Genomic DNA, 72089 nt, shown 5'->3' with positions numbered 1-72089 from the left:
ACTTACCTTGAGAAGCATGGCAACTCCTCTCTTTAACAAGCAGTACAAATTCTCCAAGATCTCTCTCAAACTAGAAAGTAGAGAAGTTAAGTTTCTAATGTGAAAAAGAGTCAAGAGAAGCCCTGCATTTATGTAGCTTGGGCATCCTAGGTCAAGAAGGAATCGCAAGCCCATTCCTACTGGGAACCCAACTCCAAGAACAGTCAAAAACTTCCTCCAAGCAGGAGACCAAATCCAAGAAGGAAGCCCATACACAATTGGACAACTCAACAATCAATCCACATCTCCTATATGTCACCAAGCGCCATGCAGAAGCTGGGGGCATTTAGGGAATCGAATTTTAGCAAAAGCCTAGGTCAAATATTTCCTCCCATATTTGATTTGGGGATTCTTGCCTTGAATTGGGGATTTGATCCTCATCAAATCCCTAATTGATTTAAATCTCCTAAAATAAGGAAAAATAATTCCTTTCCCAAAAATGATTATTGTTCTCCAAACTCTAGCCCTCCAAGGCTCTATAAATATGAGGCTATGCAAGGCATGAGGTAAGCCATTCTAAACTCTCAAATTATTGCAGAAATTCCCTCCTTGCCGCCACCTCCCTTTTTCTTTCTCACACAAGGCTCCGCCACCAGGTTCTCTCCCCGTGAGAGTTCCGTACCCTTTTTAGCTATTGTTTCATTACGAATTAATCGAACTAACTTAGGCATCAAAGGGCCTTTGGGCAACACCCCTCGGATGTGGTCCTTTTACTCCAATTGGTTTTGCAGGGAGAAAGAGTTCGAGGAAGGAGAAAGGAGAATTTATTGATTAAATATTCTAAGGGACGAAAATCACTACCATAACAACCTTGTTTGGATTGCCCATCATATCGCATCAACAAAAATATATGGTGTTGAATGGTCATGGAAACCTTCTATTGATGAATGTCATCATTAAAGTTATCATCTATTATATTATAGCCTTCACATGCGACATCATTATAAGAAGAAGAGTGAGATTGAAGGAGATTATGTGTTTGATTGGATAGAACAACTCTTCTTAAATATAAACAAGGGGGTAAGGTTGGAAAGGAGGATGAGAAGAAATCAGGTTATGATACAAAGGTTTAAGGTGTATGGTGAACAAAGATTCCCACTTAGGAAATAGATGGCAAGATGATAAAACGAGATGGCTTACATGTCTTATCATAATTAAATGAAGATAAGAAAAGATATGGAAAAATGAAAGAATCCAATAAAGTAATATAAAGAGAAATAGACAAGGGTTTAGAACATGATTGAAACAAGACAACAGGAGGGGAGCAATGATTCAAAAAATAATTGAAGAAGACAAGTGGAGATGGGCAACGGTTCATAAAATAATTGAAGGAGGATAAAGGAATCCAATGAAGTAAAAGTAAAAGTAAAAAATCAATATACCCATCCATTTCCCTATAAGTATTTACCTCCAAACCCTAATCACACCCACAAGTGAAAAAAAGATATCCATAATGACTTCATCTTCTAAAGACCCTTGAGATACCCCAACAATGATGCCGGATGCAAGTGTCATTCAAACCGGAATCTTAAAGCAAAAAATATTATAAAAAACCTGCTTAGCCCCTCCCAGCCAACAACCCACCCCCACCAACAACCCCACCCACCCTCCTCCTCCTCCTCCTCCTCCTCCTCTTCTCTCTCTCTCTCTCTCTCTCTCTCTCTCTCTCTCTCTCACATTTAACCATCCCTACTTAAAATCCTATCAAAATCGCACTATCTTATGCTTGTAAATTTCTTCTCAATCAAAGTGCTTGCTTAGGGAACATTGTAATTGCAGAAATGGTAACAATTGTTGCTTTTGACTAGAGGAATTAAGAAGATAAAACCCAATTTTTAGCTAGTGAATTTGAGCGTTCCTATGTTCATATTGGAGCCCAAGATCAAGAATTTGATTTCTACGTTAGGTTAAGGGGCTGAGAGAGAGAGAGAGAGAGAGAGAGAGAGAGAGAGAGAGAAGGGGGCTGGAGTTGCTGCAGTTGTGCATTGGCGACAGGGGTAGGGAACATCAGGGCTAGGGTTGGGTTGTTGGGCACTGGGCTCTGGGTAGTTTTTTTTTTTTTTTAAAGCTATTTAAAAAAATATATATTTATATAATTAATTCTTTTTAAGGATTAGTCAGTAAGTTTGTGAGTGTAGGTCCCACAATAGACAGGTCATCAGTTATCGTTTGACATTTTGACTGAGGATGTAAACTGGTCAATTTTCATAATGTTGAGGCGTAATTGATGAAATTAAAACAACGTGGCTGAAATGATCCCAAACTTTTAGGGTCTACAATGTCGTTGACCCAAAAATATAATGTCAAGAAAAATTAACAGCAATAAAAAAATTTAGGAGTTAGCAAAACAATTTAATAAAACTAACGAGTTGGAGGAAAAAACTGTTTGAGTCTAGACAATATATGAATAGTTATATTTTGGTGAGGGAAATTTAGGTTTAGCCTTTTTTTTTATGGTTGGGAAGGCATAGAATTTTGAAAGCAAATGATAATTTTATTAATGGCTGAAGGGAGATAGCACCGAGAAGTTTTGTTCTCAAACAGGCCTCTCACTTCAGGGGTTTTGTCCCTTACATACACAATTGATACTACTTCGTCTTACACACTACATGCAAACCTCTTACACAACACATATACACAAACGAACAAGAAATTACAAACGATAAGATTTCACATGCAGGCTAACAAACAAGGAAATACGGAAGTGTTCCAAAATTGCCTTGTCTTTAGTGGAGTGAAATTACACACTATCAAACAGAACCTACATGCATGTCCCTTTTAATTTGGTATGTGTGTGTGCCCATTTTTATCTTTTACAAAAAAAAAATTTGAGAAAAAGAATTCATTCATAGAATTAAAGACGTACAAAAAACGACATGATATAGTGATCTCGTTAAAATCTTCCTAGTACAACCTCATCGGGCAAACTCCATGGGAGGAAAGAGTACCACACAAGAGAGTCCTATTCAGGTCACTAGACCATAACAATAAAAGAACAAATAAAAAACGAAAACTAACATATAGACCTCCAACGAGAAACATGCCAACTGTCAAAATAAGCATTCTATGAGCAAAATCATAGTCCTTTGACACCTACACAAACTGCAAGGCATACTATAACAGAAACTAGGAGAGAACATGCAGGAGGAATACATAAACACAGTAAAAGGACCCCTGAGAAACACTCCACTTCAACTCAGAATCGAACAAAGAAAACCTCCTACGACCAAGCATAGTTCTTTGGTCAACACGTAGTAGAGAAGAGTACTGCATCCTAACAACTACCACTAGCGTTGTTCTGCCATGCCGGCATTGCCAAACAGAGACAAACATTAGCTACCAGATATCACAACTCTCCCAAGGAGAGACACAATCCAGCGTCACCACACAAAAAACAATAAAAGGACTCCTGAGAAGCACTCCATTTCAACTCAGAACCGGACAAAGAAAACCTCCTATGACCAAACATAGTTCTTTGGTCGCCGCAGAGTAAAGAAGAGCACCACATCCCAACAACTACCACCAGCGTTGTTGCTGCCGCCACCATTAAAACAGAGACAAAACATCAGCCACCAAGTATCACAACTCTCTCGATGAGAGATCGCCATCGAGACAAAGACAATACCAGACATCTAGAACCCTGCAAAAACAATCAAACAAAACAAATAGACAAACAGGCCTAGATCCAAACAGATCTAGACTATCTGGGGAAGGGAAGGGGAGGAGAAGAAGGGATAAGAGGAAGGGAAAATATGGGAGAAAAAAAGGGGGAGATGAGGAGAGGAAGGGGAAGATGGGCGGAGGGGAGGAGGGGAAGTGGACACCTCCCCCTTAGCTTCCTTCCGGTTGGTTGTCGGCAAGGAGAGTGTTTTGGTTATTATTTGTCTACCTTTTTGAAAAGAGATTTTCTATTTAAACCCCACACTTCTCTTAGTTCACCCCATATTCTAAGTTCACCCCAACTTTTAATTTAAATTTTCACATTTTTTAAGAAAACCCCACTATCTTCCCAAACTACCCTTAAATACACCCCAAACTAAAAAAATAAAAACTAAAAGAGATTTTCTATTTAAATCCCACAATTTTCTTTGTTCTCAGCAAAAAAAAAAACACAAACAAATGAAACCCCAAATCTGAAATTTAATATTTCCTAGAGAAAGAAAACAACTTTACCTTTCTCAAGAACTGAATCGAATTCTAACACTTGGGTATTGTTGAGTTGAGAGAGAGAGAGAGAGAGTTTGAAAACAGGAAGTTGGAATGAGGTTTTGAAACTTAATATAAAGAGTAGTGGGGTGTGTGGAGGTGTGTGTATAGATGTACTAGGGTTAATTATTAAGTTGGATGACCTTTTTTGTCTTTTTACACAATAATAAAACTTACAAATGATTTAAGTATTGGGGTGAACAAAGAGGTGCTTTAAATAGAAAATCTCTTTTGAAAATATGAAAGACCGATTTAGGAGTAATTCGTATTTTAGGGAGTTTTTGATAATTTCCCCTTCCCTTTTCCTTTTGATCAACGAAGTGTAGTTTGGGCTATTTTCCGAAAAAGACAAATAGCACTCGTCACTGGCACAGCTGACCGCCAGCCAAACCAACCGAGGCCACCGCTAAAAACGAAAGACCTCATTTTTGTTGTTTTTTTATCTGAAGACTATTTTGAATGGAAAATCGTAAAGCTTGAAGTTAGTTTCACTCGTTTAGACTAGAATGCTGAAATTTTTTAACGTTTCCGACATAAATCAAAGATGCACGAGAGCTGTTTGTGGATATGCTTCAACCAGATTTCACAACATAATCAGGAGCTACAGCATACATGTCAGACGTAATGAAACGTTGTCTCTTCTCCTTCAAAGTTGTCAAAGTTCGTCTGGGTTTAAACCCAATTACCAAGTATTATCAGCCATTCTCAAATCCTGTGCTGCCCTCTTAGCCATCAACTTTGGGAAAGCTCTTCATGGTTATGTTGTCAAACAAGGCCATCTTTCCTGCCACTCTATCTCTAAAGCACTGCTTAACATGTATGCCAAATGTGCTGCATTGGGTGACTGCAAAACACTTTTTGGTCAAATGGGTTACTCGGATCCTGTCATTTGGAACATTGTCTTATCTGGGTTTTCTGCATCTCGAAATTATGATGCTGAGGTAATGAGGTTGTTTCATGAAATGCGTGTAGATGGGAAGGCTAAACCCACTTCTGTTACCATTGCTATCTTTCTACCTGTGTGTGCTCGGTTAGGGGATTTGCATGCAGGGAAGAGCGTGCACTCTTATGTGATGAAGTCTGGATTGGAAAAAGATGTCCTTGTTGGAAATGCTCTTATATCAATGTATTCAAAATGTGGGCTAGTTTCTGGTGATGCCTATGCTGTGTTTAATAGCATTACTGACAAAGATGTCGTTTCATGGAATGCAATAATTGCAGGGTTTGCAGAAAATAGTCTCATAAATGATGCATACAAGTTATTCAGTTGGATGCTCAAAGGACCAGTGGAACCAAATTATGCAACTATTGCAAATATTCTGGCCGTTTGTGCTTCTTTAGATAAAGACGTTGCCTACTGCTCTGGGAGAGAGATCCATTGTTATGTGCTGCGCCGGAATGAATTGGCAGCAGATGTTTCGGTGTGCAATGCTTTGGTAAGTTCCTATTTACAACTTGGACGAATGCAAGAAGCAGAATCCTTGTTCCACAGGATGAAATCAAGAGATTTGGTTTCATGGAATGCAATTATTGCAGGATATGCATCAAATGGTGAGTGGTCAAAAGCATTGGAGTTGTTTGGAAAATTACTCGCTCTGCAGATGATCAGGCCGGATTCTGTAAGTATAGTCAGCATTCTTCCTGCTTGTGCACATTTACAAAACTTGGAGGTGGGGAAAAAGATCCATGGGTACATTCTTCGACATCCTAGCCTATTTGAGGGAACAGCGGTTGGAAATGCCATGGTTAGTTTTTATTCAAAATGCTACAAAATAGAAGCAGCTTTCAAGACTTTTTCGATGATTTTGAGGAGAGATTTGATATCATGGAATACCATGCTAGTTGCCTTCGCAGAGATTGGGCATAGTACAGAGTTCCTCAACCTATTAGATGATATGCTAAGGGACGGCATGAGGCCTGACCATATAACCATCTTGACCATAATACAATTTTGTGCTTCAATTTTGAGAGTAGGAAAGGTTAAAGAAATTCATAGCTACTCAATTAGGGCTGGGTTTTTGTGTGATGATATTGAGCCTACTATTGCAAATGCAATCCTGGATGCATATGCCAAATGTGGTAACATGAAGTATGCATTCAACATTTTTCAGAGTTTATTGGGTAAAAGGAATTTGGTTACTTGCAATTCAATGATTTCAGCTTATGTGAATTGTGGGTCACGCGATGATGCATATATCATATTTAACAGCATGTCTGAAACAGATCTCACCACTTGGAATCTAATGGTTCGAGCTTATGCTGAAAATGATTGTCCTGCTCAAGCTCTCAGCCTGTTCCATGAGTTACAAGCTCATGGAATGAAGCCTGATGCGATGACCATTATGAGCCTCCTTCCTGTATCTGCTCAAATGGCCTCAGTCCACCTGCTGAGGCAGTGTCATGGATATGTGGTGAGAGCTTGTCTTGATGACTTGTGCTTGAAGGGAGCTCTGTTAGATATGTATGCAAAATGTGGTTCCATAGTATGTGCTTATAAGCTTTTTCAGTCAAGCCTGCACAAGGATCTGGTTATGTTTACAGCTATGGTTGGTGGGTTTGCCATGCATGGTAGGGGAGAAGAAGCACTGAAGGTCTTCTTTCATATGCTGGACTTGGGTGTGAAGCCAGATAATGTTATTATTACTGCTGTTTTATCAGCTTGCAGTCATGCTGGCCTGGTGAATGAAGGGTTGAAGATATTTTATTCAATAGAAGAGATTCATGGGGTCAAACCAACAATGGAACAGTATGCTTGTGTGGTGGATCTCCTTGCTAGAGGTGGACGAATTGAGGATGCATTTTCTTTTGTGTCGAGGATGCCTATTGAAGCTAATGCTAACGTATGGGGAACACTGCTGGGTGCTTGCAGGACTCATCATGAGGTGGAATTGGGCCGTGTTGTGGCAGATCATCTCTTTGAAATTGAAGCTAATAATATTGGGAACTATGTGGTGATGTCAAATCTATATGCAGCAGAAGCTAGATGGGATGGGGTCATGGAGGTAAGAAGGATGATGAGAACTAGAGACATAAAAAAGCCAGCAGGATGCAGCTGGATAGAGGTGGAGAGGAGGAAGAACCTTTTTATGGCTGGAGACTGGTCCCATCCAGAAAGAAGCATTATCTACAGTGCATTAAGTGCATTGGACCAACAAATGAAAGAGCCAGTTTAAACAGTACTTTGTCAATGCCTAGGTTTCTGAATGCAGAATCTTTCTGTTAGGTTGGCATTTAGATTCAGCATTCTACTTGACTGCTCCATACATGATACTTTTGTTCAGCGGTCAAACCCAATTTGTTATGCCAGTTTCATGCAAGCATATGGGGTGCTTTGCTGCTGCTTCAGAAAAATCTCAAATATTGGATAAGCGTGACTTTCATTTGACTGACAGCCTACTTGAGCCGAGCTGATCAGCTGGCATCACTTCATATGAACTAAAAACAAGTTAACTTATGTCATGTGGATGTGAGTTCATTGGTTTGTTCCTTGGTGGTAAATCTCACTAAGAGCTTACATGCAGCTCTCACTGAGTCTGGAACATGGGTATGATTCTTACATCTTTCATCTGCGTAGATTCTTTTCACCATTCCAATGGGAGAAGCATAGGGCGTGGCTTGTGTACTAATTCACCAGTAATTCCCATAATGGCCACATGCTTACAGAAAGAAGACACATGTTTAAGAATTCTTAGGCATGCATTTGAGGACTATCTCTCTGTTGAACACTACGCTGAGGTCAAGTTCGTACTACAGACATGCTCCCTAGAATGGCCGGCCTATGCCTAAGAGCGGAAGGCGTTTACCCAGCCAATATGTTCTTCAAGGCCCGCTGCCTGCCACCCAGAAAATACTCAACTGGCAAAGAAGACGCCAAACTTTCTTCCATGAGGAGTTTGAATTCAAATCATCATGATGTATCTAGAAGAAAATGGATCCTCTAAGGTCAGGAATGAAAACATTCTAAGGATTCTCTATACATGATCCCTGGATCTTTCGACCTAGGAATCCTTGTAGAATATGAAGCCTTCTTTTATGAGGCAAATGCTTGGTTGGAGTTTGTTTTGAATTTGTTCGAGTGGCTTCAAAGTGGGAATGTCAATACAAAATATGCTTCGAACTGGGAATGTCTCAGCACGCAAGCGAGTCCCCAGAGCCATACTTATAAGGACAAGCATTGTCCTACTTCTAATTCTGCAAGGATCATTGCCTCTTATTTGGGCGAAGGTTCCAATTGATACCAGCAAGGCTGCAGTATAAAACCTCTAACCTCCAACATATATTCTTGTAACTACTTTCTGGAAACCAAATATAGGAAATTTGTTATGGAAATCTTGTCTTTCTTGTATCAGGGAAAAAAAGGAAAAAAGAAGAAAGAACATTCCTTCACTTAAGTTGGAATAACAAGATATAATCAATTCAAAGAATACCCATGGAAGCAAGGGGCTTGTAACTCAAGTGGTTAACAAGCATTTACCCCTGCGCTTGACATCATAGGTTTGATTTCTCTCTCCCCCAATATCTTAACGAATATCCATCCAAGCTCAAGCACCTCCCTAGAATATCACATCTCTTGTCGAGGACATTTGGTATTTACTACAATTTGTTCCTCAGGTGTTGATCAAGCATATCTTTCTTGAAGCAAATATGGTCGATACTCTTGCCAAGAAGCAACATTTATATATTAATTCTTGCATTTGGTTTACTAATTTCCCTTTTAATGTTTTTATATAGATTACTGTTTGACTTGTTTGGTTTTCAGATCCTTCGAGGATCTTTGTAATTGTATTTTGTTTTTCACCAACAAAAAAAAAAAATCTCGGATGATGTTTTGCAAATCTCTAGAGAATTTTTTTACATGTACATCATTTACGCATTTTTAATGCAAATCGCATTGACATGACGTGTGATTTTTGTGTTGCACTTACGTTATTATATATCATAATAAAATTTATAGATCAATAAATCTAAAAATATATACTAAAACATACATTAGAAAATGAACAATAAAGAATTACTGCGACTGAGATCCCCCAAAATTATGTTTTATTTATAATATGTATATTATTGTTGTATAGTAGACAATATTGAAGATCTATAAATTATGTCAAATGTTTTTTCTTTCTTCTTTATGATTAATTTATAACATAATTACATAAATAAACATTTTGGTTTATTTTTTTTATTTTGATAATCTTTTCTTTATCAAACAATAAAAATAGTGAATTTCTGAATTAAATGGGTATAAATGGATTGTTATTGATCATTATTTTTAGTTTTTATTTGGATGGAAAATGGACACAAATGCTCGGATGAATTTAAAAATAAACGTTGCCAGAAGTTGACGAATGCGGTATATCAGAATATGTATGAAGTATGAGTGGCAAGTTGTCAATTTATTTATTTTAAATTTATCGAGCACACACCGCTTTAATTCAGGTGGCATTTGTGAAAATTTCCCTCAAAGAAATTATTGAACATCTTTTCCTTGTCGAACAAAGGTAAAGCAGAGAGACTCAAACTTCACGTCGTTACATGGCTTATGTTTCAAAACAGCAAATCGACCAATTGGATGAATAATGCTTTAAAGCCGAAGAAGAGTGACTGAAGGTTTTTAATTTTATGGCTCGTATCAAAGTCACAACTACTGAACTAGTCTCAGATGAGTCCACAAATAATATCACTAAATCCTGAAATGCTATCTTTGCAGTGTGAGTTATAATCCAGATTTGTGTGAGCTTGCCTTGTAAGTTGTAAGTTGAAGGACTTCAGTTTTGTGGACTCGCTGATTTTCTGCAAAAATTGTCCTCGGAGGTTTGCGAAATACATGCAAATACAACTGGTCAAGCCATTCTGGAAGAGAATAAGTATAAATCAAGCTGGGTTGGTTCTTACAGTAATACTACGTGCTGTACTTCATTTTTGCTGTGATCAAACTGGGACTTTAGCCTTTCCATTCTCAGGGCCTTGAGCATTCCTGAAGTTGAAAAATCCAGCAATTCCTCGTCCTTTGGCAAGTTGTTCCAGCTCTTCAAGTTTTTTCTTCAGCAGCTCAACTTCTCTTGCTAAATCTTCATCTCTTTGTCTCATTGCCTAGAACAATAAACAAAAGTTGTAAGTGAAATGTGGGGCATGGTGTTATTATCTTCAAAGCAATACATATTGTAGAAACTGATTTTCCCTTAAATTCATTCATATGATCATTATACAATATATATATATATATATATATATATATATATAAATAAGAGTCTGTAGAGAACAATCTACAGTTACAACAAGCCATTATCATAAACATAAATATGGAGTTATGGCCTAATAACAACGTCCTAATAACAACGTAACTGACAAGTGACCATTTCCTATCATTAGTAGGATTAACTATTGTAACTCCCTAATACTCCCCCGCAAAACGAGCTGGCACAACATAGCAAGATTTGAATGAAGAAACTACATAATGATGGAGATGGCCGCAGTAGTCGGCTGTAGTAGTCCAGTAAAGGGAACCAAAATAAAAAAATAACTCCAATCTCCAGAGTTGCAACAGCAGCATGAGAGAAACAAAGTAAACATAACGCCCATTGAAAGGCAGCAAGTGAAGGAGCGCAGAGGCTCTTGGAAGGAAAGAATAAAATGACGAGCTGACAGACAAGTCAAATGTAACTGGGAAACAGCTCTATCGGCACCTGAGAAACATAATTCTACCTAGGAATCACCCTCTAGGTAGGATAAAGAGAAATAGACATGTAAGAGGAATGAGAAAGAAAAATAAGTCAGACAAATGCATTTTTGTTTTTGTTCAATGGAAACAAAAGAAAATTCATCACATGGAAAGCAAAAAGGAATGCGTACAGAGAGAGCAGAAGGATTATTTGAAGGGAATAATGGGGTTAAGAGGGGGGGCAGCACAGCAGTAGAGGATAGGAGGTGAAACCAACTTGGGACACAGGGAAACAGGGGCTATGCAAAGGGAATAGCAGCAGTGTAGCACGGCAGATTGACAAGGCTCGCGGAGGAAAGAGAGACGGCTAGGTGAACGACGACGGGCAGCATCAACAAGCAAAAGGAAAATATGGAAACCATGATAGAGAAACCATCAGAAAAACATGAGAGAGAGAGAAACCACGATCACAGACTAGGATAAGGCTCGGTGAGCGTTGACGGCTCGGCTAGAGAGACAGCGCAATGGAGACAAAGAAGTGGAGAGAGATTTCAAGAGAAAGAGAGAAACCAACGATAGAGAGGTGTGGTATCTGAGGGAAAACAGAGATATGACCATCATGTCAAGAGACGGACATGGATGAGGAGTGGGACTAGGTATCTAAGGAGTGGAAGAGGCACCAGGCTGTGGAGGTGAGGGGGAAAAAAAACATATTCAGCTTTGAGAAGAGGAGAGGAAAAAGGACTAGACAGAAATAAACACCCTTACGGATGAGGCAACTGGAGGATCGCAAATCGGCATTAGCCATTAGATCTGATACCATGTAGAAACCCTTATATTCATTCATATGATCATTATATAATATACATAGAAGTCTGTAAAGAACAATCTACAGTTACAATAAGCCATTATCATAAACATAAATATGGAGTTATGGCCTAATAACAACGTAACTGACAAGTGACCATTTCCTATCATTAGTAGGATTAACTATTGTAACTCCCTAATACATATATTCACAAACAGTTGATTGTGATATTTTGAAAAATAAATTATTTATTTCATTTCGCAAACATTTATGTATATAATTGTCATAATGTTCCTTTTTTTTTCTTTTATGAATTTGCAAACCTGACAGGGTTACATGAAAATACAGATAGACCTCAGGGGTGTATGTGCAATTTAATCTTTGAGGTTAAATTTGTCGTTTGGAGAAAAAATTTATGACATCAACAATTTTTGGACGGAAACCTAACAGAAGGAATATTGTGAAAACAATTTGAAACCTTAGGGGACGTTAGTGTAATTTATGAAACCTTGGAGGTTTTGTGAAAACACCAAAAACCTCAAGAAGTTCTAGCGTAAATATGAAGAGATAACACAACGATTTAGAATGTCAAATAGATAGTTTATAGTTCAGTTTTTTATATAGTGTGATGCAAAACTTACCCGATGTAAGGCAGCACGAACATAGAGAAAGAGTAGTGAAAATTTTGAAAGGTAAACTAAGCAACAAAGATACTATAACTAGATGCAGTCATGGCTGTTTCCTTATGCTACAATAGTATGAGTGCGTACCTCTAATTCCTGTCTACGTAGCTCCTCCTTTCTTGCTTCTGATCTTGAGCTTCTTTGCACTTCAAAAATAACTGCAGCGCCTCCAACCTAAAGAGATACAATAACGATTAATAACTTATATAATTAAAAATCTCCTAAACCCTACTTTGTGCAAGGATATCTTCTAAGTTCCTTTCTCTTAAATTGAAAGGGAAGAAAAAGAAACAGCTGGATGAACAACAAAACGTATGGTGTGGTCTATCAGCCGGAGAGAAAGTACTAATCGCATATCATAGTATTAATTCCACAGCAATCCCATGACAAGAACTTGTACATCATGTGGCTTTACAGTGAAACAAAGGTAATCTGAGGTTACTCATCAACTTATAATACTGTAATGAGCAACATTTGTCTGGTTTTCTGACAAATTATGCTGCTTTAGCATTTGCCACAAGCAATAGAATTTCAAAATGTAACCCACAAGAGGTTTGGCATTTCACATGTAATAGGGCTCCGTGAACTTTGGTGTGTGTACAACTGAAGAAACTAGTGGGTCACATGGGTGGAGGACAATTGTGACCTTATAAAGACTTATTTGGGACTGCTTCTGATGAAGCACTTTTTCTTGGTAGCCTTTTTTCTAGAAGCAGAGTAATCTTTTTATTAAAAATCCAATTACTTCCTGAAAATGCACTTGAAAGTGCTTTGTTAAGGAAGCACCTAGCAGATGCACCTTTAACTATTCTTCTAAAAACGAAGCAGTTTTAACTATTTCTCGAACACTGTCAAAAGGGCTTTTGAGAATCTGAAACTCTTTTAGCACTTCTAAAAGCAATCCTCAATAGGTCCTAAATATTGCAGTGTAGTACCAGTGCATACAATTCATGCACTACTGGCAAGTATTTAGTAAAAAAAATTATGCACATGAAGCATGCCAAATTGAATTTTATGGGGAAGATTCTTACTTTCTTGAATTGATCTGCATGCATTATGACCCCAGAAAATTAAATAGTGACCAAGTTCAAAATTATTTGGTCAAAGACCATCTAGCCAAATCTAAGGCACTTATAGGCAAAGAAACATGCCCATGCCCATAATACGCGTGAGTACAGCTGGCTCCCTCGTTATGAGCTATTTGGGGTTGCCTTCAGGTCTCCTTTAACTTTCTCTGTTTAAATTGTTTATTATTCAGCAGTTTGAATAGACATTCGCTGGTTGGCAAGGACTATTTGTCAAAAGGTAAATTGGTAACAGTAATTACAAGTGTCAATTTTAAACACATTTACCATACCAAGTTCATTTGCAAAGGATTCTAGAGGAATTTCTTATGGGGTGCATTTGATGTTCTGCGCTAAGTTTTCAGAGCATGTGTGATGTAGGATATGGGTTAATTGAGTATTTGGTTAATTTAGCAGAAGCGAAAACAATGGGAAAACAGAAATAAGAACAAAAGAGATAGGTCTGGAATCTCTCCAGGGTTTTGGCTTCACACCAAGGAGTCTCCAATCTCTGGAAAATAAACTTTTCTTTATATCTCCACCAACTCAACCCCATAATGAATTACATAGATGGGGTATTTATAATAATCTAACCCTAGAGTGAAAAGGAAAATTAAACTTATTCTAGGAAAGAAATCCTAATCCAAATAAATTAGGAAACTTAGAAATCCTACTGAAAACTAAAAATCCTAATGAAATCTGGAAAACTTAGAGAACCTAGGAACTAACAAATAAATTAGGAAACTAATTAATAATTCCCTCTTCCATCTCTTTTGTTTGTAAACCCTAATGGGTTTGACAAAGATGTCCTCATCAATGTGTCATTTAAGATTGCGGAAGGTATCGGGTGAGGCACTGGACTAAAAAAGGTTCTAAAAAAACTCAATTTTTCGTGATCTTTGCAGAAAAAATTATTTTTTTGACTCATTTTAATGATGTTGAGTTGCATGAGGTTGTGCATTTCATGTCCTAAACATCTAAAGTTGATAAAAATAAAATAAAAAATGAAAGGACGGATGTAACGGCACACAGGTTCAATTGGAGAGGAGTGTTTGATGCCAAATCCTATTATATGGCATTGGTGGGAACCTTGGATCTGAACCACAGCTATTGGTTGTTCGGCAGCTTGGTGCACAAAGGCCCTGTGTGGTTTTCTTTGTTTTGGACCACAGCTTTGGGGTGAATTCTAACCTTCGACAACTTAATGAAAAAGGAATAGTCTTTGGTCAAACAGAATACTAATAGATGTGTCTTTTGGGGAGAAGAAAGTTCGATTTTGGAGATTAAAGATCTGTTTGTGAGGCTTCATTCTCTTAAGTTACCAGAGCACTTCAGATTTGTTGTTTGATTACATAATTGAGTTTATTTTAATTTACGTTCATTGATTGTAAACTACTGGTATGCCTATGTTTTACCTGTAAGAAATGCAAAAAAATATACTTATCATTTGTAATTCAGTATGCCAGTTACATCTTTATAACATTCTTAGACTAGGGGCAAAAATGAGAGTTCATAGTACCGTGAACACAAAGAGCTCCCCGAGAAGATCTGCAGCAGCTTGGACAGCTTTCTCCTCATTCAGTGGGCGTATTGCAACATCAGTTGCATGACCATAAATCCGTCTTTGCACATTTGTTGTAAATCGATGATTTGCCTGATTCAATATCAAAATGGGAAGAAAAAAATATATAATTATGTATAAAATAAGTGCATATAACTAGAGAGAAATTATGTATAAAATAAATAAATAAAAAGTGTTAACCAAATCAAGAAACTGCTGAACACTAGATAATTTCTATACAAAATGGACATTTATAACTTTTATTTATTTGTGGGTGATTATAGGTTGACCGGTGGGGTGGGAGCTAAACACAAACTGCATAACCTAAATGAAGAACATAAGAATCAAAGTATGACATGTATCCATCAAAAAGCAGACATTGGATAGGAAGGTGGATGAAACATGAACTAGTGGATAATAACATGAATCAATTAAAACATGAACTCCACAGACATGTGGTACACATGGTCCAAGAAAGTAGCAGCCAGAAACCATAAATTAAAAGCAACTGTGGACTTGTCATGGAAATAGAACTCAATGCAGAAAATAAACAATGATGGCAACTACTAAAATAATTTAAAGGGGAAACTATCAGGAAGTGCAGTTTCCCACTGGCAGTGAAAGAAAAAGTTCAAGAATATAGTCAATATACATACAGAAATTAGAAATGGCTGCAGATTGCATATGAGAAATTTAACAAGAATATGAACCAAATATGATCTTCTGAAAATGCAGCATCCATATTCCAAGGGTAACAAACCGTTTTCGAATGGGAATGGCATACTGCAGCATAATCATGATCATTTCTTTTACCCATACAGATCACAAACGACTTTATATACTTAAAAGTTTATCCATTAGTAATAGTAATCAAGAACTTTTGCAGCTTAATGTCATCTAAAATGCCCCACTCCCCATAATTTACTAGACATGCATAATTTATGCAAAATGTAATACTATGGCAAAGCTAGAACCAAGCAACGACACCCAAAACGCCAAAACAAAAACAAACAAAAAACAATCAATTTTTAATATACAATTTGAAGATATCAAAGAACTCGCCTCAAAAGTGACCATGGAGATGACACAAAATGAAAAATTCATGTTTCCAGTCCCAAAATGAGCACAAAAGATGAAAGGCCCAACATCAAGCGAATACGAGAGAAAACAGGGAGAACCCACGCAGGAAAATCAGGTTTAAGGCAAACCCATATAATAAAATAGCTTAAAAACAAAGAGAACGAAAACAGAAAATGCTGGTAAAAGAGAAAAATAGAGAACCTGGGCAATGTTAACGATGAACTGCCTAAATCGCGGGTGCAAGCCAGCCTCTCGCTTGAGCCGATTAGCAATGGGTTTGGAGATGGTTTTGAGGGCAAGGGTTGCTAACTTCACCGCTGGAAGGACCATAACTCTCTGCCTATTTCTCTTTTGGAGTGGTGAATTTGTGTGCTTCGAAGGCTATGGGACTAAGAACTGAGACCAGAGCTTTTGAGTCATGGACTTGTACGGAATGATGGAATTCTAATCTGGAGAGAAAAAAGAAAAATGTCGACGCTGCTTCGTGGGTGACAATTCGTCAGTGGAGCGTCTCACTTCCATTTTTGGACAGGGATGCGAAGATGCTTGCGAAAGAGTTTTGAAGTGTCAATTTGTAATTTCGACGAGGGTTGTGGTATTTCGGGCTAATCAGGGAAGGACACGATATACAAATACGAAATAGTACACTGCCGTTTTCCCCTGGTGAACTATCACCCGGTTGGGAATTGACCCCCAAATTAATTCATCGGAAAATAAAGACATGAACTACATAATAGCAGTCTACCCCTTACCGTAAAGTCTTTCAAAGCTCAACCAAATTTCCGTCAATATTGAAGACAAATTCATAATTGAAGGAAAATAAGAATTATACCCTATTAAATTACTACATAATAGTGTTGGTCCCTTTTTCTAGACTGGGTCAAGATTCAACCAACTTGGGCCCAACAATGTAGTTTAGGCCCGGACATACCCTTACTTTAGGACTAATAAAGCCCTATTCGGGCCTAAACCCTTATCTTGGGTCCGAATAATGATAAGCTTAAATATGCAAGTGTGGGAAAATAAATTAATCTACAAGAGTATATAAAGCAACTAAATGACAGATATTTAAGAGGTAGCTAGAGTAAATTTTAGAAAGTAAAGAGGTTTTAGATGTCGGAGATCCCTCTATCCAACTCTAGTATGATGACAAATCAAAATGAAAGCCAAAGATTTCTCCATTTAGCTACTTTTAAATACAAATTACAACATAGAAGAAGCTGGAGATTTCTCTATCCAGTTTAAACAGAAGATATGTTTATAGAATTCAAACAGATTGTTTTAACAAGATTATACCATAAAGATGGCAGAGTAACAAAAGATAAACACAGGAGTGGTCAACTAGTTATCTGAACAGTAATCAGGCTATTTGAAAAGATCTTGAAGTTCTTTCAAGTGTTTTCGAGACGTTGCGTCTATTTTCGGAGAGATAGAGTCCTCTTGTGTTGCTGTAGAGCCTCTGTATTTATAGGCAAGAATTCCTAATGATGAAGGCTGGAGGAGGATATTTAGCTGCTAACCAAGTTAGTTGTTGATTTGTCCTTGTGAGCCGGTCCATAGGTGAGAGGATAGAATATCTCAGACAAAACTACTGGTCTCATGGGATGCCTCTTTGACCTATGTCCTTTCGTAGCCGGAAATTTAGTTGGTAATCGGCTCATTCCGACTGTGGCATCTATTATCCAGCTTGTTTTTCTTGTTGGGATAGACGGTGGTCAAGTCGTTATTAATGGTGAAAATCCCTCTTCAGACCCTCATGTGCGTCGATATGCAACGACTACCCATTTTCTTAACTTTAGTGTGGACCAAAGTTGGGGTCCTTTCGTACTTATGGGATTTTGAGAGGCTTTCACCCACTGCTAGCCCAAATCCGAAAAAGGCCCTTTTCATCGTTTCTATAAGAAAAAAGGTTGGGCTTTAGTTTAATAAATCTTTTTTTAGAATGAAACCATTTTTGGCCCATTTTTCAGATATGGTACAAACATTACCCCATAGTTTCAATGTGCTGGAATAAAGTTTATTGAAACTTAACCCTTCATATCCTTTGCAATGTCAACTCATACACAAAAAGAATATTTTCAAAAGTAACGTGCCAAACTGACAGAAGCAACTATCACATCCACGTCCGGCATTAATTTCGGCCTGCTAAGCAAAAACCTCCCAACTTATCCTTTCTCGAACTTCTTCTCTTTCTTTTTTCTGAGAAAAATGACTCAAAGTCTCTCCTGAAGTTAATCTTGCTGTCATTTCTGAATTTTCTCAAGCTTCCTTCTGACGTTTTCTGCAAAATGGCACCGAAGAAATCGAAAGCTCCCAAGGTCTCTGTTAACACTCCCAATTGGATTTTTGGGCGAGGCGTTGCAGAATACGTTAAGGAATTCCAAGTGGCTTTGGCACAAGAACAAACAAGGAGCTCGGTAAGACTTTACTCTCTCTTTCCCTTAAGTCTGAGAGATCCTCTTAAGTCTCCATTTTTGGGCCCTCATTATCATCATGCCAAGCCAGAGAGTTTACAAGCCTTGGATACACAGTTGATCTGAGCCCCATTTCCTTAAGGTATGGAAGACATAGAATGGGGGTCCATAATTAATCTTTTAATTATAATTTAACTATTAAATTATAATTATTGTCTTACTTAATTGACCCAGTTGAACTATTTGACTTTGGTTAATTGCTCCGGTCAACATGTTGACTTTTGACCGTTGACTTTGACATTTGATTATCAACCATTGACTTGAATCTCTTCATTTGTACTTCAAATCACATTCTTTGGGTATCTGTAGGTTCCCTTTAGCAAAGTAGTGGGCTGACTTAACTCCTTAGAGATGATATACTAATTAAATTCCACAATTTAATTTTTCCTATTAATAAAGGTTAATTGACCTTTTAGGACATCCACGAACCATGGTTGTTGCCTAACAGCAAGTCACGGTTATCCGAGCTAAATAAGACGTTGTGAAAGAACCTATTCAAATTGGAATGACCGTGCAATTGAATCCTTCTCTTATGTCAATACTCTTTATTCACATTATTAGATTATGGAATCCGATTGTCAATATCCTAATGTGAATCATTCCTTTTATATGATTATCCTGGTAAGATTTGAAGACATCTTCTTTCAAGTCTTATCCACTACTCTGCGCAGAGATTTGATCAATCATATCTTGGAGTATTCTCTCTCCTTTACTGAGAGTAGAGATTCCTTGTTATCCATTCATTTGCTTCCATGACTCTATTGAGGATCCTGATGAGCACATTTAAGCTATGCCTAATTCAGCATGACAGTATAGTGCCCTCAAAGATTCATAACATAGCCACAAAACATCTATGATGCTTCAAGTATAAGGATTAGTTTGCACCATTGCAATTTATGAGTTTCAGCTTGACATGTGATTAAAGACTTCTATGCTATAACTCATGTGTTGGATCACGTTCAGTGTACTTGTTCTTCTACAAGTACCTATGCACATATCGATGTGTCTCCACACTTAATGACTTGAGACCTTACCATTTCCTACATATAGAGACAATACTGTGTGTATTGGTCTTTACAGAATATTGACGCCCAATCAATATTCCTATGACCAGGAACATATTCAGGATTTAGGGATGATGAGAAGTCTCCATGTATGCAATCTCATTACATAGCTCTCATATCCATTTGCATATTCCTTGGACTATGGTTGTTCTACATATAGAAAGATAATATAAGATGATTTAATGTATAAAACAACCTTTCTTACCCATTGATAACATAATATGTCTTTTATCAAAGATGTCCTTAACTCTAACTATTACATAATTAGTTGGCTTTAAGGACATATTTCTAACAGTCTATAGGCTCATGGATGATTATGGACTTTTTATTTTCAATTCAACATCGAGCCAAGATGTTGAATCTAGGTGTTTGGGGGGTGATTGATTTTGTTACGCTTGTTAACTTCTTTAAAACATTCATGGTTGATGGGTATTGGACCCAAGACTATTCTCAAAGTCCCAAACTAATCTTCTTTCTCCTTCTCGGGCTTCCTTCTTCCTAATCTCTATAGAAGACTCAAGGCTCAATGAACCTTGAGGGAATTGTGTTTGGAGGGAGATAGAAATTACTTAAGAGAATGAGAGAGGAGAAGCATGCAAGCTTCTATTTAATTTACAAACCAATTGAAATTAGTTACAATCCATCAATTCAACCAAACCCATTCATCTAATGAATTAACAGCCAATCAGATAGCTCAATTTGGTTTTTGGGGCCTTAAGTTCATAATCATCCTTATTCCAATCATTTAATCAAACTAAATAATAAAGGATATGATACATTAAACAATTGAGACTTTAGAACCTATGGGCTTATTTCTAATGGAACATTTAAATCAAACATAAAATTTTAATGTTTCACTAAAAGACAAAAATAGTTTTGGTTTTAGTGTATTAGAGCAAATTTGCAATTTCAAAAGTTATGGCCAAAACTGAAAATATTACATTTTACATTTGGACCCCCAATATTTTTGTGTAATTGCATGAAGATCCAAAATGGGTCTCCCAATGTGGCTGCCGAAATTTGCAAGGGGAGGGGAGCTTTTGTGTGTGTGGTCTCACTTATCATGACATTCTGTTTGGTCCGTCGCAAATCTCATGGCCTGGTGCTCCGGGCCGAGGAGATGCACGTCAACACGTGACGTTCTTCTTTTGGATGCGGTGCAATTGTGTGCGGGCGTGCAGCACGGCTCACCGTGGCGTCGAGATGATGATGAGTTGCAGGTAGAAGATGGTTTAAGTGTTGTGCCTGTTTTGCATTCGACTCCTAATCAAACGATTGTGGCCGAGTGAGGAACGAATCTCGGCCGTCAGGTTCACGGCCTGAGCTACAAGGCCGTTTAGTGGTGGTGTTGGTGGCGAGTTTTAGGTGGTGCTCCGGCGCATTGCTTAGAGAGCGACGGTCGTATGATATATGGGGTGAGTGAGGTGATAACAGAGATGGTGCTCCGGCGCCTTCAAGGGTCGTATGATATATTGATAGATGGATTTTCCTTACAGTCTACCACTACTCCTAAGAAAGCAAATAAAGGTATTGAAAGTGCATTACAGGAAAATATAATTTGCTCCGTGGGAGGCTTTTGGTTTTGGTGTTTGAACTCCTTGAACGTAGTACTAAGCTTAGTATTTATAGGAGTCCTGAAGGGACATTCGAGGCTGATAAGACTTGCGCGGTGGAGCCTGACCGGGGCAAGTGGGTAGTCAAATCGGCATTTGGGATCGTGAAGTATGGTGGTCTGGGGTTGAGAAGCATGGTGGTGTGACCCCCATAGATCTCGGCAAATCTCGGCCACCGCCTTGATCGTGGGTTCTGCCCCCTTGGCCGTGGAAACGCATTTAATGCCCTAGACTGGTGGTTGACAGTCTGACCATAAGTCGTAAGATTACTTGTGAGCATGTCTGCGCCTAACCACCCTGATTCCTATCACCAAATCCTGACTTCAGTCACTTCCCTCGTACATTGAATGCTTCTTGTGACTAGTGGGTTTTGCTGCGAAGTCAGAGGCATTACTTCATTAAATGGAGCGTGGGGCCCTGAGGCCACGTGGCGATTCAACCACAGCTTTTTCAGACCGTGTCTTTTGCGGCCTTCGGCCTCGGTCTTCAAAACTGCGGTCTCGAGGCTGAGGGGATTCCCCCTTTGCAGCTTTTCTTTTGCTCTTGAGGAGGGTGAAATGCTTGACGAAACTAGGCGCCCGGGCCGAAGGGAAGTCCCTTCAATCAGTTCATGACCGTGTTTTATTAGGCACAAACACATTCCAAATTGTACCCATAAAACATCTTTATTCTCATTAGCTAATTTCAAAAGATGAAATGGCAATAGGAGACACAAGGTACAACCCTATGACCCTTGTCATAAAATGGTTTTTTACTAACATGTAACCATCATATCTCATACAATTCCATGAATCAAAAAGCAATATTCTCTAGGGATCAACAAAAACTTTTCATGAAAAAATAAAGAACATAAAGTACATTCTTATTCTTTCAAAACCTTTTTATAAAATCATATCAAATCCTAAAATCTTGGAAAAGTCATATTTGTGTTTAGAATTTAAAGACCAACACAACAATGTATGTTAGATAAGCATGAAAAACACAAAAGACCAAAAAGCCTAATGACGTCGCCACCCCCTTGTCCATTTTGAAAAACCTTTTTCATGCAACATCCAAAATTCCAAGTATCAAGCATACATGTGAGTCAATCATGAAAGATACGACATGTTATAACATTTATAACCACAAAACTAAGCCCATATTCTTTCTAAAACTCAAAAAGGTGCACCTTTTCATAGAACTTTGGCTCTAGATACCACTTGAAGGGAATATTGTGGGATGGTGTTGTGTAGAGATTTCCAAAAAAAAAATAAAACTCCTCTACAACCAAACTTTGAGAATATAAATCACTTAGCATGTCATATCTAATATGAAATCAAAGTAAGAGCGGAAACATTAAATAAACTAGGGATTCATACAAGTCTCATTTAGTCCCAATCTTTATAAGTTTATGAAAGTGTGCACCAAAGACTCTCTAAATCCTATTTGAGAGAAAGATAAGATGTTTATACCCTTGGAGCGAATCTTGAAACCAAGAATGGTGTTTAAGTAGAGGGAGTGGTCCCTTTGTTGTTGGCTCTCCCTTTGATGTTGATTCTCCACTTGTAGCTCTCCAAATAGGTACAAAGATATGCATCTCCCCAATGCGTAGACTACACAAATCTCAACCGGGCCTGACCAAAGGATAGCTTCCCCCTACCCCGCATTGACCAGCTAGTTGACGCCACAACTGGCCATGCCCTCCTCAGCTTCATGGATGTTTACTCAGGGTATAACTAGATCTTTATGCAACCTGAGGACCAAGCTTATACATCCTTCGTCACTAACCGTGGCCTTTACTGCTACAAAGTCATGCCCTTCGGCCTCAAGAACGTTGGGGCTACGTATCAGCGTTTGGTAAACAACATCTTTGCTCCACTAATTGGCAACACCACAGAGGTTTATGTTGATGACATGCTGGTCAAAAGTCGCACTGCTAACCAGCACATCCCCGACCTCTCTGCCATGTTCACTATTTTGAAGCAGTATAGGATGAGGCTCAACCCCACCAAGTGTGCATTTGGGGTGGCTTCCAGCAAATTCCTTGGCTTCATGATCAGCCAAAGAGGTATTGAAGCCAACCCAGAGAAGATCCAGGCTATCTTGGACATGACGATACCCAAGACGGCCAAGGACATTCAGAGCCTTACCGGGCATGTCACAGCCTTGACCAGATTTATCTCTAGGGTCACTGATCATTGCTCCCCATTCTTCAAAGCACTTAAGGGTAGCAAACACAGTATTACCTCGGATCGCCGAATGTGACCAGGCCTTCGAGCTCAAGGCATACATGGGCCGAGCCCCTTTATTGTCAACTGATAGGATTTTTAGTACCTGCACAAACAGGGTTAAAATCACTGAAAATACTTGCAAGAATACAAGGTAATTGTAGTATAAATGCTCATGCAAGGTCGTTGTCCCCAAAGATTGTTTGACTAATCTGTAATTAAACTAACTCTTAATTAATAACTAAAATAGATTTTATCAAAGATTTGAAGTTTATGAATTTGAAAAGATTAAACTAACAGTAAAAGAAATCTGAAAGTTGGGAAATAATAACAGCAAAGAAGAAAAACGATTTCTTTTTAAAGACTAACAATTTAGAGAAAACTAGGGTTTAGCCAACACCGTCGCAATCCTATGCAATTCTATCAATTACTTATGAATTTCCACATATATGCTTTGAAGGTTAGGTTTTCCTAATGCATATTTTCCTTGTGATGTTCAAGCGAAAACGTATATCTAACATGCAATCCGTCTGTGATGTTCAGATCAAATATAAACATGCAAGACTCATTAAGTTTTGTGAAAACCCTTTGAAAAACCATGCAACCCTTAAGAGCGTGATGTTCGCCTTAAGTGAACTTACAATTACTAATCACAAGAAGCCCTCCTCAATTTCAGGGTGATGTTCCAACAGAAATTGCATCAAATTACTTGTCTACATATCCTAATGGTGATCAGTCATTAAAATAGATAGATAGTTTTAAACACAGTGATTAATAATTCAAAGCAAACATGCATCCATTCATAAGCAAATTAATAAAACTACATATTCATGCTAAGGCTTACGGCCTCGCCCTAGCAAAAGGAATTAGTTACACATAATCATAATTGAAATCCAAGAAAATATCTTTCGAATGAGTAAGAATGAAAACACCTGAAAGTAGCGAAAATCCAAAACCCTAGCAATTGCTCCCAAAGCCGAAAAGAAGTTCTAAAAGAAGTCCCCCTAAATTGATGTGAAAAGGAGCTTAAATACCTCCTAAAACCTAGCTACCCAATCCCTACAAGGAAACTAAGTTAAAATAAAATAAGACTAGGAAATAAAGTCCAAATTGGATTAGGAGAATCTGCCCAAATCTGCCCAGCCACGTTTTGGTCTCAAATCTCCTCCAAATCTGGCCCAAGATAGCTCGTTTTAAAGATAAAAATATTCCGAACACTTCTCCAGAAGGCCACGAACCCATCCGAGGTCATCTTGGACTCCAAAAACGCAATAAAAGCCCAAAACATCACTGTTCCAGCACGGCGCACTGCTCCTTTATTTATTCCCAGGAAATCATCGCTTGATGGAAAAGTCTGAAATTCTGACACGATCAAGCTAAGTGACTCACGAACGTCCTCCAACTGGAATTACTCCAAAATTCGTCCATTTGATTATGTTTTGCTCCGGAGGAAGTCGAAAACCCTATACTGGAAATATAATTCAAAGTATCAAAATTCTTCCAAAATATTAACCAAAATATACTAAGAATAGGGTTAAATATATAATATAAAATTGACTCATCAAAATACCCCCAAACTTAGCTCTTTGCTTGTCCTCAAGCAAAACAAGACTCAAACAACAATAAAAACTTAACAAACTAGACATCTGGCTAACACTTTAACCAGAACAAATTTTCCACCTTCAAGTTGCAATCCATAGTGAATTTTAAACACTAGAACATCTTTTCAATAGATCCAAGTAATCCCACCACAGAGTCTAAGCTATTTAGAATCAATTAGAAAGGAATTCACAAACTTCCTTCGGTGTAAAGTGAACCATCAAAGTTAAGGAGACTTGACTGAAATCCTTACCTCTCATCCCTTTTATTCATACTTCACACACTTACTTCACACTTTTTATTTTTTTTTTTATTCCGACTGTTTTTTTTTTTTTTTTTTGAGTAACAGTAGTGGTTGTGCAATGTCGGTTCCCTTAAGCTTTCGATCCAACCCATGTAGCGAGCTTTAGGTCAATGACTCCAAAACCACTAAGGCTTTAGGGCACTAGGTGTAGAACACCCCTAAGGACTTATTAATTCAAGCTGAAAAGGCTATGAAACCAACTAACCACCCTGCCTCATGCCAAAACTCTACTGTTTGTCTCGAGAATCACTGCTGATTAGGCAGGACTGCCCTTACTAGCAAAGCTTCGGGTGAGGCAATTATTACTTTATAACACATACTAACTTTATTTTTATAAAGAACAAAAATTAAAACATGCTTAGACAAAAAGTAAGTATTTCAATCTCACTCCCCAAAACCATGTTGGTGTGATGTGCAAATTTCAAAGTATAATTCATGAATTAGTGTCTAAGCAACAATAAAAAGAAAAGACTCTACTGTGGGATTGATTTTCACCATGTCCATTTGTTCCAAAGTTTAAAATAATCTATGGGTATGAACTTAAAAACGAAAATTTTAAACAAGACCCAAAAAATTTAAAAAAATTAATTTTTAGTTTCCCACCCCCAACTTAAATCACACATTGTCCTCAAGGTGTGGAAAATAAACAAAAGAAAACAAGAGCAGACCAAACAACTAAATCCTAGAAAATGGAAACCAAACTGTTTGGGCCTAAAAATTGACACACCCAAGCAAAAATGAGGCTCATAATAAAGCCGCAAAATCAAAGAAAGATGGAAGCCCAAAACTGTAAGAGCCCAAACCAAAGCTTATCAAAGCAAACAAGCTAACTGGCCTCACAGCCCAATGTGATAAGAAGAGGGAGCCCAGAAACAGGAACAATCCCACGTGACATCTCTGGGATAAAGAAAAGTCAAGAATGGCAACTGTCATAGAAGAAGTGATTGAAAGGTTCATGACATCGAGTTGATTCTGAAAAACCTGAAGATCAAATCCCTCTTACATATATATATGTTCAGAGATTTTTTCCTCTGTTTTTACAGAGAAGGTAATTCTCCCAAGGAGATAAGCAAGTTACAATCTCAGAGAAGGATAAGCAGGGAAGCAGGAGCTGTCGAAAAAAATCAAACTAACCATCACGGGTAAAATCTCACAAGGGGCAGTTGAAATTGGGAAAGAGATTAGGTTCCTTTTCAAGAAAATCAGGGAAGTGATTGCCTATTTTGAGAGCCTATCTGCCAAAACTGAGGAAATCCTATTTCCTTTCTTTCCATTAAGAAAAAGGGGGAGATATCTTTTTGCCGCCCAATATTAAACAAAATCACCCTACTCCAGAAAAACATTTTACTATAAATACAAGAAGGAGTGAACAGGGTAAAAGGACAACAAAAAATTCATCACCCAATCAAACAAAGATCCTACACAAGAAAACCGTCAAAGGACAAGTTAAAAATCAACCAACAAGCCCACTTGAATGTCAAGTGAAACCAGCTCCAGATCAAAATCCCCAAAATCCAGATTTAAGAAGCAAGTCATTCAAAACGAGATTTCTCTCGTTATAAATTTGGTTCAGCAAAAAACCAAAACAGGCAGGGTTTGAGTCTCCTCCAAGTAAGGAAAACCTCAACAAAATTCACAGTGTAGTCTCTAGCCCATCAAGTCCTCAAAATACCATTCTCGCCTGCAGATTGAGAAACTGCATTCGCCACTCAAAAGCTTCACAAAAGCATGAGGTACATCAAAGCTCGCCAAAATCAGCCTTTGTATCGATTTACAAGTTGAAGCCTAGCAATCAAGGTTGTCAACGGTCCAAATTCCAAGCATCCCATCCGGCCGGGCAAATCTCGATCCACCTGCACGTAACCTTCTATCTCGATGAAATAGAGTCCCTGTCCCTTCATCTTTCTCTAGCATAAGTATTCACTGTTATATTTTTGTAAAAGGCAGTTCCGCCTAAAAAACAATTTAAATCCCATCAAACCATTCTGGCCAAGGCAACCTCTTTATACTGAGATAAATTGTTAAAGTCCTCACCAGTCTGAGGCAGGAAAAGAACTTACTTGGGAGATATTCCTCACCCAAATTCACAATCGTTTGTTTGCAGAAATCAGTAACTTGGGACGCAAGTTATCCATTCCAAACTAAGTCTGCTAGAAATTTTGTTGCGTGGCACGCCACACCAAAGAAAGCTGACTTGTTGACCAGTTTATGGTTCTCAAGGCAGTGGGGAACTTTGCCCTTCCATCATAGGAGTAAACATAAGAACGGGTGAACACAAACATCAAAGAGAAAGAAAATATACTACGAGAATAAACTAGGAAAGAAAAACAAGAAAAAACCAAAGAGAAAAAAAATAAAATAAAAGAAACGGAAAATAAAATAGGAAAGATAAGAAACAGAAAATAGAAAAACAAGAAATGGAAAAGAATAGGAAAGCTAAGAAACAGAAAACAGAAAAACAAGAAATGGAAAAGAATAGGAAAGAAAATACCCGGAATTGGACACTTGGGGTTCGAAAGGACCAGGGAGCGGAGATCTTGCATAGAGGCGCTGACCAACTCCTCCAACTCCACACTTGTGTCAAATTCGGGCGGCAACGACAATATAACCGGATGCAGCCGCTGTAGTGTCATTTGAGAAATATTAGATCCCCTTCGTCTCACTCCAACACCACACTTTGGCCATTCCCATCACTGATTGCAAAGCAGACAAACATATTTTCCTTCTCTCAGTTGAAACCCATCCATCTCCGCCCTCTTCCTTCTTCATCTCTCTCAAGAACTCAAGAGCCTTGTCTCTCTTTGCTTCTGTCACAACCGAAACCAGCAACTCATTCATTTATATATATATATATATATATTTATATATATATATTGGCTTTTGAATTGATGCCATTGGATTCCCAACCCAAATTCGAATGATTTGTAGATCTCATAGCAAGGGCTCTCTTGGGTCATCATCGCCTTTTCCACTCTTCACATGCACTCTGTCAAAAGCCCCAAATTTTCTCATATGGTTGGGTTCCTCGTGCAATGGCTTAGTGTAGTTGGGGCAAGAGCACGCTTTACAACACAATCTGTGTTTACAAACGAGCCCGTGCAGTGCTGTTGATTGGCTCCATGCTAACCTTAAGGAGTCCGTCCAAGGTGTTGGGCGCCTCTTGGTACATGCTCGTGTCTCAAACCTCGCCAGCGCCGTCACTAACTTCCTCCTGCATCCATGATGGTCCTCAATCTCGCAAGACTGCCTTCCGATATCCATCCGAAGGTAAGAGTAATTCCAGAATTTGTTTTGGGTCATGATTTGGGAGCTGTGGTTGATGTATAGATGTGTGTGTATAATTTCGACATGTGCATAGTGTAGGAAAGTTGCAGATCCAAGAGACGGTAGTCAGCACACAAGCTCAAAGGACAAAACAGCACAAAGCCCCGAGGACCCCCAATCCGTGCATCTCATAGGTATAATTTCAATCCTTGCAAATTTGTGTTGTTGGAAATTTGTAGACTTGCTGCTGGGTGCAGGATTCCAGCCTAGGATTTTTCTACGTGTGATGTGTGCTGCTGATTATTGTGTCGGTCCTGTGTAGACTTGCTGGGTGCAGGATTCCACCTAGGATTTTTCTGCTTTTGATGTTTGTGCTGATTGTTGTATCCTGCATTGAATCAATGATGTGTTATGAGTAGAAAGAAAATAAAAACATCTAGTCAAAGAACACAACAACAAATATATATATATTTTTTTATAATTTTTTTTTTAAATTAAAAGGAGTAAAAAGTATAGAAAATTTGGGTTGCCTCCCAATAAGCGCTTTATTTTAAGTCTGTAGCTAGACTTTGCAGAAGCCTGGTGGTCAAATCACCGGTTCCTTCAGAGTCACCGACTCGGTTGCACTGTCAAACGACGCCTCCAAGTAGTGTTTGAGTCTATAACCATTTACTTTAAACTCGAAACCGGTCTTCCCATTTTTAATATCCACAGCGCCGTGTGGATAGACTTTAGTAACATTGTAGGGACCTTGCCACCTAGATTTTAATTTTCCAGGGAATAACTTCAACCTTGAATTGAAAAATAGAACCTTCTGACCCGGCTGAAATTGTTTTCGGAGAATTTTGCTGTCATGGAATGCTTTTGTTTTCTCTTTGTATATCTTTGAACTTTCATATGCGTCATTCCGGAGTTCTTCCAACTCGTGCAACTGTAATTTTCTTTTTTCTCCAGCTGCATCATAGGCATAATTAAGCTCCTTAATTGCCCAATAAGCCTTGTGTTCAAGCTCCATAGGTAGATGACATGCTTTACCATAAACAAGCCGAAAGGGGGACATCCCAATTGGCGTTTTATACGTTGTTCTGTAGGCCCATAAAGCATCATTCAACTTAACACTCCAGTCTTTGCGGCTGGCATTGACTGCTTTCTCTAAGATGCGCTTAATTTCCCTATTAGAAACTTCAACTTGCCCAGAAGTTTGAGGATGGTATGCAGTGGCCACCCGATGACTTATCCCATATTTAGTGAGTAGTGCAGCAAACTGTTTATTTAAAAAGTGCTTTCCCCCATCACTGATAATCACTCTAGGGTCCCAAACGTGGAAAAATAGTGCCTTGGAGGAATTTCAGTACCACAGATCCTTGATTTGTTGGTGCTGCAACACCTCGACCCACTTAGAAACATATTCAACAGCCACCAATATGTACTGATTGCCATGGGATGACGGGAATGGTCCCATAAAGTCAATGCCCCAAACATCGAATAATTCAACAACCAAAATACTTTGTTGTGGCATTTCATTCCGCTTTGACTGATTGCCCACACGTTGACATCTATCACACGCCTGGCACCAAACATGAGCATCTTTAAAAATAGTAGGCCAATACAACCCACTTTGTAATATTTTAGCTGCTGTCCGTTTTCCCCCAAAATGACCACCACAAGCATGCTGATGTGCGAATGTCAAAACACTGTCTTGTTCAGCCTTTGGAATACACCTGCGAATAATCTGGTCTGCACAATACTTGTACAAGTAGGGTTCATCCCAGAAATAGTGCTTCACATCGATAAAAACTTTTTTTCTGCTGGTAGGAAAAATCTGGATGCACCACACCCTTAACCAAATAATTAACAATATCTGCAAACCAAGGTGTGTTAATTTGGACAGCAAATAGCTGTTCGTCTGGGAAACTTTCACTCAATGGTAGAGAATCTGCCTCCGTAGCTGCTGAAATAATTAATCTAGATAAATGATCAGCCACAACATTCTCACTGCCCTTTTTGTCTTTAATCTCTAGGTCAAATTCTTGAAGTAAAAGAACCCAACGAATCAATCTAGGCTTTGCATCCTTCTTAGACAACAAGTATTTTAGTGCAACGTGATCCGTATAAATAATCACTTTAGCCCCAACCAAATAAGACCGAAATTTCTCTAGTGCGAACACAACAGCCAACAATTCCTTCTCTGTAGTTGCATAGTTAAGCTGTGCATCATTGAGAGTACGAATTGCATAATAAATGACATGGGGAAGCTTATCTTTCCGCTGCCCTAAAACTGCCCCAACAGCATAATCCGATGCATCACACATTAGTTCAAATGGCAAATCCCAATTTGGTGCAAAGAATGATGGGTGCAGAAGTTAGAGTGATTTCAACTTGTTGAATGCTCCTAAACAGGCCTCATCGAAAGTAAATGATGCATCCTTAGTCAATAAATTGCACAAAGGTTGGCTAATCTTGGAGAAATCCTTGATGAACCGACGATAAAAACCTGCATGTCCTAAGAAAGATCTCACACCTTTTACTGATGTAGGGGGTGGCAGCTTTGCAATAATTTCAATCTTTGCTTTGTCAACCTCAATGCCTCTATTAGAAATTGAATGACCCAAGACAATTCCCTGTTTCACCATGAAATGACACTTCTCCCAGTTTAGCACTAAATGTGTCTCTTGGCATCTCTCAAGAACTAATGATAAATTCTGTAAACACTGATCATATGAATCCCCAAAAACAGAAAAATCATCCATAAAAACTTCCACAATATTTTTGACCAAGCCAGAAAAAATACTCATCATACAACGTTGAAACGTAGCAGGTGCATTGCATAATCCAAACGGCATCCTCCTATAAGCATAAGTACCAAATGGACAAGTGAAAGTGGTTTTCTCTTGATCCTCTGGTGCAATTGGAATCTGATTATACCCAGAATAACCATCAAGAAAATAATAAAAAGCACGCCCAGCTAACCTTTCCAACATCTGGTCAATGAAGGGTAAAGGAAAATGGTCTTTTCTTGTCCCTGTGTTAAGCTTCCGATAATCTACACACATTCTCCATCATGTAGTCAATCGTGTAGGAACTAACTCATTATTATCATTTTTCACCACTGTAATACCGGTCCGCTTAGGCACAACTTGAGTCGGGCTAACCCATTTACTGTCAGAAATAGGATAAATCATACCTGCATCAAGTAATTTCATAACCTCCGATCTGACTACCTCTTTCATAATTGGGTTAAGGCGGCGTTGAGCATCAACTGCTGGCTTCACGTCGTCTTCCATTAAGATTCTGTGCATACATAGTGCTGGGCTGATTCCCTTGATGTCCGCAATTGTCCATCCCAATGCATCTTGATATTTTCTCAACACACGAAGCAATTTATCTTCCTCTGTATGTGTTAAATCTGCTGCAATTATAACTGGCAGCGTCTCTGCAGCTCCTAAATATGCATATTTCAAATGTGCTTTGTAATGGCTTCACTCCAGCTTTTGGTGGCTGTTGTCCGGTTTAAGGGGCTGTTTAGGTTCCCTAAACTCTCGTAAACATGTCTAAACTTTGGTAATACTGTTGGCAAACCGTTCAATGCATGAATGTACTCAAGAACACCTTCATCTTCGAATCGCCCCAAGTTCCCCTTGTAAAACATGTAGCAACTGATCTGTTTTTGAGCTGCCATAAAATCTGTCTTGAACCATACTGTCTACCATGTCAATGCGCATGCAATCTTGTGTTCCGTAGGCTGTTTTGCAGTCTCAAACAGATTAAATACCACAGATTGGTCTTGAACCCGTAGAGTCAATGTTCCAGCTTCCACATCAATTAAAGTCCTAGCAGTGGCCATAAACGGCCTCCCCAAAATAATAGGTGTTTGAAGGTCTTCATCCATGTCTAGAATCACAAAATCTGCTGGTAGATAAAGATTATCAACCTTTATAATTAGATCTTCAATAACACCTCTTGGATAAGTAATTGAACGGTCAGCTAGTTGAAGTATCATTGATGTAGGCTTTAAATCTCCTTGCCCCAATCGCTGGAAAATAGAAAAAGGCATCAAATTAATACTTGCACCCAAATCAATTAAAGCACTTTTAAAATTAGAATTTCCAATAGTGCAAAAATATTAAAACTCTCTGGATCTTTTTCATAGGTGGCAATTTGTGTAGCAAACCGCATCAGACTGCTCACAAAATGACTTTTCCAAATCAAAGCTTCTTTTTGCTGCTGCAAACTTCCTTAAAAAATTTGGCATATGATGGAATTTTTTGATTGCATCCAGAACGGAATGTTGATTTGAACCTTGGATAATGTCTGCATAAAGTCCTTGAGTTGCTGATCTTTTGCTTTTGGCTTCAAACGTTCTGGATATGGAATTGGGGCCTCATAAACACACTCAAGAACTTGTTTTGGAACAGTTTCTGGATCTGCCCGCTTTATGTTTTTCTGCAATTTTGGTAGGTTCTGCTGCTGCAAAATTTTATATATTATCCTCCACTGCTTGCTGCTCATGTTCAATGCTATTTTCACGATTGTCATAACTTTTTCCACAACGTAGAGTCCGAACAAGATTGCAATCTTCACGTCCATTTGGATTAGGAATCGTTTGACTAGGAAATTTGCCTTTGTCTCTGCTCAAATCATGCAGCTAGCTGGCCAAATTGTTGCTCCAAATTTTTAATTGATGCTTCAACATTTTGAAATCTTTGATTGTTACCCTCGATGAATGATTGAGTTGTTGCTGCCAATTTAGCTAGTTGATCATCCAGAGATGGTTTGGAGGGAACAAAAGGTTTTTGGGCATGCTTTGGAATGGTTTTGCATTATTCTGATTGTCACCCCATTTGAAATTAGGATGATCCTTCCATCCTGGATTGTAATGATTGGCATATGCATCATTCCTAGGCCTTTGATAGCTGTTCATCATATTGACATGTTGTTCAACAAGCTCTGGGTAGGAGTCTCTATGTGGGCAGCCCATTATGTCGTGTGTAGCCATGCTGCAGATAGTGCAAACTGCTGTTGCGGTGGCTGCTGTGTAGAACTTGCCATCTGTTGTAGAATAATGTCAAACTTTGCATCAATTTTCTTCTCCATTTGTGCCATTTGTGCAGACATGTTAGGAGATCCTGCTGATAACTCAAAATTCCCTTTCTCGTGAATGTTCTGCTGCCCATTGTTGAGATTCTGTAGCCATCATATCAAATAATTCAAATGCTTCTCTTGCAGATTTATTTGACAACGATCCTCCAGCTGATGCATTCACATGACTCTTAGATGTTGGATTAAGCCCATCAAAGAAAATATTCATCTGTGTATCTGAATCAATATTAACATGTGGACACTTTATGTACATCTCTGTATATCTTTCCCATGCTTCATGAAACTCTTCATTAGGCTTCTGTAAATGTCAAAATCTCTCTCTTGTAATTCAATGTCTTGGATGCTGGATAATATTTGTTCAGAATTTTGTGTGTAATGCTGCCAAGTAGTAATGCTATTAGCTGGTAGAGTAAATAACCAAGTTTCTGCCTTGTCTTTCAAAGTGAAAGGAAAAAGACGTAACTTGATAGCTTCAGTAGAAAAACCCCTAATCAAAATATTCTTGCAACCCACAATAAATTTTGCAATATGTATGTTTGCATCTTCATTAGGCAGCCCACGGAATGTTGGTAAAATCTCAAGCATGTGGTGCTTGATCTTGAACGAATCACCCTCTTCCTGGGTCGGATAGACTATGCAATTAGGAACATTAGTGGCACGGGCTGCCAATGACTCTCTGAGTGGTCTGCCTGCTGTAGGTAATTCTAACGCCATGTTACCCTCGTCTACAAACAAATTCTGCAGAAAAGTGCCCTGCAGTGAACAGTCCCATACCCAATTAACTTCTCTTCATTGTCCAGCAGAGTGCGCTCTGTTCGATCAAATCAGATAAGATGTGCGTTCCTCGATCCGTCCGACCATGCAGCTTTGCAGAATATGAAATGTAAGCAAAATCGTTTCAATTTTTTTTTTTTTAATATTAATATTCTGACGAAAATTAAAAAAAAATATATATAAATAAATAGAAAAACAGAAAAAGTGTAAACAAAATCAACTAAGAATATGATAAAAACAAATTAGTTAAAACAATCCCCGGCAACGGCGCCAATTTCTTGATAGGATTTTTAGTACCTGCACAAACGGGGTTAAAATCACTGAAACTACTTGCAAGAATACAAGGTAATTGTAGTATAAATGCTCATGCAAGGTCGTTGTCCCTAAAGATTGTTTGACTAATCTGTAATTAAACTAACTCTTAATTAATAACTAAAATAGATTTTATCAAAGATTTGTTTATGAATTTGAAAAGATTAAACTAACAGTAAAAGAAATATGAAAGTTGGGAAATAATAACAGCAAAGAAGAAAAACGATTTCTTTTTAAAGACTAACAATTTAAAGAAAACTAGGGTTTAGTCAACACCGTCGCAATCCTATGCAATTCTATCAATTACTTATGAATTTCCACATATATGCTTTGAAGGTTAGGTTTTCCTAATGCATATTTTCCTTGTGATGTTCAAGCAAAACGTATATCTAACATGCAATCCGTCTGTGATGTTCGGATCAAATATAAACATGCAAGACTCATTAAGTTTTGTGAAAACCCTTTGAAAAACCATGCAACCCTTAAGAGCGTGATGTTCGCCTTAAGTGAACTTACAATTACTAATCACAAGAAGCTCTCCTCAATTTCAGGGTGATGTTCCAACAGAAATTGCATCAAATTACTTGTCTACATATCCTAATGGTGATCAGTCATTAAAATAGATAGATAGTTTTAAACACAGTGATTAATAATTCAAAGCAAACATGCATCCATTCATAAGCAAATTAATAAAACTACGTATTCATGCTAAGGCTTACGGCCTCGCCCTAGCAAAAGGAATTAGTTACACATAATCATAATTGAAATCCAAGAAAATATCTTTCGAATGAGTAAGAATGAAAACACCTGAAAGTAGCGAAAATCCAAAACCCTAGCAATTGCTCCCAAAGCCGAAAAGAAGTTCTAAAAGAAGTCCCCCTAAATTGATGTGAAAAGAAGCTTAAATACCTCCTAAAACCTAGCTACCCAATCCCCACAAGGAAACTAAGTTAAAATAAAATAAGACTAGGAAATAAAGTCCAAATTGGATTAGGAGAATCTGCCCAAATCTGCCCAGCCACGTTTTGGTCTCAAATCTCCTCCAAATCTGGCCCAAGATAGCTCGTTTTAAAGATAAAAATATTCCGAACACTTCTCCAGAAGGCCACGAACCCATCCGAGGTCATCTTGGACTCCAAAAACGCAATAAAAGCCCAAAACATCACTGTTCCAGCACGGCGCACTGCTCCTTTATTTATTCCCCAGGAAATCATCGCTTGGTGGAAAAGTCTGAAATTCTGACAAGATCAAGCTAAGTGACTCACAAACGTCCTTCAACTGGAATTACTCCAAAATTCGTCCATTTGATTATGTTTAGCTCCGGAGGAAGTCGAAAACCCTATATTGGAAATATAATTCAAAGTATCAAAATTCTTCCAAAATATTAACCAAAATATACTAAGAATAGGGTTAAATATATAATATAAAATTGACTCATCATCAACCCCTGAGTCTGGGGACATCCTCACCATCTATCTCTCTGTCTCGGCCACAGCGGTTAGCTCCGTGCTCATTCGACCACACGAAGGTGCTGAGCATCTGGTGCACTATGTGAGCAAAGGATTGCAGGATGTGGAGGCTCGGTATCTAGACATTGAGAAACTTGGTTTCGCATTGGTAGTCTCGGTCAGACGCCTCCGACCATACTTTCAAGCTCACACCATCCATGTCTTAACCAACCAACCGCTCCGGCAAGTGTTGCAGAAGCCAGAGACTTCTAGGAGGTTAGTTAAGTGGGCCATTGAACTTGGTGAGTTTGATATCCACTACAAACCCCGCCAAGCCACAAAGGGCCAAGCCGTGGCTGATTTCATATCCGACCACCGAACCCCATACTCTGCCAGTCCTCGATTGCAATGCGCACTCCTACCTCGAACTAGGTCCACGTCGCCAGCAACGGCTCCCTAGACTTAACTCATCCCTTATGGACCTTATATGTGGATGACTCTTCCAACGCCCAGGGATGTGGAGTTGGCCTCGTTCTCATCTCCCCATAAGGTTGCCCTTGAGTAAGCCCTCCGCTTCAAATTCCACGCCTCCAACAATAAGGCCGAATACAAAGTACTCTTAGCTAGCCTTCAGCTAGCCAAGGAGATGGGAGCCAATCAAATCCAAATATTCAGCGACTCGCAGCTTGTTGTCCACCAAGTCAACCAGGACTTCACGGCCAAAGACGTCTCTATGACAGCCTACCTCCAACATACCCGCTATCTGCTTACAACTTTCAATGCTTATCTCATAGGCCAGGTGCCACGCTCTGAGAACAACCATGCCGATGCATTAGCAAGGCTAGCCTCGGAGATGGAGCAGGGCATAGGTCGCAACATCCACATCGAGTTCTTGGACCAGCCAGTACATGGGCACCACTCATCTGTGTCATCGATCACAGCCCTACATGGATGGACCCTATCACTCGCCTCCGCAACCGGACACTACTGCTGATCTTGTCTTTGAAGCACGGTGTGTTCGCTATCGCTCGCTCGATACTTGATCATTAATGACTCCCTATACAAGCGCGGCTTTAGCCTCCCCTACCTTTGGTGCCTGACCCCAGAGGAAGATACCTACGTCCTAAGAGAGATTCATGAGGGCATCTGTAGCAACCACTCAGGCGCTCGCTCCCTAGCACACAAGGTCATTCGGCAGGGATACTTTTGGCCATCACTTCACACCGATGCCTGGACCTTTACCCAGTATGCGATAAGTGTCAACGATTTGCCAACATCCCACAACTTCCAGCTGAGCCATTGATAGCCATGGTCAGTCCTTGGCCATTTGCCCAATGGGGACTTAACCTCATTGGACTCATGCCTGAGGGCAAGGGCCAAGTCAAGTATGCATTGTAGCCGTGGACTACTTCACCAAGTGGATCTGCCGAGGCCTTAGCCACCATCACTGCAACTCGCATCGAAACTTTTGTCTGGCAAAATATCGTATGTCGCTTTGGCATCCCCAACACCATCGTCAAGGACAATGGTCGGCAATTTGACAATGCCAAGTTCAAACAATTTTGTTCCAACCTCAAGATATGTCTATGCTTCGCCTCCCCAGCCCATCCTCAGTCTAATGGCCAGGTGGAAGCTGTGAACAAGATCATCATGAAAACTCTAAAAACCAAGCTTGACAAAGCTAAGGGTTGCTGGCTAGAGCTACTCCCAGAGATTTTCTGGTCCTACCGCACCACCTTCCGACCTCAACCGAGAAACATCGTTCTCCCTTTCCTTTGGTACTGAAGTCGTGGCACGAGTGAAGATTGGCCAGCCCACATACTGAACCTCCACTTATGAGGCCGAAGCCAATGATTTAGCAGCTTAGCCCCAACCTCGACTTCATTGACGAGCTTCGTGACCAATCCAACATGCACAATGTCATGTACAAACAACACATCGCTAAGTACTACAACTCCCGAGTCAAGCCCTGTGCTTTCAAACTTGGGGACTGGGTCATGCGCAAGGTTTCCTTGGCCACCAAGAATCCCACTGAAGGTACCTTAGGCCCAACATGGGAAGGTCCTTATGAGGTTACCAAAGTCTGCCGCCTCAGCACTTATCAGCTTCGTGATACCAAGGGCAAGACCTTGCCTCATCCTTGGAATGTTGATCACCTCAAATACTACTATAAGTAAAAATACCTAGATCCTAGGACATTATGTTTTCTTAGACTTTGGTCTCGAGCCTTGACTCAACCAACTCCTGTACTTTTTGCCTTCCAGCACATATTTAATGAATGCCCGACCCTAGCTCATTCTCATCAATCACATGGTTCTCATTTTGCTAAGCACAATTGATATCAAACGACAACAAGTCTAATATCATAGCAAATCGAAGTAACCTTGCCCCAAGCAAGGCAAAATGTTCATACATAAGCAAAATAAACATCAAGTGTTTAACTAAATAGCTAGAATACATAAAGAAGGCAACGCCTTCAAGACTCGGTAGATGGAGCATCCGTGGTGGCTGGCTCTGGCTCTGGCTCTGGAGCAACATCGGTGGTGGGACTAGATGAAGGAGGCTTGCCACTCGTGTCAAAGTTAATCTCCACCGACGAGTTGAACATCGCCACCCTCTCCTCCCAACGCAGCTGCATCGCCACCATCTGATCCATGATGTAGCTCCTCAACTCCTCTGAACTCAAACGACTGATCGCTTCGGCTCGGGCAGCAGCTACCTCTTCGGCCCTCGACCCCTTTAACTCTTCCATCTTCTTGGCCATCACCGCCTTCTGCAGCACCAAGGTGTTCTTCTCTTGGATGGCCTCCTGCGCCTCCGCTATCTTGTCCTTGGCCATCTCATTATGCCTCTTCAATCTCTGGATCTCCTTATCTGCCTTGGCCATATTTACGTACATCTCACTATAGGCCTACAACACAAGGCATAATCAGTCAAAGACAAACTAGAATGATAACAAATTCTTAAGGCAAGCCAACTTACATAGGCATGGGTAAGGAGCGTCTTCTGGCCCCGATCTGCACACGAGGTAGCTGGAGTCCTCACCAGTAACCTCGGTCACTCTTCACGCCTTCCAGAAGACGCTTCACCAAAGGAACCTCCCGCCGATGCATGGCCGTGTTCACCTCCTTCTTCTCCGACGCAGCCTGAGAAGTCCACCTTCTTCACCCCTCGGCATAAACGCCCTCTATACCGGGGAGCTTGGCGCCGCTGGTCAAAGGGAGGAAGCCTTGGCCCTGTCCCCATTACACTGATGAGCTTCCTCTAGTGCTCTCTTCTTTCCCGACATCAGCAACTGTGCCTTCATCATCTCTGACGCTTCACCGGCACGAGCACCTCCTTCTCTACCCTCTTGGCCCGAGACTCCTCGGCCGTTTATCTCGATCATCCAGATCCATAGCCACCTTTGTGCTTCCCCTTATGATACCTGCCACTGCACATCAAAAGGCTAATTTAGTTCAGAATTACAAAACGGAATCATAAGACAAATAACAATGGTGACCCAGGTACTTACTTCCTTACAAGAGTCCGGACTCGTACAAGTTCTTCTGGGTGACTAGGTTTTTGCACTCGCGCTGAGTCTCCGACAACAGTGACCTCACCCTCTCAACCTCATCTTCTCATTCCTTGGAGATCGGTCCCCACTTCACCGAACCTGCACCAAAGGTTAGATACGACTCAGCCATTTACACTTGCACACTCAAAAATGAAGACTCAATAGTAAAAGCACAGATAAAAACACTACAAAATAACCAGTCTTAAGGGATGGGGCTAAGGACCTATAGACTGAAAATGGGTAGGAATGTGTCTAAAGATGGTGTTCCCTGGAAGACACTCCCATTCACCATAGGCCAAGCACCATCTGTTCCTCCAAGACTTCTGAGTACTGGGCTTATGCCCGATAAAGTAACCCCTCTCTTTTGCCTTCCGACAATTGGCTTGTACCCAGCCAAAGGTTCCCTGTTGCTTGGAGGTCGAATACAAGTACTGTTCACCCGTTTTGCGTTTACTCCTATGATGGAAGGGCAAAGTTCCCCACCGCTTTGAGAACCATAGACTGTCAACAAGTCAGCTTTCTTTGGTGTGCGAGCGTGCCATCGCTAGTAATAAAATTTAGCAGACTTAGTTTGGAATGGATAACTTGCGCCTAAGTTACTGATTTCTGCAAACAAACGATTGTAAATTTGGGTGAGAAATATCTCCCAAGTAAGTTCTTTTCTTGCCTCAGATCTGGTGAGGACTTTAACAATTTATCTCAAGATAAAGAGGTTGTTCGCCGAATGGTTGATGGAATTTAAACTGCTTTTAGGCGTAATCGCTTTTACAAAACTATAACAATAAATACTCATGCTAGAGAGAGATGAAGATACAGCTAGAACTCCATTTCATCGATGGAAGGTTCTGATCCGCTAGACTGACATGCCCGTCAATGGACCGCTGACCAATTTGATCGCTAAGCTTCAATCAGAATCGATACCAAAGGTTGATCTCGCAGAGCTTCAATGTACCTCAAGCTTTTGTGAAGCTTTTGAGGCGTAATCTGCGGTTTCTCGATCTGCGCGTATGCTGCTTTTGAGGGCTTTAGGGGCTAGAGACTGCAGTGAATTTTGCTGAGGTTTTCCATGTTTGGGAAAGCTCAAGCTCTACTGTCTTGGTTTTTGCTGAACCAAATTTGTAACGAGAGAAATCTCGTTTTGAATGACTTATTCCTTAAGTCTGAGCCTTGGGAATTATGATCTGAAGCTGGTTTCACTTGAAATTCAAGTGGGCTTTTTGGTTGATTTTTGAGTTGTCCATTTGACTGATGGTTAACTTGTGTAAGATTTTTGTTTGATTGGATGATGAATGTTTTTTTGTTGTCTACTCTTTCTTTGTATTTATAGTCCTCTGGAGTAGGGTGATTCTGCTTAATATTGGGCAGCAAAAAGATATCTCCCCCTTTTTTTCTTTTTTAATGGAAAGAAAGAAAATAGGATTTCATCAGTTTTGGCAGATAGGCTCTCAAATAGGCAATCACTTCCCTGTTTTTCTTGAAAAAGAACCTAATCTCTTTTCCCAATTTTAACTGCCCCTTGTGAGATTTCATCCGTGATGGTTAGTTTGACTTCTTTTCTGACAGCTCCCTGCTTTCCTGCTTATCCTCTCTATAGAATAGAAGAAAAAATCTATATATATATATATATATGTAAGAGGGATTTTGCTCTTCAGTTTTTTCAGGGTTTTTCAGAACGGCTTGATGTCATAAACTTTTCAATCACTTCTTCTATGACAGTTGCCATTGTTGACTTTTCTTTATCCCGAGATGTCACGTGGGATTGTTTCTGCCTCTCAGGCTTCCCTTTTTACCACAACGGGCCTGTGAGGCCAAGGTTTAGTTTTGTTTGCTTTGATAAGCTTTGGGCTGGGTGTGTCAATTTTTAGGCCCAAACAAGTACATAAGCTGCTCAAATGTTGGCTCCCCCAACCCACCACCAAGCAATATAAACTCCATACAAAAGTAGCCAAAAGTTGGGATTGTATTGCCCCGGCGCATACCCCAAATTGGCCAACATCATCTGTACCCAAGGATGAAACGGTAGTCTGAGGCCATGCTGGTACATATCCGTGAAAATCATAACTGAACCCTCCGGAGGATATTTCACTACATCCGCAGACTGGGTAACCTCAGGCCCACATAGGGTGGCATACTATAATCTGTCCAAGCTCAATCAACTTTCTTCTCAGTAAGCGTATTCACTTCACCAAAGGGACACCAACCCGGATGTCCACCCCTTCTAAAGTCAAGCCACGACTATACCCATAGACCCTGATGGTGATGTCTGATTGCTCGAGCCCACCTCCGGTGTATGTGCCAAAGCTAGAACCCGATCAACATTGACCTCTAACAATTTATACTTCTTCTGCATTTCCCTATATGCCTCTGACCCAGACTCTACTGATGGCCCAGCCATCTCACCCTCATGAACTACCATCCTAGCTTTTATAAGCCCTTATACCAAACCTTCTGTCTGGGAACTCTCATCTTCAGAACAAACATACTCACTAGCCTCTTCACTCTCAATATCATCCCCACCAAAGGCAGGGGGGTCAGGACCTTCTTTATCAGAACTCTCAGACATCTACAACATTCAAAAACAAGAAAAAGGAACTAATGCACATGGAAGGAGGATCCAAACACAAGAACGCAAAATTGGATGGCATCTACATGCTTTTTGATCTAGATGCATACATTCAACAACTTCATCTCAAGGTTCAGGATGTTCAACATATTCATACTCATGTTCAAGGTGTTCATCCTAATCTTCAACATGTTCATACCAAAAGTTGAGTTTCAATTCAAATATTCAAGGGAAATAAGGTCGAACGTTGTTTGCACCACCACGGAAAGTCGTCGGAAATCACCTTGGCCCTAACACCACCACAAGGTATTTGCCGGAAATCTCTTTTTCTCCTTCTCACTTTCTGGAAATCTTTCTCTCAAATTCTCCAAGTGTGATGCCTTCGCCACTCCAAGTTCCTATTTATATAGTTAGCAAACCCTAGCACCCTTTCACCTTCCCTCCCAAATCCCTTGTACCTGCAACAATTTGAAATTCCAATTTCAAGTTATTCCAAAAAATAAAAAAAATAAAAAATGGAGCAAGGAATTCGAAGGGAACTTGCCGAACGGGAAGGCCCATGGAAACATTTTGGGGGCACAAAATTTCACCTTGCCCGCACTTTGTTGACCCAGCTCCAAGCCTTGACAAACCCAAGCTTTGACAAAATCCTAGTGAGCCGGCTCCAAAGCTTGACAAAAGCCCCAACTCCACATGCTGAAACTACCGCACTTGGCCCAGCTCCAAATCCCCAATATTTGCTGAGGCCCAATCTTGCAACCAAACCCTCAAGTAAGCTGGACCTGCAACCAAAACAACAAATGGGTCAACGGTTTCCTCTACACTCACCCAGCCGCAACATCAAAAGAAGGAAGCCATGCCCTTGCCGAACGGCAAGGGCCATACAAACAAACAACAGGAGGCCTCCCGACGGTAGTTACCTCAGCTTTGACAAAGGACCCAGCTCCAAGTCCTCTTAGGCCAAAATCCGTTCTCACCAAGGGCCCAACCTCAAAGATTCCAAATCTGAAAACAAGGCCCAAGCTCCAGGTTTCGAACAAAGCAATTCCAAACCCAAATTTCACCAAGATTCTGCAGCTCCAGCTCCAAGCACAACACAAAACCAAACTGCCGCAACAGCAAGGACTCAAAAACAGCCCAGCCCAACCAAAGGTCTGCGCAAACATAATTTGCTCAAGACACCCAAGCCACATGGAAAGCCCAGCCCCGAGTCTGCAAGGATTGCCCAAGGCCCGGCTCCGAATTGGGTTCAGCTCTTGTCCGAACTCCAAGTGCCTAGCCTTACCGAAGGCCTAGCCCCAAACCAGCCGAATGAGGCCAAAACCCCAAGCCCAACTACCGAAGGCTTCAAATCTATCTGTTGAAAGACAGAACCGCAAACAAAAATCTCAAGTTAACAAGACAAATCTTCCAAGCACCCTACACATATCCAAATTTCAAAAGGCTCAGCCCCCATTCTCCTTCTAAGAGCCAAGCCAAAGGGAACCTGCCGAACGGCAGGCTCCGTGCACAGGTTTTTGGGGGACTCACAAACCCTTGTAACGAGCTAGCTCCAACTCCAAATGGCTTACCGAACAGCAAGAACCCAGCTCAACAAATCGCAGAAGGCTGAAATCCAGTTTCTCATTCATGGCCGTATGTCTTATTGGTCCATCATGCATTTGGGCTTCTCCTTTTTCTTTTTGGGGCATCAAATTATTATTATTATTTTAAATTTTACTAATGAGGTGATGTGTTTTGAAATTAAAACTTCTTCCAGTCATTAAGAAACACTATTAGACTGAAACATACTGCGAACCATTTTTATTTCTTAAGAGCTAAATCATAAACTTTAAAGGTTACAAAGACGAAGGAAACATCCAAACTTAGATAATATATGCATATACACACCAAAAGAGGTAAAATAGATTTAGGGTTTATTTCGCATGCACTTAACATGCAATTAAAAGAGATGCTTTTTTTCAGGGGTAAACTTCAATAAGAGACCTTAGGCCCAATATATGTGTAATCTTATAGTGAGAGAATCCAGCAGTCAGAAAGAGCTTTTCCCACTCTGCTTCACTACGCTCTTTGCCATTGAGGTCGACCATCATCAAGATATCCCACATGAGCTGAGTTTCAATTGATTTCTTATCCATCTTCTTATTATCTACAGACACATTTATGTCCAGGATGATAACCTTTCCTCCTCCATTTTTGCTCAGAATTGCTTCTCTACTCTTCTTCAATATCTTCACGCTTTCCTCGTCACTCCAATCATGCAGAATCCACTGATCATTGATGCCATACATTAATTAATGGTTAATTACTTTAACGTAAGCCTTGAATTTGTACTCACAATCACATCCGTGCATAGAATTAGCGTATGGTACCTGCTTAATATACTTTGTACATGCATCAATTGGCATGTCATTGTTACTTATTCATTTATGAATAGTAAGGTTTGTTAAGATTTCAGAGAAACGGACCCGCGGACCACTACTAGCAACATCGATATTAATCCCAAATTAACCACCAGCTTAGTCCAAGCTGGTGTGGGGTTTATACAAAAGGGCATATGTTATACATTTTGTCTAAATTTCCAATGTGTGACTTTACATTCTTCAACAAGATTGTCTTTTCGTTTTGAGATTTATTATTAAACTCCATAAAAATTCCTTAAATACACAACTCGGATTGAAAGCCAAGCAAAACAAGGAAGAGTTTAGAAAATTCTGCAAAGGCAAGTGTGAGATGTGTTTACTAACAAGAAAGTAATAATTAATTAGGAAATTAAGGAATAATAAAAATGAGAGAAATAATTGAGTTTTATAATTACCTTGAGGAAAATTGCATTTGCTGGGGGTATCTTCTCAAACATGTCTCCTCCAACAAAATCCAAATTGTGAGTCCCCTGCAAGTTTGCAACAACATGTGGTTGGTCAAAGACAGTGCAATTGATGTTCGGGAAGGCCTTGGCAATGGCCTTGGCCATGGTTCCTGTGCCACCTCCAACATCAACCAAGGAATTTAAACCCTCAAAAACTCCTTCACACTCTTCAACCACTGCCCTTGCTAGCAGTTGAGAGTCAGCCTCCATTGCTTCATTAAACAAGCTACCAAACTTTGGTTGCTGAGCAGCCAAACCCCAAAAAGGCCTACCATGTGCCATCTCAAATGGGGAAGCTGGATGATCCTGATTTCCATGATTGTTCATCTGGCACCAAGTGCCCATTAGATGAAATGGATCTGTTACTACTGGATCAAGAATCATAAGTAAAAATTGTGTGGTGCTTAATGGACTTTCCTTGAGGAGAAGCCTGGAAGCTGGTGTTAGTCTATACACCACAACAGTTTTTTCCTCCTCTTCATCATCAAGATCCTGATGAACAATATTCTCATTGTTGTTATTATCGTTTGGAAGAAGTGGTAGCTGAACTTGCTGGTCTTGTGCAAAGAAATTGGAGTGGACAAGGATTCGCATGAGGCGTGCGATGAAATGAGCTTTCGAAGGGTGGACATTGAGGCCGGAAATGAGATTGGAAAGGGATATGGGTTGGCCATGGCTGTGAATCACATCTGGGATGCCTAATTGAACTGCACACTTTAATGACATGGAGTTTATGAACTGGAAGATATGATTCCACACATGAGCTTGAGCTTGAAGAAGCTCATGGCTAGTAGCACTCACTTTATCATTACTCATTTATCTTAGTGTGTATTTATATGTGTAGCTCAAGAACACCGATGGCTCTCTTATTAAAGTGTTCTATACTGGGGATCTGCTTATATAGTCGTTGCCGACGACACAATCCACATCCCAATTATTTAAGTAAATAATACTAGAAGGGGCCGTACTTATATGCTAATGAGAGTATTTTTGCTCACCACTTTAACTCAATGTGTACCCTCACCACCCATCTTAAATGTTGACATGTATACAAAGGTGTAACCATAGTTAATTTTTATTTTATTTTTATTTTTCTGATGGCATTATTATGAGAGTGAAAAAAACAAAAATCCTTTTAATAAAATTTAATTACAGAAAAACCAAAAACCCAACAGCCACCAGCCCCACGCACCCAACCAATCTGGTAAAATCCGCCGGCAGCTACCTTCTCTCCTCCTTGCCGCCAAAAATACCTCAGCAACCACGCACCCAACCAATCTGGTAAACTCCGTCGGCAGCGACCTTCTCTCCTTCTTGCCGCTAGAAATACCTCAGCAACCACAGCCACCGTTCCCCTGCAGCAATCCAAAATCAGCCGAAGATGGCGAGGTAAGAAGAACCAAAACCGAGTCCAAGAGACCCAAAACAGAATCCAAGAGACCCAAAAATCCGAGCGAGAGAGTTGTCCGATCCTGTTAAAGTTGAAAACAATGGCACGAGCAGAGACTCATATTCAGCCCCAGATTCCAATCCGTAGCTGCCATGGCCGATTGGAAAGAAGAGAGACTTCTAATCGCAAGCCATGTTGTCGATGCCTGAGCGACAAGTTAAATACAAGAAACATTCTGATTTGCCTTGAAGGCCCCACCAACCAATTCAACAAAATGCTAAACCTTCCTGAGTTTTTATTTCTTAAAAATTGATAATCGTTTTAGTTTCTTGTTTTGTAAAAGATATGTTGACTGGGGCGTGGTGGTGAACGAGGTGGGGAGGGAATGGTGGCTGGGTGCTGCACTGCCGGGGATGGTGGCTAGGGTTGTTCTTTCTTTAAAATGTTATTATTATTATTATTATTATTTGGTTTTAAATACTTTAATAAATTTAAAATTTAAAAGTTAACTATGGTTATAACTATAGAAATGTGTCAACTTCTAAAAGGGGTGGTGATGGTACACTTTGAGTTAAAGTGGTGAGCAAAAACGCACCCTTTAAGTAAATGTCTATGTCATTTTACTTTCATTTATTTTTATATTACTCCATTTACCTAAGTTTACAATGTAAATAAGGAAGTACCCCCTATTTGGATTCAAATAAAATACTAGAAAATAAAAGGGAGTTTCACTAAAACACCCAAAATGGGGGCTGAAATTATAAAAAAACCCAACACCCAAAACACTTTATAAATACACCCAAAACTCATCATTACACACACTCAAAATCCATTTATAAACACACCCAAAAAATATACAATTGTTGATTTTGGGGTTGATTTTGGGTGTGTTTCTATGTTTAAATAGTGTTTGGGTTTTTTATAAATACATGTCTAGGATTTGGTTTATTTATAAATTTGTAAAAATAAAATTCCCACCAAATCAAAATATGAAAAATCGACTTTAGTGCAAAATAAGATTTAGGCTAAAAATGATGGCTCACTAAGTCAATATATACTTTATACGAAAATCCCATAAAATCAAGTTTTCTTATTTGATGTGTAAGGAATAAAAGCTGCCAAAAATTATCTTGAGAAAATGATTATTCCGAAAAACCATTTTTCATACTTAGTCAATATTTTTACATAAAACAAATTTTCATGTATGATATGAATGCATGAAGGGACCTAAGATCAATGTAGGTAAAAAGCTTTAGATGTTCAATCCACAAAAAGGTTTTTAGCCTTTCAAAATTGCACCTCCGCTAAAAAATTTCTGGGTCAGCTAGTGTTACCACACCAATAGTCATAGTCAAAGGTCTTCCACTTTTGTATTTGGTGTTAAAGTTTGTCCCAAACATCAATTTTAATCCTTTTCCATTAATGCAACTCCAAAAGAAAAGCATTTTTCTAAATAAAATTCACAATTTTGTGAATAATATGGCTCTAATTCCATTTTTTTTTTCTTGTGTTTACAACTAGCATGATTTATATGATTTAATGTATACTTTTATTTCTAGGAAAACTATAGAAACTGTTAGTACCCAAAAAAAAAAAAAATTATCATTAGATTTTAAGCTAATAACTTTAGCTATCCCACCTATTGAAAAATTCTTGATTCCGCTTTTGTGCGTATGTTGTAACAATAATATGAATGCCTCTAAATTCTAAGTACGTACATGACTGTACTTTTTCATGCACACTTTAAGCGTGATTATGGAATGAGAGTGATGGGTTTCTTAATCGAGGATTTGATTTGGTAGATGATGTATGAAGATTTTATGGATTTAGATCCTGCCAATAACTATAAGATTAATTTTATCAATATGATGTCGGTCGATACCTAATAATTGATATGGAATATCATAATTAGTAGAAGACTCCAATATTACATGCCGAAAGTCATCCAAACATAGTATAAAGCGTTGGAATTATAAAATTCAGACAAGACTAGTGCAGGCCAAACAAGGAAACACTAAAAACACGCACATGCATATGAAGCATGTGGGACCAAAACAGCTAGCTATTCTTCTGTTCTTTTTCTTTTTTCAATTAGCTTTCGCTATAAGTCAATCAGTGTGTGATGGTCTCTTGTTACTCCACATACGATATTTATGAAAGATATTTGAAAATTTTCTTGCAGAATTGGGAAAGCACTATATCGGATGAATGATTTGTGAGCATGGAATTAATAATGGGAACTATACATTAACACATCTGCCACACGCTTTCTCGAGTTTGACCATGTAAGTTCTTTTGTGCCATTAACCCTTAATCAATTGTATATAGCTAAATACAAAACATGTTAAAATCGATTATAGACAATATTTGGTTGCTAAGCATTTGGTCATTGTCTAAATGTAATGACACGAGCAAAACCAAAGATTATTGGAGGAAATTGCTCTCAATCACATGTAAGAATATGATCTATTCCTAATCACACATTGATTAGAAACAGACGGCATCATTTCAAGCAGGTTCCAAAAGAATTCACCTCTACCAGGCCCATAAAGAAATTTGGCTGAGCATTGACCAAATACTTATGAACCCAAGCAAGACCATATAAGGGAATGACTGCGTAAACATTCTAAGACCTTGTCATTTTGATGGACTACGTAACCTGATCACATACAAACCCCTTGAGAATAAAACACACACACCATAAAGAGAATAAGAAAACACACAAGAACAAAAAGATTTATAATGTTCGACCTCGTGCCTACATCTTCTTGGTGGTCCACCCAAGAAATTCACTAGTATGTAAGAACAATTTTTGTTACAATCAAGAACCACCTTAGCTCTCACAAGAACCCTAACTCTCTTTTCTCTCACCCTTGCTCAAACCCTTTGATTCCCTTATGAACACCCAAGAATTCCCTCTTAAATTCTCTTGTTACTGTCTCTTCTAAATTCCCGACCTCTCTTTGGCTCAGTTAACATAACCCCAAAAGTCCTTTTTATAATGCATAGGACTTGGGTTAAAAGTTAACTAGGAATAGGAAACTAAAATCCTATTTAATTAGGTTAAGGAACCCCGATAAAATAGGAAAGCCACGTCAAAACTGCTGAAAAAAAAAAAACCACATTCAGCATGCGAACAAAATAAGGATGAATACACAGCATCGTCGCGACCCACTAGAAGAAACTGATTGATCGCATGGCCATTGCGATCAATCGCCTCCTGCGTAAACTTCCCTGCTGCTCCTCTCTTGCTGCCGCTGATTTCCTTTTCTTCCAGCATCTATGGTCAGCCAATCTCGAGCTCATAGGCCGCTATAGTTTGATTGAGTACGGGCCCAAGAAACACACTCATCAAAGCCATTAACTATCCCACGACACATAGTTGACATGATAAGCGGGATAACTGGTCTTAACAAAACCTAGAAAAACCTTCTAGTATATGTTACCATGACTCGTACTTGTGACACTTAATCTCCAAACACAGATATTGACAAACCTCTTATGTTGACAATCAAGAACAGAATCAGGGGATGCACATGAATAAGGATTGCATGAGGTCTAGGCTATAGTACTTGGAAAAACCTGGGACCTATCATTCCAGACCCTGATAGACATGTTGTTGAAGAATGGAGGAACTAAGGGGGGAGCCTCGTCTTCTAGAGGCTCGCATCTTGAACCTCGTGCAATCTAACTTTGGCAAGACAACAAACTGATCGATATACACAAGCATTTGAAGTCGATCCAGATGAAACTCTCTCTCTATAATAACACAACTCATAAAAATAACATTAATAACTAGGCAAAAAGTTTCTTTGGGTCTATCTGGTTTACCACTTTTACCACGAAAGTTCTTGTTGTTTCAATTTCATCGTTATTACCCTTGTGGCTTTGAATTTAAGCAATTCAAGAACAGTCTCCAATTTATGTCAAACTCGAGTAACTACTGTTACTTGTCAAGGAGAATTTCGGTACAAAAAAAAATGCTGGAAATAGAAGAAAGGGGAGGCATTTACCTCCCCATTCCCACCTTCCAACCAAGTTGCCTAGCCAACCCTCTCATCACGACCACCACCAACCCTCCCCCACCACAATTAAAATCCGGGGGATTCACTATTATACTCAATATAGGAGCCCAAATTATAAAAACACCATATATGAAATGGATTTTAGAAATACACCCAAAGCCCATTTACAACATAACAAAAAGACTTTTAACTTCTTTTAAATTACAAAACTGCCATTGATTTCTAAAACAAACCCAACCCGAAAATCTCATAAAAAAAGCCCAAAACACCCAATAGGGTATCAAAATAATTTAATAATCAAAATTAAATTCCATAGGGCCAGCTGTCATTTTGTGGGTGTTTTTTGGGTTTGTTTATAGAAATTAAATGGTACATGGTTGATCTATATTATTAGTGCTAAGACTGAATTTACGACTAAATATCTCTTAAAGTTATTGAACAACCATTGCAAAATATTACAACCTCCCATAACATTAGAGAATCGAAAATTTTCCGTGATACAAACTTGGAATTTGCCAAACCCATGAAAATCCCCCAAAACTAATATTTGTTGAACTGTGTTATGAACCAAGAACTTAGATTAGGAAAAATTAATTTACAAAACAAATAAAATTCGCCAAGCAAGTGAAATTTCCCCCAACAAATCAATAGAAACAGAAATTGGGTGGTTGTTGTTTCTCTATAACTTTTTATGAGAAAATTGCATAACGAAAGGGATTGATAAGAGAGAAGAAAATGGAGATGTGAAGGTTGTCGGGGGGTAGGGATCTAATAGTAAGTTCCCACTGAGCTTCTGGAAGGGTGGTTGTGGCATCTACTTTGGGCTGGCGTGGGGAAAGGGACTGGGTGTGGTGAGTAGATATCGAGGAGGGGTGGGGGGCACTACAGGACATCGGCCAGGATATACATGGTTTGGATGAGGGAATTGGGGGATCAGTGTCGGGTGTTACAGTCGCGGAGGGGGCATGAGAGAGAGAGAGAGAGAGATGGCAGTGGTATATTTCTATTGGGTTGGGGACATAGGGTCGAATGTTGTGGTTGGCGTGTGGGCTGGAGGGGGTGGTGGTGCTGAGGGTTTCTCTCTCCCTTCTCTTTCTTTCCTTTTCCTTTTTATTTTTTTATTTTTATCTTTCTTGTTTTAGACTGAAATGCTCCTCAACAAGTAACCACAATTACTCTAAGAGCATATCCAGAAGAGTCTCCAAATTTTAGCCAAATTCTAGCTAAAATAGTTAGAAAGCTATTATAGCAAACTACTTAAAAGATGTTTCCTTCAGCAATGTTCTCTATTTTGGTTAATATGAAATATTTTATTCTTATTTTCTTTTACTTTTTCTCCCTCTTTCTCTTGCAAATCATACCAACCTCCCAAATGTCCCTATCTCTCTCCCCCTTTTTCTTTCTCTTTCTCTTTCTCTTCAATTTGGCGAGCCTCCATTTCACTCTCCTCCTTACTAGATGTAGAGAGCCAAAAGTTGGTTCTCCAAAATAGAGAGCCAAGTAGGGAGTCTGCTAGAAGGAGGATTTTTCTTCTTGTTAGCGAAAGTAGCTACGGATGAGAGGATAGGGAGTCTACTAGAAATGCTCTAATTTGATAAAAATTGGAGAATGTCCTTAAATTGCACCATGGGCGAAAATGCTCAAATTGAAACCCCAAGACTTTAGTAGTAAAACTGATAAACCACAGAGATCAAAAGTGAGGTTTTGCTTAATATGGAAAAGGAGTTCGAGAAATCTGAGTAGTTAGCCAAATGGCAAAGAGAGAACTAGATAGTTAGAAGAGGTCGTTTTGATTACTGGTTCCAAGGAAAGAGACAAAAGTCCCCAAATAACAAGAATTAACTGCATCATTTTCCACAGAATTTCCAGAGCAGCTCCCAAATTGACAAACTTGCATTTAATACAATACTAAATAAACTAGGTAACATTAATTTCCCTGAACAATATTACAATACACTACATGCTGCCAACATAATATATTAAGCCGGTGTGCTTCATTATAAATCAAGGATAAACCTCAATGAGAGACCTTAAACCCAAACAGGGAGTAATCTTATAATGGCTGAAACCTGCGTCAGAAAAGAGCTTAGCCCATTCTTTCTCATTCCTTTCTTTTCCTTTAACCAAGACCATCATCAGCATATCGAAGAAAAGTTGTGTTTCCCCAGATTCCTTATCTGTATTCTTGTTCTCCACTGTCATATCTACGATAATCACCTTGCCTTTCTTGCCCTCTCTTGTAATTGCCTCTTTACATTGCTCAAGTATTTTCACACATTCTTCATCACTCCAGTCATGCAATATCCACTGTTTGTCATACACAATCACCAAACAAAATCATAAATGGAAATCTGTATTTAACAATACAATATCACTAAGGATGAGATTATTTACCTTCAAAAAAATAGCATCGGCCTCAGGAACAGCCTCAAACATGTCCCCTGCAACATATTCCAAGTTCTTACTCCCTTTTAGGTCAGCAACTACATGAGGGAGATCAAGTACAGTGCATTTCATATGAGGGAAGGCATCAGCAATGGACTTGGCCACAGTTCCCGTCCCACCGCCCACGTCAACCAACGAAACCACTCCTTGAAACACCCCCTTACAGTCATCAATCATCAAGCTCGAGATCAACTGGGCATCGCTAGCCATGGCGTCATTGAAAAAATGTGCAAGAGTCGGGTCCTGGTTCCCATAATCCCAAAATGTCATCCCATGCACCACGTGAAACGGCGTAGGATTGTCATTTTGGAACCAAGTGGTCAAATACTGCCATGGATCGGTTAACATGGGATTGAGCATGGCAAGTAAGAAGGGCCTTGCACTCATGGGATTGTCTTTCAGAAGGAGTGCGGAGGCGTCTGTTAGTACATAACCTTGTTCGCCGCCACCACTCACACTTTCTCTGGCAAAGAAGCCGGAGTGGACTAAGATTCGCATAAGGCGTGGGATGAAATGAGCTTTTGTTGGGGAAATTGGTAGGGCGGAGACAAGCTCGGAAAGAATCATGGGTTGGCCATGTTTTTGGATGACATCTGCGATATCTAATTGAACTGCGCATTTGAGGGACATAGAATTTACGAAACTGAAAATGTGGTTCCAAATGTGGGCTTGTGCTTTGAGTAGCTCATGACTTGCTCGCACTTCACTACCCATGCCTTGCTATTGGCTCAAGATTTGGTGAGAATTAAGATTGATGCACATCTCTTTATATAAGTGTGTGGAGTGGGGGGGAGCTAGAGGAGCTTAATGCCTTAAAGGAGGAGAGAGAAATATTTGGAAATTGGGATACCCATGTTTTCCATGTGAACAAACTAATCCACGTGCTAGACATGTTAATTGGCTCTTGTATTTGATGGTGGATTCTTGGGGTGGGCACGGTACGGTATTGAGCTTGTACTGCTATCGATACCGGAAAGTAAAACCGGTATAGTATGGTATGAGATTATCGTTTGCCAAAGTTGATACCGTACCGTGTTGTGCCAAATCGATATCGGCACCATTTCGGTACCAAAATGAGACAACTAAAAAATGCAAGACGGAATGAATAAGACAATAAAAATAGCTACTAAATTTCCTAATTCATTCATATGATATGCCCTTTTATCTTAAGCTTCAGACTGAAGTTTGAAGACAAAACACAACTTTTTTCATAATAATGCTGGCTACCTAGATTAAATCTTATGATTATCCGAGAAAATTTGACATGGGGAAATGGGGAAAACAAAAACTGAGGAACTGAAATTTACATTAATTAAGCCATGAAAATGAACTTGCATATATGATTATCCGAGAAAGTTTGACAGAAGATGCAAAAAGAAAATTACAATTCATAGACATTGATCAAAGAAAGTAAACAACAGCTACCCAGATCCCTAACAGCCTCAAGAAATTCTTCTTTTTTATCTGTACAAATTTGCAAAACGGGACTTTGGAAAATCTCCTTCCTTCCTTCACAGTTCATCACAACAACTATATGTTTCTATTTGAACATGTTTATATTTCGGTACGGTACGGTATTGACCGGTACCAAATACTTGACACCGCTACCATACCATACTCTATTGGTATGGTACTAATTATCTCCCCATTCTAAATGAAACGGTATGAAATCGGTATGGTACGGTATGGTTAGTATACGATTTCTTTATTTCGACTGTTATATATGTAAGCTCTTACAACAAATAAATAACAATGATTCACAGTAAAATGTGGTTTGTGCACGCAAGGAATTATAAAACTAAATTAATCCACACAACATGAATCATGTAAAAGTCATTCATCTTTACTCCGTAATAAAGTGGTAATTAAAAAAAATTATATATATATAGTGGTTATTAACATAAAATCATGTAAGAAGAATGCAAGTAAGTAGCTAGTGCAGATCACACAAGAAAACACTAATTTAAAACATGCAAGTAGGGTCGACGCAGTCTAGCTCACTGAAAAACGGTTTGACTTTGTTACCCTTTTTTTGGCCGAGGCGGCCGACGGAAGGAACTTTTAGTTGGCTATTTCTATTTGTCCTCTTGAAACATTTCGTTTTAGATTGGAAACGATTCCTATTGTTTGAACTTTCCACTAGGTTCACCTTTTTATTCTCTTCCAAAAACGTGCAGATCAACTTGGCAATAGTTTAAAATTGTTTTAGAAGGGTTTTATTCAACGTTGAATTTTATTAAGCTTTTGAATAGTAATATTGTTTAAAGCTTTCTAGTATACTTAATTTGTTCACTTATGTTAAATAGTATAATATTTGTTTGTAAATATTTATTTAAAGTTGGACTTTAATGTCTTTAATTTTGAAAACGTGTAAGCAAGCAACAATTACCAATAAAAAATGCAAGCATTAATGATAGGCTAATAAAGACATAACCGAAGTATCTACTACGTAATTAGACGCTAACAAATTTATTTTTTTATACCTTCTATTCTTTTATTTTATTTAAATTCCAGGGGTGTGTTGTTGTGCTTCTCTATATATATATATATATATATATATTTTAATGAATTTCAAAACATATAGCTATCTAATATTGTTTTTTTATATTTTTACTTTCCTTAACTTTGGACTTTAATGCCTTGACTTTTAAAACGTATAGCTGTCCTTTTTTTAAAATTTGAATTTTATAAGAAGGAAAATAAATTGAAACTTATAGCAAACAAATACGGTAAGGATAATTTTAATATATAAAGGGTTTGGATTGTTATTAAAGATTGTGTTTTCCTTTACCGTAAAATTCTTATTCAAACCCTTTAAATATAATAATATATAAAACAAAGCTTTGATAGTAAAATAAAAATACAGAAACAAATAAACAAGTAAAATAAGTTAATAGTAAGAAAGCAAGTTTGGTATGGTGAAAGCATGTCAAAGACACTGGATAGAAATCTCCAAATCATAGAACCGTTGCCCAAAAATAATAATATGGAAAGTAGAGAATATATGAAAGTAGGAGAATAGAGAAATAAGATTGTGGTGTGTCTCAAATGTGAAGCAGGAGTGACCTTTTATAGGCATCAAACACTTGTAACCTCCATACACATTAAATCATAAAAATGGTGTTACAAATGGCTATGTTTTTCAATTTACTCATAGGGAAGCAAATGATGTTGCACACCGACTTGCTCGATTTGGTCTGCATACTGTGGACAATTTTACTTGGTTTGAGGTGCCCCTTGCTCTTATTCAGGACGCTCTATTATGTGATTTGTTGAGTCGGGGTTAGGTGTGTTGTCCCCTCTGTTGTAACTTTTCATTTTATCAATAAAGTTTCCCTCATTTCGTCGAGGTTCTCTAAAAAAAACCATAAAAATTAAGGCAATGAGTAAAAAATATAACCTGAAATTTAAACAATCATAACTCCCATAATAAATAAATAAAAACAGTCAATAATTTAAATAAAAACCAAACGACAAAATTTTAAAAGCCTTTCAAAGTCAACCGTTTCATGCACACTTTAAGCAATATACATGTTTCTAATATGGAATGAGAGTGATAGGTTGCTCAATGGATATATGAAGATTTTATGAATTCGGGTCCTGCCAGTAACTATAAGATTAATTTTATGAATTCGGGTCGCTGTTGTACCACTAAGATTATTGTAATATATATTCAATGTTGATACCTAATTGATATGGAAGATCATAATTAAAAGACTCCACTATGAATTGCAGGGGGCATAGCCAAAAGATGTTTCGTCCAGAAAAGAAAGTCATCCAAACATGCATAAGCGTAGGAATTATAAAATTCAGACAAGACCGCACAATTATGTAATCGTTTTTTATTGCAAAAAGTCGTTCTTAAAATATATATTCAGAATTAAATACGTTATCATATCACTGTGATATAAATGAATGCAAGTGGCCAGCGCAGGTCAAACAAGCAAACATTGTAATATTGTTGGTTCAAAACAGCTAGCTATTCTTCTTTTCTTTTTCTTTTTTCAATTAGCTTTTGCTATAAATCATTCAGTGTGTGAGATGGTCTCCTGTTACGCCCAGCACAACTTCCACATGCGATATTTATGAAAGATATTTTAAATTTATCTTGCACATAACTGGGAAAACACTATATCGGATGAATGATTTGTGAGCATAGGAAAGCACTATATCCGATGAATGAGTACAAGGGAGCTACACATCAACACATCTGCCACACGCCTATCTCGAGCAGTTTTTTTTTTTTTTTTTTGGTCGAATGCTTATCTTGAGTTTGACAATATAAGTTCTTTGTGTCATTAACCCTTAATCAATTGTATATCGCTAAACACAAAACATGTTAAAATTCGATTATCACTTTATTAGAGCATTTGGTCATTGTCTAAATGTAGTGGTAGCTAGATTTCACCAGCCAATTAATGTAATGACGCGTGAACAAAAGCAAAGGTTATTGGAGGAAATTGCTCTCAAGGGCACGTGGGAAAGGGATCTACTCCTAACCACACATTGATTAAAAACAAACGACAACATTTCAAGCAGGTTCCAAAAAAAAGTCACCTCAACCAGCCCCATAGAGAAATTTGGCTGAGCATTGGCCACATACCTCTGAACCCAAGCAATGCCATATAATATAAGGGAATGACTGTGCAAATACTCCAAGACCTTGTCGTTGATGGATTACGTACCTGGACCATACACAAACTCCTTGAGAATAAAACACACACACAACGTAAGCAAAACACACATGATGAACACAAAGATTTATAGTGTTTGACCTCGTTCCTACATCTTCTTGGTGATCCATCCGAGAAATTCACTAGTATGTAATAATAATTTTGGTTACAATCAAGAACCCTCTTAACTCTCACAAGAACCCTAGCAATCTTTTCTCTCACCCTTGCTCAATTTTGATTCTTTATAAACACCCAAGAATTCCCTCTTAAATTCTCTTGTTACTCTCTCTTCAAAATTCCCCGACCTCTCTTTGGCTCGGCTAACTTAACATCCAAAACTCCTTTTTATAATGCTTAGGACTTGGGTTGCAAGTTAACCAGGAATACGACACCAAAATCCTATTTAATTAGGTTAAGAAACCCAATAAAATAGGAAAGCATGCAAAGAAAATAAGGACAAAGTGATCGATCGCTTCCTCATGCGATCGACTGCTTGGAACACTCGTCACGGCCCACTAGAAGAAACCGATTGATCGCATGGCCATTGTGATCAATCGCCTCTAGCGCAAACTTCCTTGTTGCTCCTCTCTTGCTGCTGATGATTTTCTCTCTTCGAGGTCATAGGCCACTTTAGTCGTTGATTGTGTATTGGCCCAAGCAACACACTCATTAAAGCCATTAACTATTCCACGACACATAATTAACATGATGAGTGGGATAACTGGTCTTAACAAAACCTAGAAAAACCTTCTAGTATATGTGACCATGACTCGTACTTGTGACACTTAATCTCTAAACACAGAGATTGACAAAACTCTTATGTTGACAATCAAGAACAGAATCATGGGATGCACATGAATAAGGATTGCATGAGGTCTAGGCTATAGTACTTGGAAAAACCTGGGACCAATCATTCCAGACCCTGAGAGACATGTTGTTGAAGAATGGAGGAACTAAGGGGAGCATCATCTTCTAGAGGCTCACATCTCAAACCTCGTGATGTTCACCCGTTTTATATTTGTTCATGTGATAGTAGGGTAAAGTTCCCCATTGTCTTGAAAATCATTGACTGGTCAACAAGTCAACTTTTTTATTTTTGTGTATGAGCGTGCCACTGCTAGCAATAAAAATCCTAGCAGATTTCTTTAAAAATGGATAACTTGCGCCCCGAGTCACTGATTTCTAAACAAGCGATTGTGAATTTGGGTGAGGAATATCTCCAAAGTAAGTTCTTTTCTTGCCTCAAACTGGTGAGGACTTCACAAATTTTCATAGTACAAAACTGGTAGTTCTGGCTAGAATAAATCATAAGAAAGCAAATTGCTTCAAGCAGAACTGTCTTTTACAAGACTCAGAAAAGGAGAGACCAACTCTAAAAAAGACAAAAGAGCATTGTACTTCAATTTCTTCCTGGATAGCTGCTTTTTATTCGGACTGGATTGGATGTATCTGTGCTGGATTGGACCATTAACAACTTCAATTGTCAAGTTTCAGCTATAAATTGATACCAACATTCGAGTTTGGCAGAACTTTAATCTATTTCAAGCCCTAAAAGACTTTTTGAACGGGCAGAATTGGAACCTCTTTAGTCTGGAAGGGGCATAAATGGCTGGATTTGATGATTATTGAGTTGAAACTGGGCTGTAGTACCTGTTCTGCTTGATCAGGATTCTCCATAAATTTGTTGAGGTTTTCATATTTGTAAAACCCGAACTTTGCTTGTTTTGGCTTATGCTGAACCAAATTTGTAACGTGAGAAATCTCGCTTTGTATGACCATTTTTCTGAAACTGAACTGAATTTAGAGACTCTGAATTCTAGCTTGACTTGTTTGTTGTGGCTCAATGAGCTTTGGTTGCTTCAGTGTTTTGAAGGTTTTTTGAGATCAAGTGATCATTTTGAGTTTTTATTTTTGATTGATTTTTTGGCTGTCCTTTGATCTGTTCACATTCTCTCATATTTATATAAAAACGTTGGAATGGGTTTTCTAATCTTTTAATATTGGGCGGCAGATTTTCTAAAAACAAAATCTTTTATTTTAAATGTCAAAGAAATGGGCATTTTATCTATTCTGGTAGACAAACCATCAACAGTCAGTTCTTTATGGTGATCACTTCTCTGTTTTTTGAAAGAAAAACCTAAGCCCTTTTTAACCTTTAACTGCTTTTTGTAAGAATTCAATCTGCCGTGATAGTTAGTTTGCTTTTTCCTGATGGACAACTTCCTGCTCCCTACTTATTTCTTTAGAAAATGTAGTCTGCTTATCCCTTGGAAATGATGCATGTCCTGATGCAGAATTATATAGAAAGAGATTTTCATCTTCTTTTGACTGAAAAGACTGGAGATCTCTTCCTGTTTAAGACCTGCCTTCATTAACTCCCTATCAGCCATTGTGACTAGTTGAAATTGCTGACTTTTCAAAGTCAGGTAGTCACGTGGGTTTGCTTCAATTTTTGGCTTTTCTCTTTTTCATTTGATCACGCCAAGCCCAGGTTGAGTTTTGGGACTGTGGGCTGATTTCTTTTCTCTGTTTTCCAAAGCCCAAGTTTTATTCTCGTGGGATGACAGATCCTGGGCTGGGCTCTCTCGATTTTGGGCTCTTGATTCCAATTTAAATGGAAAAGTCCAAACTGCTTGGATTCTGAGATTGCTTTTTCGTTCTAGGCCTCCAGCGCTTGGGTGTGCAGAATTTTGGCCGAAACACGTGCAGTCTAACCTTGGCGAGACAACACAAACTTATTGATATACACAAGCATTTGAAGTCGATACAAATGAGACTATCTCTCCGTAATAACACCTCATGAAATGCCTCCTTGACCAGGTAAAATTAATACAAATTCATCAATAACATTAATAATTAGGCAAAAAGTTACTTTGGGTCTATGTGGTTTATCACTTTTACCACTAAGGTCCATTTTGTTTCAATTTGATCGTTATTACCCTTGTGGTTTGAATTTAAGCAATTCAAGAACGCCTCCAATTTGTGTCAAACTCGAGTAACTACAGTTACTTGTCAAGTAGAATTTCGGTCCAGAAACAGATGCTGGAAATAGAAGAAAGGGAGGGGCATTTCCCCTCCCCATTCCCACCTCTCTCATCACGACCACCACTAACCCTCCTCCTCCCCCACCACAATTAAAATTATTGAACAACAACCTTTACAAAATATTACAACCTTCCATAACATTAGAGAATCCAAATTGCCGTGATACAAACTTGGAATTTGCAAAATGAAAATCCCCCAAAACTAATATTTGTTGTACCGTGTTATGAACCAAGAATTGAGATTTATCAAAAATAAAAAGAAAAAAAACAAATAAAATTCGCCACGCACGTGAAATTTCCCCGAACAAATCAATAGAAATAGAAATTGGGTGGTTGTTGTTTCTCTATAACTTTTCCTGAGAAAATTGCAGAAGGAAAAGAAAATTAAGAAAAAAGAGGAAAGTTTAGAGAAGGATTGATAAGAGAGAAGAAAATGGAGAAGTGAAGGTTGTCGGGGGAGTGGAATCTAATAGTAAGTTCCCATTGAGCTTCTGGAAGGGTGGTTGTGGCTTCCACTTTGGGCTGGCGTGGGGGAAGGGAAGGGACTGGGTGTGGTCAGTAGATATCAAGGAGAGGTGGGGCGCACTGGGGAACATCGGCGAGGAGATACATGGTTTGGATGGGGGAATTGGCGGATGGGTATTGGGTGTTACAGTCGCGGCAGGGGAGTGAGAGAGAGAGAGAGATGGCGGTAGTAGATTTGTATTGGGTTCGGGACATGGGGTCGAGTGATGTGGTTGGCGTGTGGGCTGGCGGGGGTGGTGGCGCAGAGGATTTCTCTCTCCCTTCTCTTTCTTTCCTTTTCCTTTTTTTATTTTTTAATTTTTTTAATTTTTTATCTTTCTTGTTTTGGACCGAAATCCTCTTCAAGTAATTGCAGTTACTCTAATTTGACAAAAAATGGAGAATGTCCTTGAATTGCACCACATGGGAGAAAATGATCAAATTGAAGCCACAAGACTATAGTATTGAAAGTGATGAACTATATGAATCAAAAGTGAGGTTTTGCCTAATATGAAAAAGGAGTTTGAAATAAATGTTGATGGTTCTCGCAAGGGTGGTATTGGTTGTATTGGTGCTGGTGGTATCATTCGTGATTCCTTTGGGGACTGGATGGGTGGGTTTGCTGTCAACTTGGGTATTGGGCAAACTCTGGATGCTGAGCTCTGGGGGTTATTCTTTGGTTTGAAGCTTGCTGCGGCTAAAGGGGTGGCTAGGCTTTCCATTGAAATGGATTCTATGACTGCTGTTCAGCTTATCAAGCAGCATGTTCCTAGTTGTCTTCATCCTTGTGCTGGGGGTGATTGCAAGTTGTGTTGCTTTGATGAGGAAGTTTGAGTCTGTTGAGCTTACTCATGTTTATAGGGAGAGGAATGCTGCTGCAGATTGCTTGGCTAATTGGAGTCTGAATATGGATCTGGGGGTTTGCTATTTTGATGATGCTCCAATTTGGATTAGCTCTATTCTGGTTGGTGATATGTTGGGGGCTGTGAAGCCTCAGATGATTAGTATTAGCTAGTTGTTTTTTGCTTCTGGGGTTTTTCCCCCCTCTTCATCAAAAAACAAAAACAAAAAGGGAGTTTGAAAAATCTGAGTAGTTGAATGAACGTCGTGTACTGATTACTGGTTCTAAGCAAAGAGACAAAAGTCCCCAAAATAACAAGAATTAACTGCATCATTTTCCATAGAATTTCCAGTGCAGCTCCCAAATTGACAAATGCATTTAATACAATACTAAATAAACTAGGTAACATTAATTTCCCTGAACAATATTACAATACACTACATGCTGCCAACATAATATATTAAGCCGGTGTGCTTCATTATAAATCAAGGATAAACCTCAATGAGAGACCTTAAACCCAAACAGGGAGTAATCTTACAATGGCTGAAACCTGCGTCAGAAAAGAGCTTAGCCCATTCTTTCTCATTCCTTTCTTTTCCTTTAACCAAGACCATCATCAGCATATCGAAGAAAAGTTGTGTTTCCCCAGATTCCTTATCTGTATTCTTGTTCTCCACCGTCATATCTACGATAATCACCTTGCCTTTCTTACCCTCTCTTGTAATTGCCTCTTTACATCGCTCAAGTATTTTCACGCATTCTTCATCACTCCAGACATGCAATATCCACTGTTTGTCATACACAATCACCAAACAAAATCACAAATGGAAATCTGCATTTAACAATATAATATCACTAAGGATGAGATGATTTACCTTTTAAAAAATAGCATCGGCCTCAGGAACAGCCTCAAACATGTCTCCTGCAACATATTACAAGTTCTTACTCCCTTTTAGGTCAGCCATGAGGGAGATCAAGTACAGTGCATTTCATATGAGGGAAGGCATCAGCAATGGACTTGGCCACAGATCCTGTCCCACCGCCCACGTCAACCATCGAATCCACTCCTTGAAACACCCCCTTGCAGTCATCGATCGTCAAGCTCGAGATCAACTGAGCATTGCCAGCCATGGCATCATTGAAAGAAAGTGCAAGAGTTGGGTCCTGGTTCCCATAATCCCAAAATTTCATCCCGTGCACCATGTGAAACGGCGTAGGATTGTCATTTTGGAACCAAGTGGTCAAATACTGCCATGGATCGGTTAACATGGGATTTAGCATGGCAAGTAAGTACGGCCTTGCGCTAATGGGATTGTGTTTCAGGAGGAGTGCGGAGTCTTCTGTTAGTACATAACGTTGTTCCCCACCACTCAGACTTTCTGGAGCAAAGAAGCGGGAGTGGACTAAGATTCGCATGAGGCGTGGGATGAAATGAGCCTTTTGTTGGGGAAATTGGTAGGGCGGAGACAAGCTCGGAAAGAGTCATGGGTTGGCCATGTTTTTGGATGACATTTGGGATACCTAATTGAACTACACATTTGAGGGACATAGAATTTATGAAGCTGAAAATGTGGTTCATGTTTACACCATAATCAATCGAGCATATCTAACATAAAAACAATTGGCACCAAGGAAGACACGCCTTTTCCCTTGCTGAAATATCCCAAAGGGACACACAAACAAACCCCTAGTGGTTCTCGGGCGACTGGGTCATGCGCAAGGTTTCCTTGGCCACCAAAAACTCTATAGAGTGTACCCTGGAACCTACGTGGGAAGGCCCTTATAAGGTTGTCAAGGTTTGCCACCTAGGCACTTATCAGCTTCGTGATCCCAATGGCAAGACTCTGCCTCATCCATGGAGCGCTGATCACCTTAAGTACTACCACAAGTGATCATGGGACGCTTCTTGTTTCCTGTCCAAGTAAGGTTTTTGTTTCCTCATGCCTCAGCACTTATCTTAGGCCTTAGGCTAACACACTATGTACTTTTTGCCTTTCGGCATCTATCTAATGAAACGCCTGACTTGGCTTCTCTCTATCATCACATGTTATCATTTCTGCCAACACAATTGATACCAAAGAAAACAAGTCTAATATCATAGAAAATAAAGGCAACCTTGCCCCATGGCAAGGAAAAATGTTTATACAAAACAAAGATAACACATCATTGTTCCATAAATAAACAAAATACATAAGGTAGGAAAAGCCTTCAGGCCTCGGTAGGCGGCGCATCTGCAGCAGCAGGCTCTGGAGCAATGATGGCAGTCTCCTCCACCGGCGAGGCAACTACAGTGGCCTCGGTAGTGGGGCTAACTGAAGGAGGTATGCCACTTGTATCAAAGTTAATCTAAAGCGAAGGGTTGAACTTCGCCAAAGTCTCCTCCCAGGTGAATCTGCTCATCCACCAACAGATCCAAGATATAACTGTTCAGCTCCTCTGAAGTTCGGTACGACTCAACCGCTACGGCTAGAGCAGCAGCTATCTCCTTGGCCTTTTTCGATTCACCCTCAGTGAACTCCCGCTCAGAAGACGCCAATCTCTCCTTCAGCTCATCTACCTCTGTGGCAAGAGCCGCCTTCTGCAAGAGCAAGGCATTCCTCTCTCGGATAGCCTATTTCGCCTTCGTCACCTTGTCTTTGACCATTTCCTCGTGCCTCTTCATCCTTTCAATCTCCTTATTTGCCTTAACTAGATTAACGTACATCTCGCCAAAGGCCTACAAAACAAAGCATTGTCAGTTCAAGAAAAACCAGCATAACAAAAAAGCCATTTTTACAAAGACATAACTTACATAGGCAGATGTGAGGATCGTCTTCTGTGCCAACTCTGCAAAGGAGGAGGTCTACGTCCTCGCCAAGGCCTCGGGATCACTCTTGATAGCTTCCAAGAAGACGTTGACCAAAGGCACCTCCTACTGGTGCATGGCCAGGCTCACCTCCTTCTTCGCTGACGCAACCCGCCAAGTCAACCCTCTCCATCCCTCGGCAAAAACCTCCTCCATACCAAAGGTAAGCTTCGATGTGCTGCAGATCAAAGGTTGAAAGCCTCGGTTCCGTCCCCATCACTATGGTGGGCTTCCTCCAAAGCCTTCCTCTTCCCCAAAGGCTTTGGCGACAAGCCCTTCATCATCTCGAGCGCTTCCCGCTTGCTTGCCACCCTCATTCTTAGCCTTTTTCGCCTGAGACGCCTTCAGCTGCTTCTACTTTTCGGCTTCATCAATGTGCATGACCACTTTCGTTGATCCCTTTATGACACTAGCCACTACACATCAAAACCTAAGTTAGTCACGACCACAAAAAAAGAAAGAGAAGACAAACAACAACAGTAACTCAAATACTTACTCCCTTGCAAGAGTCCGGACTCTAGCAGATTCTTAAGTGTGACTAAGTTTCGGTACTCCCTCTCATTCTCCGATAGCAATGATCTCACCTTCCCCACTTCGTCTTCCTTCTCCTTTAAAATGGGCCCCCAGTTCAACGAACCTATAACACAAAAAGATTATCACTCAAACCTCCGTACCCGCGTCAACGAAAACAAACGAAGAAACAAGAATGCTAGCAGTAAAATACACAAAACAACAATCAGTCTTGAAGGTTGGGGCCAAGGACCTATAGAATGGAAATGGCTAGGAACGTGTTTCGCAACGGTCTTCCCTGATGGGCACTCCCAATCACCATAGGCCAAACACCACCTGTTCCTCCAAGATTTCTGAGAAGAAGGCAAGTGACTAATGAAGTAACCTTTCTCTTTAGCCTTTCAGCAATTGGCTTGCATCCAACCAAAGTTTCCCTGTTATCTAGAAACTGAATAGAGATACATGAACTGCTCAAACGTTGGCTCCCCCGATCCCGCCAACCACCAAGCAATATATACCCCATGCAGTAAAATCCAGAAGTTGGGATTATATTGCCTTGGGGCATACTCCAACTTAGCCAACATCATCTGCACCCACAGATGAAGTGGTAGTCTGAAGCCATGGTTATACATATATGTAAAAATGAGCACACATCCCTCTAGAGGATATTTCACCACATCCGCTGCAGTCGATAGCCTTAAACCCATCGAAGAAGGGACACTGTAATCAGACCGAATCTCCACTAGTTTTACCTTTGTTAGTGTATTCTTCCTCGGCAAGGGGACACCAACCCGTACTTCCAACCCCTCAAAAGCATAAGCGACGGCTACCTCCACTGAACCCAATAGTCCTGTTTGATTGCTCGAGCCCACCTCTGGTGTCTGAGACAAGGCCAAAACCTGATCAGCTACAACCTTTAATACACTATAATTCCTCTACATCTCCCTATACTCAGCCTCCCGAGAATCCACTAATGGCTCTCTCCTCTTACAATTGAGCCCTACCATCCTACTCTCTATCACACCTTCTACACATATAGGCTTGGCTCATCACTTTCGATATCTTCCCTACCAAAGGCAGGGGGGTCCTGACTTTCTCTATCAGAACTGTTAGACATCTACAATATGCATAAACAAGAAAAAAGAACTAATCCACATGTAAGCAAGATCAAACACAAAAAGCCAGAAACAGACAATCACACCTGCATGCTCTTTGCTCTATGAATGAAATTCAACAAGTTCATATCCATATTCAACATGTTCATCCCAATGTTCAAGACGATCGTACCAAAAAAGACATTTCAATTCAAAAATTCAAAGGAAATGAGGTCTAACCTTGTTTGCACCACCATGGAACGGCTACCGGAAATCACCTGACCAACGCACCACCACAAAATATCATGCCAGAAATCTCCTCCTCCCCTTCTCACTCTCTAGAAAATTTTCTCTCAAGCCACAAGTGTTTTGCCTTCTCCCTCCCAGAGACCCTATTTATAAAAACTTCAAGGTACCGACTTCTCGACTTACACAAAAACCCTAGCACTGTTTCACCTTCCCCCTCGAATTTCGTGTACCTACCCCACAATTCAGAACTCAAAATTAAAAAAAAGAAAAAGAAAAAGAAGGGATGAAACCAGCCTTGTCGAATGGCAAGAGCTGTGCTGAAGACACGGAGGGGGGCGCAAGATTGGACCAGCCTTGCCAAATGGTAAGGCCTCATATAAATTTTTTTTAGCCTTGCCGAGACGGTGACAACACCAAACCAGCCTGGGTCACCTTGCCGGGGCCTTGGTTACCTTGCGGGTTCGTTCACCTTGCCGAGCACAGGCGCCTTGATCACATTGCCGACGCCTTGGTCACATGGATTTTTCCTTGACCTTGCCGAAGCCCACAAAACCCAAGGATTCCAAATCCACTAACCTGAAGGCCCTTGCCGAACAGCAAGGACAAGCCAACCTTCAAAACTCGCAAGACAACCTCCTTCGAAACGTGCTGAAGGTGCTCACAGAATCTCCATGTTCAAAGCACCTACCGAATGCCAGATCTTGTGCTTTAGATATGGAATCAAGACTCCCTCTTTCCAAACAGACACTTGACTTCTTCTCTCAAACACTGCTAAACGACAATTATCAAAACCCCTCTTTCTTCCTTTTTATTTTATTTAGCATAACCCTAGACAAAATGAGCCCTTGCCGAAAGCCCAAAACCCACCATGGTTCTACCAAAAGCCCAGAGGCCCAGCCCCTCACAATTATTCTCCCTTAAAAAAACAAAAAAAAACCCAAAAAAAAACCGAAAAACCAAAAAAACAAATCGACCCAGCCTTGCTGAACGACAAGGACTATGCAAAAGCAAACGGAGGTCACGAAAAATTGCAACCTTGCCGAACGAAAAGGAATATTCTGAAAAGTACAGCATCTTACCATTCCTCTTGTCGAATGTCAATGCTAAGGATACCTTCGCCTCCAAATTTTTTTCCAAATCACCCTTGCCGAACGGCAAGGGCAGTGCAGAAGCTAGAGAGATGCTTGTGACCCTCTTTGAGAAATTCCTACCAAGCTAATGAGAAGCTAAGGAGATGTCGAACGTATGGCCTCCTTCCAAACCATAGCCCCTGCCGGAGCGGTGAGGACTCCCTACCCAACAACGATTATCTAAGGACTGGTTGTTCAGAGAACCGTGGCCAAAATGAGAGAACCCCAAGTCATACCGACACTTGGGAGGCCCAACTCCAAGCCACGTACAAACTCTTTCCTTGCCAAAGCCCATACCAAGCCCAAGTCCTCACAATGGCCCCCTGCCGAAAGGCAAGGGATGGGCCAAAGGCCATGAAGGCTCACAAACAAGTTTTTCCCAACCAAAAGGCCCATGCCATGCCGAAGGCCCTAGGAGTTCACCACCTTGCTGATCCTTGGATACGCGGGGTTGTGCTGAAGCATTAAATGGCTCACAACACTCTTGCAAGTGAACATTGCGGAAGCCATGGACACACTACCTACCAATATCCTCCCAAATGACCCTTGCCGAATGGCAGGGTCTGTGCAACAAGAAAAGGGACTACCTCCCCCTCCCTTTTTTATTTTCAAGTCCTTGAAAATCTAGTGGCTCAGCCCCAGGCCATTTACCGAAGGCTCACGCAAAGCCCGATGGCCCCGTATCGAAGGCCCAAAGGGCACATGAACTTTTTCCTGTCACCAAAACTCGTGCCAACTCAAACCCACTTTGGCTCCTCGCCAAGAGGCAAGGATTGTGCCAAACGATCTAAAGGCCTAAAAAAAAATTATATCTTGCCACAATTGAGGCCACGCCCTAGGCTCCATGCCGAAAGCCCATTAACCTCTAGCAAACTCTCGTCCAGAGGCTCATGACAACCCCGTTCAGGCCCTGGCCAAAGGCCTAGTGGGCTCACAAAACTCCTACCATGCCTTCAAAAGATGGGCGCAACTTCTAGCTTGCCAACTTGGGGGACTCGGAAACGCCCTACGGCTCCTACCAAACCAAGGATGCTCAGTCATGATTATGCAAAAAACTCACAAAAGTTCCCAACCCAGAAGTTACTTCTTGACCACGAATTTGGGGGATTACTGTTTGCACCATAATCAACTGAATATATCAAACATCAAAACGACTAGTACCAAGGCAGACACGCCTTCTTCCCTGATGAAATACCCCAAAGGGACACATAGACAAATCCCTAGAAAATGACTGACGTCATCACCTTCCGACATGCGGAAGGAAGACACTCTTCTGAAGCGGTCCACTTGCCAAAGCTCTCGACTGCCGAACCTAATCTCCAGGGACATGTGTCACCACCACAATGGCTTGCACAGAGTCCCACATTGAAACTTTGTGCAAAACTCCCATTTTCACTTCCCTATAAATGGGGAACAATACCCGAGTAAAAAGGGTAACTATTTTCTCACCTTTACTATTACTCTGCCAAAATTACCACATGTAGCTGACTTAAGCATTGGAGAAACTTCGGCAGGCACCACACCGGTGTCCGAAGCTTGACAACTGCTTCTTCCTCCTTGTCTTCTGCAGATTCTTCAAACTCCGAAGGTCCTCACCTTCTTCCCTATTGAAGACCCAACACTTCCCTACCTAAGTTGACCATCCCCAAAAAGAGCATGAATAGTTCCAAAATGTGGGCTTGTGCTTGGAGTAGCTCATGACTTGGTCTCACTTCACTACATATGTCTTGCAATTGGCTCAAGATTTGGTGAGAATTAAGATTGATGCACATCTCTTTATATAAGTGTGTGGAGTGGAGGGGGAGCTAGAGGAGCTTAATGCCGTAAAGGAGAGAGGGAGAGATATATTTGGAATTTGGGATACCCATGTTTTCCACGTGAACAAACTAATCCACGTGTTAATGTTATGTGGTTTGTGCTCGCAAGACAACTGCCAAATATTGCTGTGGTCAGGATAGCAATGGAATTATAAAACTAAACTAATCCACACAACATGAATCATGTAAAAGTCATTCATCTTTACTTGCTAATAAAGTGGTTATATACATATTATATATAGTGGTTATTAACATAAAATCATGTAAGGAGAATACAAATAGCTAGTGCAGATTGTAAACCCTTACTAAGCTTTTACACCATAACACTAACCTTGTTCAACCATGGTAATTATAGAGAGTCTTCTTCACCTTTGCAGCACCTTATAATCTCTTTCTCTTAGATAGGGTGAGAGTCTTTTTGATAGTGTGTTGTTGCAAGGGAAGGGATCCCTATTTATACATGCATTACTCGAATGCCATGCATGTCAACAAGCATTTGAGTATTCTATTCTATTTGCATTAGACTAGATTTGTTTCAATTCATATTGTATTAGGAATTCTGTTAACACTTGTGTTTTACTTCGATAAGCTTTGTACAAGTAGTTATCCAAAAAGGTTGAGATTTATTCCATAATCAATTAAAACACTTGAGCTCTCTTAGAGATTAGGAGATCACATTTACAGGACTAAGACAATAAATTGTCTTACATTCTCCCAATTGATCGACTAATCCTTGAGTGATTTGTATTGATCACTTAAGCCTTTGTGAAATATAACTCAAACTTATTCCCATCAAGCAATTGTCATTTTCGAAGAATGAGAAAGAACCATCAAGACTACACTGGATATCTCATACTCCAGGGTCTTTATAATCACATTTAACATAAGCATCCATCAAGATTAAATAGAAAAATAAACATGTTCTACTGTAAAACTTTATGAACATGTTCATTCAATGTCCCTTAATTTGACTACCAAGGTCTCATCATTTTATGTAAACGATTTCACTATCGTGAATGAAATACTACACATAGATACCTTAAGCTAGCCTTTCTGCTTAATTTCATTCAAGTACTTGAGATAACATATGCAACAGGTAAATTACTTTAATATGTTAAATGAAAATTTTCTTTATTTTGAACCTCAAACTAGATTAACATCCATCGAAACCAACCAACTGTCAATAAGGTAATAAACTAAGTAAAACTAAGTAATAAACTAAGCTCCCACAGTTTTAGGCATTCATATAAACTATGAGTCCCATGCTTAAGACATGCCTGTGAAAAACAGCATTTGGCACTCCTTTGGTGAGAGGATCTACTATCACCTGTTCAGTGCTAATGTGACTTAAAATGGTATAACCTTGAGCAATTTTCTCCTTTACTATTATGTACTTAACATCCAGCAGCCTCGAACCTCCTGTTCTTTTATTCCCCTTTGCAAACAACATAGCTACACTATTGTCATTCCAAAGTTGAATAGGTTTGTGAATAGATTCCACCACATTGAAACTAAGAATGAAATTTCTTAACCACATAGCCTGATAGGTGGCTTCATAACATGCTAGAAATTCAGCATGCATTGTTGATCTAGTTGTAAGAGGTTGTTTGATGCTTCTTCACGATACTACCGCTCCTCCAAACATAAACACAAAACCAGATGTGGATTTTAATGTATCTTGACATTCTGCAAAAATCAACATATGCAAATCCTTGTAATTCCAATTGTTCACTTCTCTTGATACCAGTTTGTAGTCTTTTGTTCTCTAAGTATCTCATAACTTTCCTCCCTATAACCCAATGCGCTTATCCAGGGTTTAACTGAAATCTTCCTAACATGCTAACTGCAAAAGCCAAATCAGGTCTTGTACACACTTATGCCTACATGAAACTCCCCACTAGTGTAGCATAGGGTTTGTCATCCATTTCAAGCTTCTCTTGTTCAGATTTAGTTGCCTACTCAGTGCTTAACTTATCTCCTTTTGCAATGGGAACATCACTTCCTACACAATCCTGCATATTGAATCTTTCAAGTACCTTCTCTATATAAGATCTCTGTGATAGTCCAAGCAAACCCTTCTCTCGTTTTCTACTTGTGTCTATGCCTAATTCGTAGGTTGCTTCTGTCATATCAGTCATGTCAAAATGTTTGAACAGAAAACTTTTACAATCATGTAACATAGTGAGGTTTGTGCAAGCCAATAAAATGTCATCCACATAGAGAACCAAAATAATGAAATGTCTCCCACTCATCTTCATATATATGCACTTATCCAA

The 72089-nt window shown here is 39.6% G+C and overlaps 4 protein-coding genes, 1 long non-coding RNA gene and 1 pseudogene across 5 annotated transcripts; 2 read left to right on the top strand and 4 right to left on the bottom strand.

The window, feature by feature from the left end:
* Window positions 1–4480: 4480 nt before the first annotated feature.
* SLG1 (Tetratricopeptide repeat (TPR)-like superfamily protein) lies at window positions 4481–8951 on the top strand. The gene has a single exon (XM_089051316.1). The coding sequence runs from the start codon at window positions 4752–4754 to the stop codon at window positions 7416–7418; it is 2667 nt and encodes an 888-aa protein (XP_088907442.1). The 5' UTR covers window positions 4481–4751; the 3' UTR covers window positions 7419–8951.
* Window positions 8952–10031: 1080 nt separating this feature from the next.
* On the bottom strand, window positions 10032–16649 carry LOC103342971 (uncharacterized). Its single transcript, XM_008246636.3, has 4 exons — window positions 16301–16649; window positions 14978–15112; window positions 12482–12568; window positions 10032–10335 (listed from the first exon to the last, which is right to left on the bottom strand). The coding sequence occupies exons 1-4, from the start codon at window positions 16427–16429 to the stop codon at window positions 10174–10176; spliced, it is 513 nt and encodes a 170-aa protein (XP_008244858.1). The 5' UTR covers window positions 16430–16649; the 3' UTR covers window positions 10032–10173.
* Window positions 16650–28721: 12072 nt separating this feature from the next.
* On the top strand, window positions 28722–34021 carry LOC148917730 (uncharacterized). Its single transcript, XR_016126347.1, has 2 exons — window positions 28722–28818; window positions 33851–34021. It is a non-coding gene; the product is annotated as an uncharacterized LOC148917730 (long non-coding RNA).
* A 10131-nt stretch (window positions 34022–44152) lies between these two features.
* On the bottom strand, window positions 44153–46120 carry LOC148917729 (trans-resveratrol di-O-methyltransferase-like). Its single transcript, XM_089051115.1, has 2 exons — window positions 45196–46120; window positions 44153–44647 (listed from the first exon to the last, which is right to left on the bottom strand). Exons 1-2 carry the CDS (start codon window positions 46060–46062, stop codon window positions 44339–44341), a joined length of 1176 nt encoding a protein of 391 aa, XP_088907241.1. The 5' UTR covers window positions 46063–46120; the 3' UTR covers window positions 44153–44338.
* A 6370-nt stretch (window positions 46121–52490) lies between these two features.
* On the bottom strand, window positions 52491–53838 carry LOC103328491 (putative O-methyltransferase 3). Its single transcript, XM_008230886.3, has 2 exons — window positions 53056–53838; window positions 52491–52968 (listed from the first exon to the last, which is right to left on the bottom strand). The coding sequence occupies exons 1-2, from the start codon at window positions 53818–53820 to the stop codon at window positions 52666–52668; spliced, it is 1068 nt and encodes a 355-aa protein (XP_008229108.2). The 5' UTR covers window positions 53821–53838; the 3' UTR covers window positions 52491–52665.
* An 8752-nt stretch (window positions 53839–62590) lies between these two features.
* On the bottom strand, window positions 62591–63599 carry LOC148917728 (putative O-methyltransferase 3; annotated as a pseudogene).
* Between the last annotated feature and the right edge of the window lie 8490 nt (window positions 63600–72089).

This window comes from Prunus mume, linkage group LG4 (genome assembly GCF_029339155.1).
Source record: "Prunus mume cultivar Tortuosa linkage group LG4, ASM2933915v1, whole genome shotgun sequence".
In the NCBI taxonomy this organism is placed as follows: domain Eukaryota; kingdom Viridiplantae; phylum Streptophyta; class Magnoliopsida; order Rosales; family Rosaceae; genus Prunus; species Prunus mume.
This window is presented reverse-complemented; position numbering and strand designations above follow the sequence as displayed.

Excerpts from the sequence above, each read along its gene's own strand:
- SLG1 (XM_089051316.1), top strand. The coding sequence starts at position 4,752 with ATGCTGAAATTTTTTAACGTTTCCGACATAAATCAAAGATGCACGAGA.
- LOC103342971 (XM_008246636.3), bottom strand. The coding sequence starts at position 16,429 with ATGGTCCTTCCAGCGGTGAAGTTAGCAACCCTTGCCCTCAAAACCATC. Across the intron at positions 15,113-16,300 it reads TCATCGTTAACATTGCCCAG|GCAAATCATCGATTTACAAC; the intron begins GTTCTCTATTTT and ends ATATTGAATCAG. Across the intron at positions 12,569-14,977 it reads GGGAGCTCTTTGTGTTCACG|GTTGGAGGCGCTGCAGTTAT; the intron begins GTACTATGAACT and ends GTATCTCTTTAG.
- LOC148917729 (XM_089051115.1), bottom strand. The coding sequence starts at position 46,062 with ATGAGTAATGATAAAGTGAGTGCTACTAGCCATGAGCTTCTTCAAGCT. Across the intron at positions 44,648-45,195 it reads CAAATGCAATTTTCCTCAAG|TGGATTCTGCATGATTGGAG; the intron begins GTAATTATAAAA and ends ATCAATGATCAG.
- LOC103328491 (XM_008230886.3), bottom strand. The coding sequence starts at position 53,820 with ATGGGTAGTGAAGTGCGAGCAAGTCATGAGCTACTCAAAGCACAAGCC. Across the intron at positions 52,969-53,055 it reads CCGATGCTATTTTTTTGAAG|TGGATATTGCATGACTGGAG; the intron begins GTAAATAATCTC and ends TATGACAAACAG.